This window comes from Cyprinus carpio, chromosome B12, assembly GCF_018340385.1.
Source record: "Cyprinus carpio isolate SPL01 chromosome B12, ASM1834038v1, whole genome shotgun sequence".
NCBI classification, from domain to species: domain Eukaryota; kingdom Metazoa; phylum Chordata; class Actinopteri; order Cypriniformes; family Cyprinidae; genus Cyprinus; species Cyprinus carpio.
This window is the reverse complement of record NC_056608.1, coordinates 25172624-25233571: the sequence shown is the minus strand read 5'-3', so window position 1 is coordinate 25233571 and position 60948 is coordinate 25172624. Positions and strand designations below refer to the sequence as shown.

General features: G+C 35.2%; 4 protein-coding genes and 1 pseudogene across 7 annotated transcripts in view; 3 read left to right on the top strand and 2 right to left on the bottom strand.

The window, feature by feature from the left end:
- The first annotated feature begins 2124 nt into the window (after nt 1-2124).
- LOC109078179 (anaphase-promoting complex subunit 16) lies at nt 2125-4448 on the top strand. 3 transcript variants are annotated; one of them, XM_019093486.2, is made up of 4 exons: nt 2125-2229; nt 2746-2894; nt 3174-3248; nt 4086-4448. In XM_019093486.2, the coding sequence occupies exons 2-4, from the start codon at nt 2753-2755 to the stop codon at nt 4193-4195; spliced, it is 327 nt and encodes a 108-aa protein (XP_018949031.1). In that variant the 5' UTR covers nt 2125-2229; nt 2746-2752; the 3' UTR covers nt 4196-4448. The 3 variants fall into 3 exon arrangements, with proteins under 3 accessions (XP_018949031.1, XP_018949033.1, XP_018949032.1); XM_019093488.2 differs by having other exon boundaries at nt 2183-2225; XM_019093487.2 differs by lacking the exon at nt 2125-2229 and adding an exon at nt 2263-2287.
- Nucleotides 4449-10281: 5833 nt separating this feature from the next.
- LOC109078178 (DNA-damage-inducible transcript 4) lies at nt 10282-12304 on the top strand. Its single transcript, XM_019093485.2, has 3 exons — nt 10282-10465; nt 11126-11324; nt 11420-12304. The coding sequence occupies exons 2-3, from the start codon at nt 11144-11146 to the stop codon at nt 11905-11907; spliced, it is 669 nt and encodes a 222-aa protein (XP_018949030.2). The 5' UTR covers nt 10282-10465; nt 11126-11143; the 3' UTR covers nt 11908-12304.
- Nucleotides 12305-13808: 1504 nt separating this feature from the next.
- On the bottom strand, nt 13809-27398 carry LOC109092982 (annotated as a pseudogene).
- Nucleotides 27399-30163: 2765 nt separating this feature from the next.
- On the top strand, nt 30164-35375 carry LOC109092553 (acyl-CoA desaturase-like). Of its 2 annotated transcripts, none has more exons than XM_042734812.1 (6): nt 30164-30419; nt 30524-30742; nt 31423-31553; nt 32572-32777; nt 33256-33488; nt 34709-35375. In XM_042734812.1, exons 2-6 carry the CDS (start codon nt 30532-30534, stop codon nt 34906-34908), a joined length of 981 nt encoding a protein of 326 aa, XP_042590746.1. In that variant the 5' UTR covers nt 30164-30419; nt 30524-30531; the 3' UTR covers nt 34909-35375. The 2 variants fall into 2 exon arrangements, with proteins under 2 accessions (XP_042590746.1, XP_042590747.1); XM_042734813.1 differs by having other exon boundaries at nt 32572-32780; nt 33259-33488.
- Nucleotides 35376-40033: 4658 nt separating this feature from the next.
- LOC109092552 (protein transport protein Sec31A-like) overlaps nt 40034-60948 on the bottom strand; it is a 24958-nt gene continuing 4043 nt past the window's right edge. Inside the window, 23 exon segments of the mRNA XM_042734811.1 lie at nt 40034-41746; nt 41828-41899; nt 44831-44950; nt 45025-45150; nt 46168-46223; nt 48108-48146; nt 48231-48536; nt 49057-49192; nt 51738-51869; nt 52941-53114; nt 53215-53360; nt 53510-53636; nt 55061-55227; nt 55230-55238; nt 55320-55443; nt 55515-55601; nt 56375-56449; nt 58024-58248; nt 58907-59059; nt 59134-59295; nt 60342-60441; nt 60525-60667; nt 60765-60905. Coding sequence (XP_042590745.1) covers nt 41567-41746; nt 41828-41899; nt 44831-44950; nt 45025-45150; nt 46168-46223; nt 48108-48146; nt 48231-48536; nt 49057-49192; nt 51738-51869; nt 52941-53114; nt 53215-53360; nt 53510-53636; nt 55061-55227; nt 55230-55238; nt 55320-55443; nt 55515-55601; nt 56375-56449; nt 58024-58248; nt 58907-59059; nt 59134-59295; nt 60342-60441; nt 60525-60667; nt 60765-60905 — 3000 coding nt within the window. The 3' untranslated portion in view covers nt 40034-41566.

Here is a 60948-nt window from a genome sequence, read left to right as displayed (position 1 = left end):
AAATAGAAATCTTTTGGAACATTTTGTCACCCGTAAGATGTGTTTGGCATTAAAAGCTTCTGGGTCTTCAGCGATGGGTCTTTATCCTCCGCTGAGAGAAACACAGATCAGGTTAGAGTCTGTATTTCAGACATAATGAGATGTGATCAGCAGGCTCTGAATAACATTACTCAGCTGCTAAATTACAAACAGCGGTCAGAACTGTTGACGGATGGACGCTAGCAGGTCCAGCTCCTGCCCAGAGCAGCTGAATGAGAGCTTTGTGTGACGCTCACAACAATGATAAACATGTTTATGCCATTCCTGACAGTCTGTCCCATTAGTTTCATGCTTAAACAAGTACAAAAATTACTAAAACTAAAAAAATTTAAACCAAATAGACATATAAAAAAAAGTATAAATATGTAAAATAAATGTACAGTAAAATTGCTAACACTTAAATTAAAACTATTAAACATTTTCGTTAATTAAAATAAATGGAAAACAAAAATGTATTTGCAATATCTCCTAATCCAACAATCTCACAAACCTAATAAAAATAACAAACACACATAACAAGATTACTAGTACTGAAACTAAAAATTAAAACTATTTTAATTAAAATAAATCTGCAATTTATCTAAAACATTAGTTAAAACTAATCTAAAATGTAAAACAAAAATTAGAAATTCTGCCTAAGAAAATAAATTAAGTAGAAAAATTACTAAAAACTGAAAGCTAAAGAGAGTTTAGAAAACAAAAATCAAGTGTACAACATAATTTCTCATAATTAAACTAGAATTAAAACTAATTTTAGTTAAATAAAATAAAATGCAAATATTTTTGATGAAAGCGTAAATGTATTAAATTTAAAGTTCTCTTGTTTTAAATTTCAGTTAGCTGCCAAAGACAACTTTTGATTTTTGATATATATATATATTTCTTTTCAGCTTTAATTAGTTTTTTTTTAAAAAATTAAGTTTTGATATTTTTTGTACTTAAACATTTCATTTTATCGTCAAGGCAACATTTCTAATTTTTGTCTTACATTTAAGTTGAAGAACTAAAACACACACACACGCACACGCACACGCACACGCACGCACACGCACACGCACACACACACACACACACAATATTTGCAGTTCTGACTTAAATGTTAATTTTGTGAATGCAATATGTGATTTTGTGCATTAATATGAACACAAAATAGAACATACCAAAACATTTCTTGAAGGAAATATGCATTTTGTGATACAGACAGGTCCAGAATTCAGAGAAAAAAGTAATAATTGCAGGATGTAAACTTGCAATTTCTGGAAAAAGTCAGTATTGTGAGATTTAAACATGTGATTGTTAGATAAAACTCAGAATTGTGTTTTTTTTTATGCAAAAATTTTGGAATATAAACTATAAATTGCTAGAAATAATGTAAACATTGTGTATTATAAACCTGAAAATATAAACTTGCAATTCTAAGAAAATAAGAGAGATTGAATATAAACTCTAAATTGTGAGAAAAATGTCTGAATTGTGAGATTTTGACTCTAAATTGTGCAATATAAACTTATGAAAAATGAAGGGAGAATTTGGTTATAAAGAGAGAAAGTCAGAAGTACGAGATGAAAACTGCAAAACATAACCTTGGAACTGAAATAAAGTCAGAATTGTGTGTCATAAATGAGGGAGAAACAACTCAGAACCCACGAGAAACAAAACAGAACATAAAATTACTCTTCCTACCTTCGAGATGTTGTTTGTTTGCATGAAACTGCGGACGGAAGACGAGACTCCACTTCACGCTCACTTCCGCTTTCAGCGTCACGCTTAAAAGTCCTCAGCCGAGAGGAAACAAATATACATGATATATTTCTTAACATGTTATAATGAAATATATTTCATGTATATCATATTTAAATATGTACTAAGCATTTAAATAATAGAGAAGTGAATTATATTGTACTTTTAATAAACTTTCATACGTCTATTAACATTTACTATTTCGTATTTAATAAATACTTTTGTTACAGTTTGAAAATTCGTAACATTATGTATAATAATAATTCCCAAAGTCCAAAAAATACAATTAATTAAAAATGAAATAAGAATAATGTGCCTCACATCACGTTGGCCTCTTTACGCCGCGACGTTAGGTGGCGCGCCGACGTCCGATCAGTTCAAACTTCTGAACCTTTTGGCTTGCCATACAAACTGGTGAAGAAACAGCGGCGGCGGCTTCGGGTGACGCAGGTTATCAACAACAAATACTACGATTTTAACACATATTTAACTTTCTTTAAATCCTTGTGTATGTATATTAATCTTTAAACTGTAAATAAGTGTGATAATGGCGCACAATTATCGCTCTTACGAGTCCAGCTTTTGGGAGTTAAAATTGTCAATACCATTTCATTTGTTATATTTTTAATTAAAATCTCAGTTTAAAAGATTAATATAATGACATGTTGTATTCTGTGTCTCTCTGATTGTTCTGTGTGTGTATAGTGTTTTTCGTTAGGCTGTTATATAATGATTTCTACAAGTGCAAATGTTTTTGTAAATATTACAAATACGTAGAATTTTTATACAATTTTCTCTGTTTAGAAATTAAAAGAACCAACAATGTGTATGAGAAAAGCAGGTTTTGCCCAAACAGTGGCATAGACTGAATTAATCTGTAATCTCTAGTCTTGTATAAACTGAAGCAGAACTGTAGTTTCTGGCATGTTCTTGTGTTTTAATGTAGTTTTTGTGTGATCTGAACAGACTGTGAATGGCAGCGTCTTCGTCCTCGTCCTCGGCCGGAGGAGTCAGCGGCAGCTCGGTGACCGGGTCCGGCTTCAGCGCCTCTGAGCTCATCCCGCCCAGGAAAGTGCTGTACACCTATCCGAAAGGAGCCGGAGAGATGATGGAGGGTGTGTGCGCCGCGTCCCTCTCTCTGTAGCACCGCTCAATACTGTTTATGTCCCTCTGAAGCTCAAGAATGAAACATAAGCCTGTTATGGAACTGTTATTTTTCCCTGTTTAGGTCCTTCGCTTGTTTGTGAAATCCTTTTTGAATCTGAGCGTGGTTTCTTAGAACCTGGGTGTTTACGAGGGGTCATTCCCGTCTGTTCGTTAACGAGAGTGTGTTCGTTACACAGGATTTTCACAGTGCTGATCTACTGCATGTGTACATTTGCCTTTCTCCTCAGATGGATCTGATCGATTTTTATGCGAGTCTGTGTTCAGCTATCAAGTTGCATCCACACTGAAGCAGGTTAAACATGGTGAGTTCAAATAAAACTGAAAAAACACAACGATTTAGTTCACACTCAGATCATCTGAGATCAGGATGAGTGTGTTTCTTCATCAGGTTTGTAGAAATGTGTCATTGCATCAGTGTCTCAGCAATGGATGCTCTGCAGTGAATGGGTGCCGTCAGAATGAGAGTCCAAACAGCTGATAAAAACATCACAATAATCCACAAGTAATCCACAGTACTCCAGTCCATCAGTGAACATCTGGAGAAGACAAAAGCTGAAACACATCCAGCATTAAGATGTTTTTAAATAAAATACCATAGAGTCCATAATTCATAATAACACTTCCTCCAGTGAAAAAGTGCATCTCCTGTTGTCTCTCACATCAAAATCCAGACACATATTAGTTTAGAGCTGTTTAAACGGTGCTTGATCTGTGCAGATTTCTCTCCTGATTCACACTTTTTCACTGGAGGAAGTGTTATTATGGATTATAGACTCTATGTATTTGAGTTAAAAACATCTTAATGCTGGATGTGTTTCATCTTTTGTCTTCTCCAGATGTTCACTGATGGACTGGAGTGCTGTGGATTACTTGTGGATTATTGTGATGTTTTTATCAGCTGTTAGGACTCTCATTCTGACGGCACCCATTCACTGCAGAGCATCCATTGCTGAGACACTGATGCAGTGCTACATTTCTACAAACTTGATGAAGAAACACAATCATGAACTGAGGGAAAATACATATACAGCACATTTTCATTTTTGGGTGACACATTCCTTTAAAGTTCTGTGCGTGTTAGAGTTTGAATGAGAATTTGAGCTTCACCGATGGTTGATGTGGATTGTCTCTGATCTCAGATCAGCAGGTGTCACGGATGGAGCGTCTGGCCGGACTGGTGGAGCAGCTGGAGGCGGACGAGTGGAAATATAAACCCATCGAGCAGCTCCTGGGATTCACGACCTCATGACTGCATTCAGAACAGACGGATCAGTTTCTCCGCTTGTAAACATATTCATTGGTTTTTCCCCGTCTTGAATGAGCTGAAGTTCTTATGAATGGACTGTAGGTGTTTGTTGTTTTGGTTTATAATCTTCAACATTGAGTGTTTGTGATCATGTGTGTAAATATGCTTTATGTTTTTGGATACAGCTTTAGGAACACTTTAAAATATATTTAAAAAAAAATACATGTATGAACAATAAAAGCCTTTTTAAGCACAATTCATAATGTTGCATGAATTCATTTAAATGATCACAGGTGCATTAAAATCTACATAAAGTTTAACATTAAATCTGTATTGATTTAATTTACGTTCTTAGTGTGCTCAATAAATAAATAAAATGTATGTGTTTGAATTGCATATTGGATTATACAGTTTTAAAATTAATTAACTAGTTAATGTAGTGCGATGTGTGATTTGTCAGAAATCTATTTGATTTTATATAAAAAACTAAATCAAAATACATGTATTCAAAATTGCATAAATACGTTGTCTGCAACAACAATTGCATTTATTCAGTTAAAGGTATGAACATGATTTAAATATGAATAGCTGTGGAACAAGCAATATTCACTTAGTTAAAATGCATTGATTGAAACATTTATAATAAATAAATATATCTATTTTGTATTTAAAACACATTGAGTTTATTAGTACTATTACAGAAATCTGACTGACAAAGATGCATCACATTATGTTAATAAATTAATGTTAAAACTAAATATTATATGCAATTCAAATACATAAAATCCTATTTTTATTGGGTTATTTTTATTTTGTTTTATTTATTAGTTTTTTATTTTATTGTATTTTTATTTGGTTGCTTCATTTACTTTTATTTTATTATAATGTTTTTTTTTTTTTTTTGTAAACAAAAATTAAACAACTTGCTCTGCTTCCTGAATTTTCGATTATTAACGTGCCATGTTCAAATCTCTCAGAAAGTTCAAGCCATGCGCCTGTCAATGCATTTTGTTATTCAAAGTGTAAGTCATTTGCAAAAAGCAAAAATGTGTCATATTTACATTCTTACCAGTACAAAAGTGTTTTTCAGTGACTTTAGTCAGTGTGTGTTTTCTCTAGTTATTATTTAGTGAACTGAGCATGTGTGTGAGAAACTCTGTTTGGCTAAAACAGTGGCTGAGGGTTTGTTTCGGAGACAGACGTGTGGCACACGGTCCTGCAGGAACACAGAGAGGGGAAGGACAAACCAACCGATCGACGGACAGCTGTGTGGAGATAAAAAATACGAGCCTCAGTCTTTGTCCTTGAGCTGAAGCTCCTACAGAAAAACAAGCACAACACTCAGTCAAAGCTATCCTGTTCATCACCTAAAATAACTGCTGTTATGTGGAAACAATAAGAATAAAAGTTAATTTTCATGTTTAAACTTGAGTGGGAAAGGGAAAGCAATGCAATGTGAGCCTTGTGTAAACATTGCTTTGAGCTCCTGCAGATGCTTGATGAACCACTGAACAGTAGATGTTTATCAGCCTTTATCGAAGCAGGCCGCAGAGATGTTTCTGAATGAAAGTACTGAACGTTCTGTTCTGTTCTGTTCTAGCTGAGATATTGATTGTCTACTTCTGTATTCAACATATTCAACAAAAAAAATGGCATTTCTAACTCAACTGCTAGGAATGCTGGAAACACAGGGTGGAGCTCATGAAAGATGTATGTCACAGCAAAAAGAAAGAAACAAGAAATTATATTTTGCATGAAATGGGAATGGACAAAATGGAAAATGTATGACTACTGAGATATATTGGAATTAAAAAAATTTCATGAAGATTACTTTTTCAAAGCTTTTGAAATACTATATATATATATATGTTTGTATTTAGTATGAGTTAATTAGTAATAATATAATATAATATAAACACATTTTAAATAATATATGTGAAATGGGTTTTAAAAGAAAATCCTTATGGTCTTTCAAATAGGCTTCTTTTTATGCAAAATATTGATTTTGTTGTGAAATATGAGTTGAACATATTTTTATATTCAGATTTGCAAATTGCATAAACATTGCTCTTTTCTAAGTAGAATAACAGACTGTTGTAGATTTCATGGCATCATTTGAGTCATTCACTTAATGGCCATAAAATATAGGCGCCTCTGCGAGATGTAAATAAAGTGGAACGGTATGTTTTGTTCCTGGACGGGGAACACGTGTCTTTGTTGTTCTGTGGTTCCTCCTACATTCGGAGGGAACTGTTTGTCCTGCTGAAGTACATCTGTGAAGTTTGGCTTACGTCCAACAAACCTCCATTGCATTATATGCATAGGAATGTGTGCATGAACTTAAATATAAGTCCAGCTAGTGAAACTTCAGTCAGTCTGAGAGAGCTTCACGTAATAGATTTCTTGATCTTTCGAAACCTTATTTGCTTTGGTTGCTTAATTCTTTGTGCTGAAGAAACGGTTTATTATTCACAGTTGAAGTGGTCAAAGTCTTTCATTCAAATGGACAACAGCTTTAAGTTTTAACCAGGAAACCTTCCAGCAATTATTGCAGCATTTCGTAGAAGTCATAAGGATCATTATACGGCTGTAAACTCAACATGCGTTTGATCCAAAGCAACCTGTTGTTGCGGTTTTAATCACCCTCCAGTTCACAATGTTTTAGTATTAAACTCACAACCTAGTTACAGATAAATACTGAGGAGTAAGCTTTTCCTCAAAGTAACCACATCTCTATAATACTGTGCATGAGCATTAAAGATTGAACAAACATTACTTATGACACTATTTGTGTGTCTGCTACATGGAAATATATAAACCTATGGATGTAAAGTCAGAATTCAAGATTCAAGATTTTTATTTTATTCATCACATACATGATTATATAGAGCAGTGGTTCCCAATCCTGGTTATGGAGAACCCCCAACACTGCACATTTTAGATGTCTCCCTATTCAAACACACCCGATTCAACTCATCAGCTCATTGAGTGAAGTCTCCAAGACCTCAAATGTGTGTGAGAGATAAGAGAGACACCAAAAACGTGCAGTGTGGGGGTTCTCCAGGACCAGGATTGAGAACCACTGATATAGAGAATAATAAATAAATTGCAAGATGTAAAGTCAGATTGTGAGATGAAAAGTCAATAACAAGACATAGTCTCATATAGTATAGTGAGACGTAAAGTCAGTATAGTGAGACGTAAAGTCAGTATAGTGAGACGTAAAGTCAGAATTGTGAGACGTAAAGTCAGTATAGTGAGACGTAAAGTCAGAATTGTGAGACGTAAAGTCAGTATAGTGAGACGTAAACTCGGTATAGTGAGACGTAAAGTCAGAATTGTTAGACGTAAAGTCAGAATTGTGAGATGTAAAATCAGAATTGTGAGACGTAAAATCAGAATTGTTAGACGTAAAGTCAGAATTGTGAGACGTAAAATCAGTATAGTGAGACGTAAAGTCAGAATTGTGAGACGTAAAGTCGGTATAGTGAGACGTAAAGTCAGAATTGTGAGACGTAAACTCGGTATAGTGAGACGTAAAGTCAGAATTGTGAGACGTAAAGTCAGTATAGTGAGACGTAAAGTCACAATTGTGAGACGTAAAGTCAGAATTGTGAGACGTAAAGTCAGTATAGTGAGACTTAAAAAGCCAGAATTGTGAGACGTAAAGTCAGTATAGTGAGACGTAAAGTCGGTATAGTGAGACGCAAAAAGTCAGAATTGTGAGACGTAAAGTCAGTATAGTGAGACGTAAAGTCGGTATAGTGAGACGTAAAGTCAGAATTATGAGACGTAAAGTCAGAATTCTGAGACGTAAAATCAGAATTGTTAGAGATAAAGTCAGAATCGTTAGACGTAAAGTCAGAATTGTGAGACATAAAGTCAGTATAGTGAGACGTAAAGTCAGAATTGTGAGACATAAAGTCAGTATAGTGAGACGTTAAGTCGGAATTGTGAAGTGTAAATTCAGAATCACGAGATGTAATGTCAGTATAGTGAAACATAAAGTCAGTATAGTGAGACGTAAAGTCGGTATAGTGAGACTTAAAAAGCCAGAATTGTGAAACATAAAGTCGGTATAGTGAGATGTAAAGTCAGAATTGTGAGACGTAAAGTCAGTAGTGAGACGTAAAGTCAGAATTGCGAGATATAATGTCAGAATCACAGGTAAAGTCAGAATTGCACAATGAAATGAAGTCAGAATCATGAGACGTAAAGTAAGAATTGTGAGTTGTTGTAAATAAGAAATAAAGGTAAATAAATCATGTATTTACTGGGTGGCTGTAATGTAATGCTCAGAAAATCTGCTGTGATAATACATGCTAAAATTGCATCCTTCCTCAGGACTGAGGTGTTTTTTCATGCACTAAGCGTCTTTAAGGCACATTTGGCAGAGGTCAGATCTTCAGTTGTCCTCAAGCCCAGTTCTGCTGAGGTGTGAAGAAACAGCAGGCCTTTCTAAAAGCACCACATAAACGTGTGCTATAGTCTACCACTGATTGTACACAGAAAACCTCTTCTGACAGTCATTCTGAGGCCCATTAATGTTTGTGTATTCATGTGGCTGAACCGATTCAAATGCATTATATGCAAAAGCTGCAGCAGGATTTGAAGGAAAACACACCCTTGGCTAGCAAACAGAGGACAGGAATGTGCCTGTCTGTGTGGGACGGTCTCTGCTGACCAGCAACAGGCCTTCAATCTAAACTAGGAAACATTTAACCCTTCATGAACCTCCCCCGACTGCAGCAATTCACACTTTACCGGCCAAATACAGCCACTTTAGCTCAAAGACAAAGTCTTAATCAAATTACATCTTGCTTCATTATGAACTCTTTCCAGTAAACGCTAGTTTTTAAGTTTGTTGGAGCTATCTAATGTACCAAAGTGTGTTAGTTTCAGGGATTTCGTGTCAAAACTCCCAACAAATTCAGACCACTTTTAGTTCTTTTAAATGGTTAAATTGTGAAAACTGGGTTGTGTGTCCTTAGACTTTTTAAATTATTATTTTGGGTTAAAAAATACTAAGGAAAGTGTATTTTAAGTCTTTCACACTATATAAAAAAAAGCATTACTGTTATATTTAACCCATATAAATCTGTTTTCTTGGTACAAAATACATAGGTCGATTCTGAGACATTAAATTATAAAACTAGTTGTTTTTAGAGGTTTCGGGTTAACATTTTGTTTTTTATTGTAACTACTCACCATTTTGTAAAGTTTTTGACCATCAGAAGTACAAATGTGAAAATTCAGACCCTTTTAAAGTTAACTTTTGGTGTTTTTACTTTGCTGGAGTGTTCAAGCGTGTAATTAAGACTTTTTAAAACAATACTGTAGATTAAAATATAAGGAGAATTCTACATTGTAGGTCTTATAAACTATAAAAAGTGTTAACCTGTGACTGTTAACTATTTCTATCTATTTATTTAACCCATAAAACTGTGTTTAGGTCTTTGAATAATGCTAGTTAATTTAGATGGCAACATTTTGTTTTTCAGTCTAACTAATCAGTCACAGCATTTTAAATAGTTAGTTTGGCAATGTGACACATTCATTTTTAAAAGTAGCCTACAAATAGGAGGTCATAAAAGTTGCATGATAACAATAGAAGAAGAACAGCAAAAGTTGTGTACAATTAAGCAGATATCAGCTTTCCGAAAGTATCTCATGCCAACAACATATATTAAATCCAGCAGGCATGAATTATTGGATAAGGAAGCATTTGACTGCATGGATCTCGCAGTGTGTTTATTTAGCTGAAATCATCAGTCATTGTGTGGCTCTTCATGCACGTACTCAATGAAAACGCATCTACAGAGTCACTATTTCACAATTCTGTTTCGATTCGTGATGCAAATCACTTAATCGTCCAATCAAACCACAAACAAATGCGCAGACGTGAGATTTGCCACTGCATGTCCTGAGTTAAAGACAAAAGGTGATGTGAGAAACGCACCTCCTCCACCGCAGACAAAGCACGCTCTCGTTGAGCTGCGTGTTACCAGGCGAACTTGGGACGCGAAAGACGTGACATAGACACCGATTGGCTGGAAACTCGCAGGGGGCGTGGCCAGCGCCAGCGGCTATATAAGCAGGCGCGGAAAGGGTTGCGTCAGTGTTTGCAGAACTCACTGCGGATACTTACAGCTGCTGCACTTACTCCGCTTCTCACACGGCTTTGTTGGTCGCTGGTCTTTGTTACGGACTGCTTCATCTGCGGGAAACTACCGACAATTCATCACACCTGAGGATCTACAGTACTGAATATCGGTAAGTGTCTCATTTGAGGATTTAAAGCGTTTAAACAGCGCTGTTTTTATTGTCTCCATTGTTGTTCATTCAAACCTTGGAGTACAATGCAAGACAAAAGTATGCTGCATTTCTGATCATCTTTATTTGCTGCATTATTCATAACACCAGCACTGCAAAATCAGTAAAATAACTGTTTAATGCATGCATTTTTTTTTTCTTTTTTGTTAAAATAAGTGCGTAGTTCTTTGTTGACTGCAGAGATGATTTTCTTGCTTAGTGTTGCTTAGTTTCCCAGTAACAATCATCAAAGCATTTTTAGATGAGAAGCAAGTGACTTTTTACATATTGTTTTCAGACTAAATCTCAATATTTAGTGAATATGCTTATTAAAACAACAGAAACCTGTTAACGGGGCCAGAAAAATAAACTTAATTCAAGGGGAAGGGTTTTTTTCTTATCCTATTGGCATATTCATTTCTTATTTAATGCATGAAGTAATTTTCAAATACAAAAACAAACTTAATACATTTTTCAGAATGCAAGACTTTATAACTTATAAATCATTTTGCTTGTAAATGCATCCTACTGTTATTTAACCCATTTTTAATTTTTTTGCAATGCACCAGCTGCGTTTGTGTCTCGTGCATGAATAATAAAACCAAATCTCCTCTCTTACAGTCATTCTAAGACACAACAATGCAGGAGCAGCTGATTTCCAGCCTTTCATCTGAAGACTCGAGTCTCCCATCCACACCAACATCTGATGCTCCGTCCAAACGCTTGTCCTGGAGCAAACTGATGCAGAAACTACACAGCAGCCAAAGCCTGGACTCTGATTCTGACCATCACAGCAGCACAGACGACGCATCAGATGCAGGTAAACGCGCACTTCCTGCACAAGCTTCCATGCATACGATTTCCAACTTGAGTTCTCCCGCAAGTCTAATGCATGCATGCATCTGTCTCCCGCAGGTTCCATATCCATCGCTGATCTTTCCGAATCAGACTTATTTTTTGACCCGACCGAAGAGGCCTTGTGTAAAGAAGTGGTGCAGCTCATCGCACTTAACCTGACCGACGCCAAAGACGGCGTCTTGCACTGTTCCAAGCTGCTGATTCCCGAGACGCTCCTGGAGCACATCGGCCAGGAGCTGGTGCATCTGTCGGTCAGCGAGCCCTGCGGCCTTCGCGGTGCCCTCGTTGACCTCTGCGTGGAGCAGGATGGCAGCTGCGAAGCCGTGGGACAAATCTCAGTCGACCCGTACCTGGTGCCCACCTTCCAGCTCACACTCGTGCTGAGGCTCGACTCCCAGGGCTTTTGGCCAAAAATCCAGGGGCTTTTCGCCGGCAGATCGCCTTCGTCTCCGGTTGTTAGACGTGCACTTAAACTGAGCACTGGATTCAGAGTTATTAAGAGAAAACTGTACAGCTCTGAAGAGCTTTTGATTGAAGAATGCTGAGACTGACATGTCACGAACTTTTACTAGGTTTTAAGATGAAGCCGTTTGGTCTCGCTAGAGGCCTGATTGTGACCGTTTAAAGCGGTGTATTACCAACTCTCATTTGTACTGCAGATGTAGGGTGTATAAAAGACTTTGTAATAAAGTTTGGTTGGTTTATGTTGCACTTTTGCTGACGTTCTAGTGAAGCAGAAGTTTTCTGGCTGCTGTTGAAATGTTTACCTCAGGTTCATGGAAACCAAACGTGGCAGCTATTTTCCATGTAACAAACTTGATGTTTTTCCGTTATTCAAGTGCCGGATTGTTCAAAGATGTATATGGATGCAGTTATTGTTCTCTTAGATCAAATGGAAGAGTTTTTTTTTTTTTTTTTTTTATTAAACAATCATGCATATTCCATGCATCTTATTTATTTGATATTCAAATGCAATGGGTTCTGTTTTTTTGTACTTGAAAGAAATGCAGAAAATAAATTATCTTTTTAAAGAAACCACCAGTCTTTTTTTTTTTTTTTTTTTTTTTTTTTTTTTTTTTTTGATGCATTAGGCCAATGGCTGTAATTTGTACTTTTAGATATTAAACATATATTTTTCTTTATCTAAAGCAATATGATTTGCATTAATGCCAAAACATTATCGATTTATGCATTCTCTGGGAATCAGGAAGAGAAGTTTTATTACTGTATTTACTTCATAGTATTTTAATTGCAGCGCCATACGTAGATATGCCAATTTTTTAATAAACGTGCTTCAATGAGCAATGGCTTAATTAATGTGATTTTAATTTAGACAAAGTACTTTAGTTTTGATAAATATATTTATGTACTATCCAAATACTATTTTAAAGAAATATGCTGTTTTAAGGCATACTGCATTATAAAGTTAATGCATTTATTTTTTTAATGCAGCTTATGATGCATAGTATATTCTCATGAATGACTGAAACCAGTTATTATACAATATCTATTCATTGTTACACCTTTAGACAGTAAAATGCATTAAAACACATGATAATCAACCAACTTCAGATGCAACAAGGAATCTACAAATATAATTCATTTTGATTCCATCCTCAGCAATGGATGCTCTGCAGTGAATGGGTGCCGTCAGAATGAGAGTCCAAACAGCTGATAAAAACATCACAATAATCCACAAGTAATCCACAGCACTCCAGTCCATCAGTTAACATCTGGAGAAGACAAAAGATGAAACAAATCTATCATTAAGATGTTTTTAACTCAAATACACTCCATAATAACACTTCCTTCAGTGAAAAAGTGCATCTCCTGTCATCTCTCACATCAAAATCCAGACACATATTTGTTCAGAGCTGTTTAAACGCTGCTTGATCTGTGCAGATTTCTCTCCTGATTCAGACCAGAACACTTTTTCACTGGAGGAAGTGTTATTATGGATTATAAACTCTATGTATTTGAGTTAAAAACATCTTAATGCTGGATGTGTTTCATCTTTTGTCTTCTCCAGATGTTAACTGATGGACTGGAGAGGTGTGTGGATTACTTGTGGATTATTGTGATGTTTTTATCAGCTGTTTGGACTCTCATTCTGACGGCACCCATTCACTGCAGAGCATCCATTGATGAGACACTGATGCAGTGCTACATTTCTACAAACCTGATGAAGAAACAAACTCATCCTTGGATGGCGTTCAGAATAGTTCAGTAACTATTACAGTCATTATAGTTCATTTTTAGGTCAACTATTGCTTTAAGTGAAGCGCATGTCTTTCTCTCAGCTGCTTTAGTCAACATTCCACACAGTGGTTTTCCTTTTTTCCAGACGGGTGACTATGAACATGCTGAAACACATGATTGAGCTCAGTGTGGCATTAGCTGACGTCCTGCGTCTAAAACACTCACGCAAACACACACACACGCGGCGGACAGTGGCACATACAATCTTTATTTGTACTCAGAGTGAAATAATTGCAGTGCAGTCTCTGTCAGCGATGAAATAGTTCCACTAAAGTCATGTAGAAAATAAAACTTCATATTAAATAAATATTCCTATTCAATCCTTCAATAAATATGACCTGTGTACAGCAGCCGTAGTTACTCCTAACACGCAGGACAGATAAAGTCAGACGCATACGCAATAATTTAATCAGTAAGATCCCTGCATAGATAAATCTCAAACATACAAATATAAACCATTAAAAAGACATGATCTCGATCTAAACAAACTCAAATAAATGTATGCAGATATTGTCGTCGGACCTCCAGTCTGTTTCATAATGCAGAACCAGATCGTTGATTCCTGCCAGAGCTGAAAATGAAACGATACCATGAACTTTAATCCAGGGCCAGAACATTCAGACTGTGAGGAACGTCCTTCATCCACAGAGTCCAAAACACCAGCTCCGGTTTCACACACACACACACACACACACACACACACACACACACACACACACACATCTGCTCACGTACATGTTCCATAGCATGCATGCATGTACACACACACACACACACACACACACACACACACACACAGCCCTCAGAAAGTCTTTCTAGTCAGGTTCAGTAGTTGCTGCAACGCTCAGCCCTGTTTTTCAAACAAATGTATTTACAATCCGTATGGCGTTCTTCATATTCCAGACTGGAGAGATTGTTTTTGGAACCTGTGCAGAAAATAAATATTGATAAATTAATAACATTTATTTGAAGAAATGTGTAAAACCTATTGTTTAATTCATTATTTGTGATGAAGAGGCCACATTCCACAATACAAAAAACACCAAGCAGATGTTCAGAAACGATAAAAACTGGATCACAAACACTCTCTGACTTTCCAGCAGTGATTGGGAAGATTTTTTCCCATTTATTCCCTCCATACAGGATTCACAAAGAATTGAACCAAACCGACCAGTACTTTTTATATGTATGCATATGAATAATTAGCATCCCTCCATATATATATATATATATATATATATTGATTATATTATATATATAGATATATAGTTATATATACCATTTATTATTACTATATATAATTTTTATTACATTGTTATAAGATGCTGAATAAGTGGATAATGTAGTATGTATATAATATATATACACACATATATACACATATATACTTTAATAATATTAGCTATTTTCTATCTATAATAATACAATTACCTCATATACACACCACAATACACAACAACATCACACCCACGTTATGTTTTTAAAAAATATTTTCTATTTAAACAAAAAAATGATAAAATATAAAGATATATAACTAAAATTTTTATCTTCATATATATATATATGATATATAAAAAAAAAACCAAAATATAGGATATATATATATATATATATATATATATATATATAACTTTCTTTTTCAGTTTATTACTAAACCTTGATAAATATTTATTGTTTTTACATTTATTCATACTTATTTATTACGTTTATTGTTGATGGAAGTCTTTTTAAGTTTATTTTTAACCTTAGAAGATTATTAAATTTATTTTTTAGTATTTATACATGGTTTTTTTACTATTGCTCCTACTTTTTCTCACCGCTCTGCTCAAAGATAATATTATTGTTTTTTTTGTTGTGTAGTTTTGCTCAGATAAACAAACCTCTTTTTATAATGATCTAAAAGGGCTTTCTACTCTACAGGACGTCCAGCTCGACTCTGAACACTATACTGAGACTGAACTGATTATCTTCTGCATGCTGCTGCTCTGGGTTTGATTTCCAGGGAAAGCGTGAACTGAAAACAAAGTGGTTTGGATTAAAGCATCTTCCAGATGTGTGAGTGTGAGGGGAGCAGGACTCAGAGGTCAGAGGTCAAGGTGTGGACGGATGTGGCGCTCACCAGGTAGTGCACTGAAGCTTCATCTATCCGTGTAAAGACGCCTGAACCTCAGACGACGACATCGAGCAGCTCGGGGTTCCCATCCTGCTGAGCCCGCTGGTACAGATCACTGTCCCCGAAATACCGCGCACGGTACAGTAGACCCTCCTCTGAAACACACACACACACACACACACACACACGTGACCCCGGAGCACAGAAGCAGTCATCAGCAGCACAGGTATATTTGTAGCAATAGACAACAATACATTGTATGGGTCACAATTATACATTTTTCTCTTTTTATGCCAAAAATCATTAGGAATATTAAGTAACAGATCATGTTCCATGAAGATATTTAGTAAATTTTCCTACCGTAAATATATCAAAACTTAATTTTTGATTAGTAATATGCATTGCTAAGAACTTCATTTGAACAACTTTAAAGATGATTTTCTCAATATTCAGATTTTTTTGCTCCCTCAGATTCCAAATGTGCATAAATTTGCAAATCATGACAGAATTGAAAAGGATACGTCGAAAATCAGATGATGAAACGCTGTTTGCTCAGGCTGGGAATAAATATGAGTGAGTCATCAGTGAAATGGGTTTGAACTTCTCTCGAATGTCTCCAGAACTCGAGCTGATTCATCGAACGCGAGACGAATGATGTTAAAGGAAGTGAGAATGTTTATCCAGTTCTGACTGGCTCTCAGCAAACCGATCCGGCTTCAGTTCAGAGACAGAGAAGCATTCAGACGTGAGTCATGACGAGAGAAGCGCCGCACACTCAGCTGATTCGTCTGGATTCATCCGGCTGAACTCGCTCAGTTATGATTACACAATTACTACGAGCTCTTAAAGAGACAGTCCACCCAAAAACAACAGATCTGTCATCATTTCCTCACACTCCAAACCTGTGTGATTCACTTATGATTTACAGAATGTTTGTTTCTCTTCAGAAAGTTTGGGGTTAAGATATTTCTTTTTTGTGTTGTTGTTTTTTTTTTTTAAGAAATTAATACTTTTGTCCATCAAGGATGCATGTATATTGCTCAAAAATGACAGTAAAGATATTTATAATGTTGCAAAAGGTTTCTATTTCAAATAAATGCTGTTCTTGTAAACTTTCTGTTCATCTGTGAATCCTGAAAAATAAAATGTATCACAGTTTCATAATGTTTATTGTGATTTATATTTGTGTTAGATGTTGTTATTTTTCAGAAATGTTTCTTGAGCAGCAAATCATCATATTAGAATGATTTCTGAAGATCATGTGAACACTGAAGACTGGAGTAATGATGCTGAAAATACAGCTGCGCATCACAGAAATAAATTACACTTTAACAGATATTCACACAGAAAGTTTTAAATTGTAATAATATTTCACAATTTTTACTGTATTTATGACCAATAAATGCAGCCTTGGTGAGCAGGAGAGACTCTTAAAAAACTAATTAAAAAATGATTTAAAAAAATCTTACCTACCCACAAAAAAATATGTTTATATTAGAGTGAAACTCCGGTCATGAGGCATGAAGTGAACTTGAACTCATCATGATTTCAGTTTGTGTTGCTTTGATCTGTTTTGTGTGTGTGTATATGCGTGTGTGAGAGTGAGTGAGTGAGTGTGTGTGTGTGTGAGTGAGTGAGTGTGAGTGTGTGTGAGTGTGATTGAGTGAGTGCGTGCATGTGTGAGTGAGTGCGTGCGTGTGTGTGAGTGTGATTGAGTGAGTGCGTGCATGTCGACAAGTGAGTGCGTGCGTGTGTGTTTTTTTTTTTTAGTTTTTGTTGAGTGTGTGTGTGTGTGTGTGTGTGTGTGTGTGTGTGAGTCGTACTCTGTTGTTTGTGTGTGTGTGTCTGTCTGAGTGAGTGTGTTCCTGAGGTTGGAGACGTAGTCGTCCTCCACGCTGCTCTCCGCCACTCGTTTTCAGACTCGCGCGCTGTAGTAGTGTCCTGAGAGAAACGCTCGTTCACGTAATACGTCACGCCCAGATTCTCCGTCACGCGCTTGTGTGTGTGACCCGCTGACCTGAGACACACACGTGAACTCAGATATTTTCAGAAGGACATGATAAGAAAGTAACACACAGAGAGAGAAATCAAGCACATGCTGAGCTTTGATTGAATTGTGTGTTCATTTTCTTTATGTTTGGTTGGGAACCGAGAACCGGCACATGCTTCGAAACGGTTTCTGTTCTTTGAAAAGAATCAGAACCGTGAGCAATTTCTCAGTTTCGGTTCCGAAAACGGTTCTGGTGCGACACGTGACCGAGCGCTGTGAGCAGTCTTGCGCCGGTGTTCTGATGATTCAGCGTTTCCCGTAAAGGATGTCACATACCAAATAACAGACACACCGCCCTGTCTCTTTAATTACTGAGCACATTGATTCCAATGATGCACACTCCACAGACTCGTCACATCGTGTCTTTAACTAACGAACAGGTTTCTCACGACTGTACTGCACTCTGATAACTGTGCATGTTGTTTTGTCTGACTGTACATGTACCGGCAGCACCCGCCTCCACTAAATTACATCATATTTGTCCCATATTGTCATTAATATACATACTGACTTTAACTTGGAGCACTAAATAAATAGACTGCTATTGTTATGTAAGTGTGAGGGTTAGATTATTTAGTGTACAGCTCATTTCAAGAGTGAATAAAAACAAAAATACAAAGTGATTAGAAAATATTTATTTTCATCATAATTTAAAATGTTTAAGATGAAATGTGGAACCACTCAACTGCATCACAGCATCTTCTCCTGGGACTGCATTATATTGTAAAATAGGGGCTTTATGGAGGGTGTGTATACATGTTATTATAAGTATACCAGTTTATAATTTCAGTCTTAATTTAGGGAAATGAACATGTGTCTCAGCCCTCAAGGGACTATTTGGCCAACCTTATTCCTGCTTGAAAAGCAAAATGTTATTGATAGTGTAAAAAACATCAACTTTGAACCGGAACCGGAAAATTTCTAACGATTCCCAACCCTAATATACTCAATATATTAGTACCATTGATATTAGCTTTTGTTAATATTTTGGATTCATTTTTTGTTTTTGTAATTTTGTTGTGTAAGTTTACGATTTTTATTATTATTATCATTATTATTATTATTATTGTTTTTTTTTTTTTAAATAAGCATGTTTTTTTTTGTTTTATTTAATTTTTTAGAATTTTTTGGTAATTCAGTAAAAATGTTGCCTTGCAACTAGCTCAAATAAATAATTCTTTATTTTTTAATTAAAATTTTTTAAGTTTTGTGCATGCACACACACACACATATATACATACACACACACATACGCACACATATATACATACACACACACATACGCACACATATATACACACACACACACACACGCACACATACACACTTTTAGTTTTAGTTAACTATAAGTGTGAGTGTATAAAGAGAGCACTGAAGGTCAGAGGTCACAGGTTTCACGCACATGGAGTGTGAAGACGAGCGACTGTCCACTCAGACTTCTAGATGATTCCTCTGAGTGAAGATCAGTCAGGGTCAAAGGTTAAGAGTTCACACTGAGTATGCATCTCTCCGATCTCTCTCGACCAATCAGACGAGATCTCACGTGATTGACAGAACACATCTGCCGAACAGCTACAGTGTTTCATTCACATTAAAATACTACATAAAATAAATCAGAGTTCAAATATTACACTTTAGAAAAATAATTCAAGAGAGGATAATTTTGGTAGGTGCATTTTTTGTTTAATAATTGATTATTTTACATTAATGTGTTTAAAGTTTAAATGTTTATATTTCAAAAACAAATACATAATTTAAAATGTTATACAGGCACAATATATATGACTGTATATATACACAACTCATTTTTTATTTTAAGTTTTAATTTTAAAATAAATTTGGTTAACTGATTATTAAATTCAGTTTTCAGCTAAATGAAAACTTTCATTAAAAAAAAAAAAAAAACACTGTTGCAAAACTGGCCCGAAACCGTTCTCTGGAATCACAAGACAGAGCGTGACCAGGGTCCAGAAGTGGACCGGTCCGAAGCGGTTCGTCACGGCTATTGATCGGCGGCTCACGGTGACCCGGCATGGACCATCAGCGATCAATAAAGCAGACCGATACAAAACACTGACGCTCGCTTACTTTAGGAAACTAATAATGATACAAAGGTGCAAACACTGTGATGTGCACTCACAAGCATGATAAATAAAAGCTCTGACATTAAATGATTTCTAGGTCACTTGTCAGATGTTAGTTCCTGTGACATAAGAGACACTGATCATGTGACAAACGCTCAGGTTTCCTTCAAGCACCAGATGGCCTTTGGAACATGTAAATCAAAATCAAGAGTCATGTGTCACTCATTTGTGGCCAAAGATTAGTCTGCAACCTGAAAAATTCATAATTTTATGTGTTTTATGTTTGTGTATATGTTGGATTTTTTTATGTTTAAAAGTTTGGTTTAAGTGTTTGTTGTAATTTTTTTTTGTGATGTTTTTTTATGATGTTTATTGTTTATTTTTTTTGTTCAGTTATACAAAATAAAACTGTAATCCCCTGCTGCTAAATGAAAATCAGTTATTTAAATATCGGGAGAAAATAATGCTTTCTATTGTAAATATATCCTTTAAAATATAATTTTATTTCTGTGATGCCAAAGCTGAATTTTCAGCATCATTACTCCATTATAAAGTGTCACATGATCCTTCCGAAATCATTCTGATGATGATTTATTATTAGAATTAGCAACTGTTGGCAACAGCCAATATTTTTTTGGAACCTGTGAATTACTTTTTTTCAGGATTCTTTGATGAATAAAAAGTTAAAAGAAACAGCATAGAGCCATTTCAAAAATATAAATCTTTTCTAACAATATAATCTTTGCTATCACTTCTTAATTTAACACATCCTTGCTGAATAAAAGTTTTAATTTCTTTCAAAAAAAGAAAGAATAAAAACTGACTGACCCCCAAACTAATTTGAAACTGTAGTGTATATTGTTAGAAAAGATTTCTATTTTAAATAAATGCTCTTCTTTTTAACGTTTTATTCATCAAAGAATCCTGAAAAAAAGTATCACAGGTTCCAAAAAATATTTGGCTGTTGCCAACAGTTGATAATTCTAATAATAAATCAGCATATTAGAATGATTTCTGAAGATCATGTGACACTTTATACTGGAGTCATGATGATGAAAATTCAGCTTTGCATCACAGAAATAAATTATATTTTAAAGGATATTTAAATAGAAAGCATTGTTTTATATTGTTATAATATTTTGCAAGATTACTGTTTTTTTGTTTGTTTGTTTTTTTTGATCAAATAAATGCAGCCTTGATGAGCAGAAGAGACTTCTTTAAAAAGCATTACAAGTCTTACTGATCCAAACTTTTGACCGGTAGTGTATATATTATAGATATATTATATATGATATATATTTTTTTTTTTTTTTTTTTTTTTCTCTCACAACTTTCAGTTGGACCCCACAGAATATATTCTAAAAATATATACTTATTTATTTAATACGTATATAAAAAATGCATTTCTTCAAATAATTTAATTTATTAGTTTTAGATTTCATATATATATATATATATATTATATACACATACATATATAAAACAATATAAATGGACTTAATTAGCACGAAGTGACTAGTTTTATAATTTTAATTAAAGTTTTTTCATTCATCACTTAATCGTGTTTAAATAAATATATATATTCATGTAAACTTTGTATTAACATTGTGTTTAAAATGTGCGATATAAATAAAGTGATGCCTTGTTCGTGTGTAGATAATGAAGTTAAAATACTCAGTGTTCCTGCTGTAGAACTTTATGTAATATATTGATTCTGATAACGAGAGCGTTTGTGTGCTTAAGATATCTGAAGGTGCAAATGTGACTACTGGAAGAGCAACTGTGCTGTTTAAAGTGTGAAAGTAGATAAAAAGAGAGAGAGAGAGACAGTGATAAACAGAGAGAGAGAGACTCACAGTCTGAAGCTGAGGCTGTAGGGAGGGTTGGTCACCATCATCTGACTGAGCGCTGATATGATGACGAGGATGAGGATGGGCATCAACTGCATGAGAAGAGCAAGACCGCCCTGAACACACACACACACACACACACACAATCATATTAATCAGTCATCATAACTCTCCAGCACAGTCTGATCCACTCATAACCGTCTCAGTGCCGCCCTCTACTGTTTCATTCAGAGAATACAGCTACAGCATGTTACACTGTTGCAACTTTACAATGGTACTTCAAGTGAATTTTGTAAATGAAAATTAGTTTAATTAATAGAATTTTACAAATGCTATATTTTATACAGTTTCATTAATTAAAATTGTTTTATTATGTATTTAATATTATATATATACACAATTATTATTTTTTTATTTTATTATATAGATTTTATAATTTTACTTTTTTATATATTTAAAATATAATTTCATAATTTCAATATTAAAAACCATTTTCAAAAAACAAAAAAGCCATTTTAATATTGCAAGACAAGTATTATATTTATTTTTAATTAATAGAATTTTATAAACGCTACATTTGATATAGTTTCATTAATTAAAATTGTTTTATGTATTTAATTTTATATATATAAAATTAATTTTTTTAAATTATTTTATTATATAGATTTTATAATTTTACTTTTTTATATATTTAAAATATACTTTTATAATTTTAATATTAAAAAACATTTACAAAAACATAAAAAAGTCATTTTAATATTATATTTATTTTTAATAGAATTTTATAAATGCTATATTTTACATAGTTCCAATAATTAAAATTTGTTTATATATTGCTTTATATATATATATATTTATATATATATATATATATATATATATATATATATATATATATATATATATATATATATATTATATATAAGAATATTTTACAATCCTATTAATTTATTTAATTATATATATATATATATATATATATATATATGTATATGTGTATATATATATATATATATGTGTATGTGTATATGTATATGTATATATGTGTATATATATATATATATATATATATTATTTATAATTAAATTTTAATATTAAGAACAATTTACAAAAACACAAAAATTTATAATAATAATATTGCAAGTATTATATTTATATTTGCATGTAATAATAATAATAATATTATAAATTGTGTGTATAATGAGTATGTGTTAAGAACTATTTCCTAATACTTATGTAATATGAAAACTGTAGACAGGACTGTAGAAGCGACCGGCAACAAAAGCTAAGAGGCTTAAACGACGAAAACATGAGAAAAAGCATTTCTCCATCCACCGACACACATCTTAACAGTTACACACTATAAAACTCTCCCAGTGACCAGAGCTTGTGTGTGAAGATGTTCCTCACCCCTCGCTGCTCTCCTCTCTCGCCGTGATTCTGATTAAAGCGCATCCGTCCGTTACTGTACATGTGAACATTACCTGAAAGAAACACAGTCACGTCTCAGAGATTGTGTGTGTGATGTCAGTGATGAGACACAGACGACTCCACAACAACCACAAAAACTGGCTTTTATGAGTCAATAATGCTCATTCATTTTAGTTAAAAGTTTGCCAATAATCCTAAATTGTTCTTTGACTCTTTAAGTCAAACCTTTAAGTACGTGTCCAGGTCATATTTCACCCCAAAATTGAATATAAAAATATGCAATAATATATTTGCTAAGAGAAAATGAATAAAAATGTGTTTCACAGAAAACAAAAACACGTATTCAAGTGTATTGCAGTAATGTATGGAAGCTTGTGACCACCACAGAATAAAAAATAACGATTAATCAATACAAAAAAAGTGTGTACTGTGTATATTTATAATGTATATATAAATACATACACATGTACAGTATATATTTAAAAATATTTACATGTATATATTTATATTCATATAATTTACATTACACATAAATATATATTTATTCTATAAAAAACATTTTTCTAAAATATATATATGCATGTGTGTATTTATATAAACATAATTGTTTGACAGCAATAAAAAAATAACTTTTCTGACTTTCTTCCTCAAAATTATGAAATCTAAACACAGAATTGCATGAAAAAAAAATAAAAAAAATTAATTTTTTTTATTCCTTGGCAGAAACAAGCTTCCATAGTAATAAAATCTTTCTTTTTATGAAAATGTCACAATGCAAAAAGAAAAAAAATAATAATAATTATTTCTTAAAAAAAAAAAAAAAAAAAAAAAAAAAAGCATTTCTTTATTCATCTTTTGATTTTAGGAGGAACTTTTAAATGCAAAACACAGTTTTAGGGCCAGTACATGTTCTCAATCCAGCGCTCACAGTTTCATCCCCCTTCAGACTCACTGGAAGGGAATCCTCCTCCGAAGAACATGTTGAAGAGATCTTCAGGTGAAATATCAGCCTCGAAGTGTGTGTCGTCGCTCTGGCTGGATCGGCCCGAGCCGCTGCGCTCCTCTCCGAACTGATCGTACTGCCGTCTCTTCTCCACGTTAGACAGAACTGCATACGCGTGTCCTATAGCTGCAGCACAGAACCACAGTCACTCAGCAGATACGCACTTCTTCATTACATCTTCTACTAAAGAGCAAACACGGTTCCTGTGCACAGACTGCACTAGCGTACGACGGCCTGCTGTACCTTTAAACGCCTCGGTGGCTCCCGGAGCGTGATTCTTATCCGGGTGAAACCTCAACGCCAGTTTCCTGTAAGCCTTCTTGAGCTCGTCTTCAGAGGCATCTTTCTGCACGCCAAGAATCTCATAATAGTTCTTGCACTGCTTTATTCTGCCAAAACAAAAACAGCACAATCATCTTAAAGAACTGGATCTGGATCGGCTGAGAAGTAAGAGGATTAAAATAAAAACCATACAAAAGCTGAAATAAAATAAACGTATTAGATGAAAACCAAACTTAAGTACTAAAATAACTAAAACTACTGATTAGTTAAGTTAATAGCAAAAATAAAAAAGAGTAAACTGATTTGGATCTTATGAAATTAATATGTTTATGACGAAGTACTAAATTAACTAAAACTGAGGCGCTAAATAGAAACATAAATAGATTAAAAAAATACTAAATTACTAAAAACTCTAAATCTGAAAATATGAAAATAAAACCTAATAAACACTATAACAGCACATAAATAATACTAAAATAACTTATATAAATTATATATATATATAGATTATATATATATATATATATATATATATATATATATATATATATTATTATATTATAATTATTATAATATATTTTATATATTATATATATATATATATATTATATATATATATATATATATATATTTATATATATATATATATATTTATTTATTTATTTATGTATAAAATAATATATTTAAGTTATTTTTATATTAAGAGAGTACTAAAATTACTCAAACTAAATTTGAAAAGAAAACTGTAAAGCGCAATAGAAAAAAAAATAATATAATGCAAAACATTTACTGAAACTTATTCTGAAATAAAACTAAATTGACACTAAATAGAAATATATATATATATAAGCACATTTACTAAACTTAACTTAAAAAAAAAAAGAACAGAAAAATATAAAAGCCAATTCAAAACACTTGAAAAACTATAATAGAATTATATAAATAATAATAATAATAATAATAATAATAATAATAATAATAATAATAATAATAATAATAATAAAACACATCTGTTGATGGTTTTTAATTAGCATGAAAAACTAAATTCCTGCTTTTGGTTCAGGAAACCTCGACTAGCTTTATAGACTATAAATGAAGGTTGTGGCTCCTTTAAGAACCGTCTGGCTGCAGGAATGTAAACGTTCTGCTCTCAGACAGCAGCTGTGAGACGGGGCTGATGTGAAGACACGGTACGCACCTCCTGACCGCCTCGGCCTGCTCAGGTGTGTAGGGTTTACTGGAGTCCTTACTGCTGACCCCTGACCTGCGCTGACCAGCGGCTGAGCCATCAGCGGCTCTCTCAGACCACGCCTCGCCGTTCTGCTCCAGAGACGCCAGCAGCTCTGAGAAACAACCAGGAGTTCAGCACAGCTCCCAACACTTCTGGACACAAACCAGCAGCCGACTTAAAGACACAGCTCACCCACAAATGAGAATCTGCTGAAAATGTGTTCATCCGAGATCAGGATGAGTTTGTCTCTTCATCAGGTTTGTAGAAATGTAGCACTGCATCAGTGTATGTAGCACTCTGCAGTGAATGGGTGCCGTCAGAATGAGAGTCCAAACAGCTGATAAAAACATCACAATAATCCACAAGTAATCCACAGCACTCCAGTCCATCAGTTAACATCTGGAGAAGACAAAAGATTAAACAAATCCAGCTTTGAGATGTTTATAACTCAAATACATAGAGTTCATAATCCATAATAACACTTCCTCCAGTGAAAAAGTGTTCTGGTGTGTATCAGGAGAGAAATCTGCACAAATCAAGCACTGTTTAAACAGCTCTAAACAAATATGTGTCTGGATTTTGATGTGAGAGACAACAGGAGATGCACTTTTTCACTGGAGGAAGTGTTATTATGGATTATGAACTCTATGTATTTTAGTTAAAAGCATCTTAATGCTGGATGTGTTTCAGCTTTTGTCTTCTCCAGATGTTCACTGATGGACTGGAGTGCTGTGGATTACTTGTGGATTATTGTGATGTTTTTATCAGCTGTTTGGACTCTCATTCTCACGGCACCCATTCACTGCAGAGCATCCATTGCTGAGACACTGATGCAGTGCTACATTTCTACAAACCTGATGAAGAAACAAACTCACCCTCATCTCAGATGGACACATTTTCAGCACATTCTCATTTTTTGTTACTCCACTCCAGCATCAGGATTGGAAGATATCGGCTGTGTCTCATCATCTAGTCGAACACACACATCCAGCACTACTGAGTGGGTGAGACGCGGACCTAAACAACATTTAGGGACACCATGGTTTCCGCACGTGAACGTCATGCACTAATATGCTGTCTACTGAGGCAGCTCACTGGGGTTTGAGACACAGCCGGATTAAAGTGACATCTCAGTCTGACCTGTCTGTGTGTGTGTGTTGTCTGTGGTGTGTGTGTGTGTGTGTGTGTGTGTGGTGTGTGTGTGTGTATATATATATATATATATATATATATATATATATATATATATATGCAATAGTTACATCATCATCAGAGCTCTAACACACACACACACCTCTGTGTTTATAAGAGAACACAGCAGGTTTAAGCAGCGCGATATCTAGAGATCTCCATTAGAACACATCGCGCAGGGATACAACACAAAGCTGAATATATGAATATACACTTCACTGAGCAACAGACACGATCAGGTACCGCGGCTGTAGCCTAAGCGATCAGGCCTGGATTAGCCCGGGCTCGGTGCGCTCACCCTGGGCTCTGCGCGTCGGGAAAAGCCGCTGCGCTTTCTCCAGAAACCTGCGCGCTTTCTCCGGCTGCGCGTCCTCCAGCGCTCCGAGCGCGATCTCGACGCATCGCTCCGCTTCGTCCCGGTTCACCTCCATCACTGAGCTACTCAGAAACGCCAGATGATTTAATAAACACACGAAGAGCGCACCATGGAGCCGCTAATGCTGTCGGCTAATAATCATAATAATAACGGTTTCCTGCAGGTGGCGCTCGTTGGCCCACGTGACGCGTTTAACGGTCATCACCATCCTAAATCCTCGAAAGTTTTTCATACTTGTATTTTTTTTAAAATGTATGTACATTTATAACACTATTCATTGTGTTACTGGTATTCATGCGGTTAAAAGTATAATTATTTAAGATTATTATTTAAACTTGCCCATTTAAACCTACTCAACCAATCGCTATAAGAATTGAGGTAATCACACACGGCTGTGATTGGCTCATCCCGATCAACGCTGAGAAATGTGACAGATGCCACGTGACTCTGCGGTCCGCCCGTGTTCCAGCAGCGGTCAGGATTATTTTTACACCTGAATACTGACAGCAAACCGAGGTTACTGTTAATGCCATGTAAAGATATTGCAGAAGTATTAGGTCTAGAATGCACCTACCTTACCTTAACAGTAATACAATATGAAAACGAAAAGTTTGTGCTTCATTTAGACGGTTTAGAGTGTTAATTAACATTTTTTACTATGTTTTAAATGTTTGTTCCAAAATGACGTGTATCCGGCTGTTGATCAGCTCTGTTTTTCAAGAATCGCACAGTAGGTGGCGCTATAGTTCAACTAGTGCATGGACTGGATGCGAAGACGCCTCTAAATAAATGACGTGCGTGCGATTACCAAACACTTTTAACTCTTTAACTTCCGGTCTTAAACCCTAGGCACTATCATAACTGCTTTCTCTTTTATTTCAGCAGCACTCTGGAACACTTTATTACAGCAGAACACAGATTGCATATATTAAAACGTTTAGTTATAAACATGGCATGAAGTTTGGAATAATTACGATTTTTAGATGCTATTAAAAGGCTGTTCTGCTCAGCAAGGCTGCATGCATTTGATCAAAAATGCTTTAAAAATTGTTAAATATTTTTTACAATACAAACAGCTGTTTTCTATGTGGATATGTGTTAAAGTGTAATTTATTTATGTGATGCACAGCTGTATTTTCAGCATCATTACTCCAGTCTTCAGTGTCACATGATCTTCAGAAATTATAATAATGATTCAAGAAACATTTCTGATTATTATCAGTGTTGAAAACATTAATATTTCTGTGTAAACAGTGATACATTTTATTCTTCAGGCTTCACAGATGAATAGAAAGTTCAAAAAAACTGCATTTTTTTTTTTTTTTATTTACTGTCACTTTTGATCAATTTAATGTATCTTTGCTTAATTAAAATAAAAAAACACATTCAGCAGCAAACACAGTTTTTAATAAGCAGTGTGCATGAGTGTGTTTCCAGGGTGTGTGATGTCAAAACGAGAGCAAAGGTTTGAATGATATAACTCAAGATCAAGCCGGGTCAGTGTCAGTATCTGGATCGGATCTTGTGCAGTCACCACTATCTCCTTCATATCAGTTTATCACAAGTCTGACACGTGTGTGGAAAGTTAACTAAAGTTTTGACAGTAACTTTTAACTCCCACACACGTTCAGAGATGTTGATCAAACATGGCTGATGATTTCAAAAAGAGAACAGCGATGCCACAGAAGAACCATTTTTGGCTCCACAAAGAAGCATTCAGTCAAAGAAGCATCTCTTTCTTACCAAAGAAGCGTTTGTGAAACAGATGTTAGAGGTTCTTTACTGAATCATTTAGACCAAAGGGTTCTTCTGTGGCATCACTGTCAAGCACCTTTATTTTTAAGAGTGCACTCTTTGAGAAGATTTACATAATTTAAAGCATTTAACCCCTTAGCTGTCACCTTCCCACCTGTGGCACGCTTTTTTTTGTCCTTTTTCTCTATAAAATCTTTTAGTAATCATCATAAATTATATATCATTTGAAAGCTTAGAAGCCCAAGATTCATCCTTTTTTTCATATCAACTTCAAATTTGGAACATAACTTATTTAGACACAAGGCTTTAATTTTATACCAAATTTAGAGTAAAACCTGTTATGTAAAATATTTATAATAAATAAAATAAAATAAAATTAATACAGCGCATTTTATTTACAGTACATTTAAACTTCTATAACTTTTTGATACTTTAATTTTTTGACTTTTGCCACAATCTGCTAATTTTCTTCTTTAAAAAGAGACCAACCTTAGGTCTATATTCCAAAGTGTTCATAAAATACAACAATTTAAGTTTGGATAGTGCACTTTAATGCCTATTTTAAAAAATGGGGGGTGACAGTTAAAGGGTTAATCTTCAGTCAAACTAATTGTTTTGTTTAGTTAGGCAAAAACTACATTTTTAAGGGGACAATGTCATTATAACCGAAAAGTCTGAACAAATCAGTTCACTACATGCAATTAAATAATATTTTTATTATTTTTTTTACAAATTAAAAAAGTCCTATTACAAATTATATGGAAATGCAATATTATGTAGTTCAGTTTGTTTTGATAACATCTATGATTGAACTTCTTATTTTAATTAACTGATTCACATGCCCTCATTTTATGTAAGGGACACACAATATAGATAATGCAGAACATTATTGGCTATACAGTGCATTTTCTGACTTAGAGGTAACTGTAGTTCAGCTGATAGGTCACTGTAATTAGTCTGTTTCCTGTCCTGTTATCAGTATATCAATATTTAGCATACTTAAGGGGCAATATAAAGTGATAATCCATGAAGAACACATCATATTTGAAAACAATGATGCGCGTGCAGTTGTGTAATAGAGTTCCAGCAGGGGCTCGCGGTGATTGGCTGCGGCAGGGGGACTCCTCGCCGGTGGGCTGAGCGGGTGTACCGTATAAAAGCACCGGCCCCGGGGAGGTTTGGTTGTGCTGGGTCCGGGATGCTGGTGTGAAATACCGAGAACATCAGATGAGCCTCAGCCAATCGGAGCGCTCGCTTTAAGGTGGCATCAAACTCTCGGACCAATCACCGCGCAGTGTTTCTGCAACTCGCGACGGAGCGGCGCATCACCGGCAGCTGTTTGCGTTGAACGTCACGCGCTTGTTCATCACTGCTTCACCGGAGCGGCGTCTTTCATTCCGCGTGCGCTACATTCGCTCGAAGCATCAGATCGGTGAGTGTTTGATCTGACCCGCTGTATTCTCGCCTTGCTTCTGCATCCGCTCTTGTTTTCTGCGTTATAAGAACAGATGTGTGTGTGTGTGTGTGTGTTGGCAGCGGTCATCATGCCAGACAGGGAAATCAAATCTCCAATCTGGCATCCAGAACCGGGGACAGTGGAGGACGTGTTTGATCACACGTATAAAGAGAAAGAAGGGCCCAAGCCTCCCACCGTCATCGTGTGGAGAAATGTCATCCTGATGAGCTTGCTGCACCTCGGAGCTCTGTATGGACTCTTCCTGTTTCCATCCGCGAGGGCTCTCACATGGATCTGGTGTAAGTCTCAAGCATAAACGCTCTGTAAATAATGCAAAAAACGAGCATTCATCATCGTTTGCTTTGCATACTCTATACTAAGGTGGAACACAAAAGGAGATGTTTAGAAGAATGTTCCCACTGCACTTTTCCAAACGAAGCAAAAAAGCAGAACTGACTTTAAAATGTGTGCAATAGCTCTGTGTTGTTTGAATTTAAATGTAATCTTCTTTGAATTGTTCTAACACACACACAATTAGTTCTAATGACATGCAAGAGCTCATTATATATTAGAAGAATTTCATTTGAAAAATCTCACTGGCTAGCAGAGCTGGGTAGATTACTAACTAATTGTAATCTGCTACTGATTCCAAACTACATAATTAATTAAATCATTAAAAATTCAAATTGGAGAAAATAATCGGACAATTTTAAAATGAAGTAAAACAAAACACAATATTTTATTTGCATGTCATGTGATCATAAACAATGTCAGAGAACCAATGAGCATGCAAATAAAATATTTCATTATTAAAATATGTATTTTAAAATCTCATGAAATCCAGGTGTATTGAGCTGTGAGTGATTGAGACTTCATGGATGTGCATTAAAAATGGAAGTTTTGTTTTGTGAGTCAAAGTTGTGCATTTTAAAGTCATTTGCATCTGTATGTGATGGATGGCGTATGTTTTGTCTTTCAGTCTTTGGGTGTTTGTTGTTCAGTGCTCTGGGCATCACCGCCGGCGCTCACCGACTCTGGAGTCACAGGTCATATAAAGCATCATTACCTCTCCAGATCTTTCTCGCCTTAGGAAACTCCATGGCCTTCCAGGTAACGAACGAGTTTAGGCTCACCTCACTCTTTATTCTGAATAGTTTCCACATGTTAGAATACAGGCAGAGTGATGCAGACTCTGAAATCACACAAGTGTACGTCTGGGAATGATTAGAACATGATGCAAATTAAATCTCTCTTATATTTGAGCCTCTTCTACAAAATCATCTCAATTCTAAGCATTTCGGCAGAAGCTTTTAGATCAGAAAGTCATGTGTGTTCAAACCAGTTTTTTATTTTTGCAATTTTTGTCATTTTTATTAGGTTTTTTTTTTTGTAAAAATATAGTATTTCTTAATTTTTATTTATTTTGTTGTAGTTAATTTAATAACTTAAACTTAACAAAAATTAGAAATGTTTCCTTGGCACTACCTAAAATAATTTAATTTAATTTAATTTAATTTAATCTTTTTTTATTTTATTTTATTTTATTTTATTTTATTTTATTTTATTTTATTATTTCAGTTAACATTTTATTTTTTTTTTTTTATCCAGTAATATATGTATTTTATGGTTTTAGTTAACTAGAATAACCCTGGTTTAAACATGTGACTGCTAGTGAACCTGTAAAAAAGTGGTTAATCCCTTTCTATAAAGTTTATTATCTGTGCATTTGATTTCCGTCATTTCCGTCTATTCACTGCCTCACCAAAAAAAAAAAAAATTAGTTAAACCTCAGGTTGGAAGACTTTTATGGAAGCCTGTTTCAGCCACTGAATAAAAAATGGTAATTGCATCTCACAATCCTGACTTTCTTCCCAATTGCAAGTAATAAAGTCAGAATTGTGAGAGTTGTGAGAAAATAATTAGTCTCTTTTCATCTCATCTCCAAGAAAAGAAGTCAGATTTAATAGAAGAAAAGTCACAATTACCTTTTTTTTAATTTAGTGTCAGAAATGGGCTTCCATGTATTTTAGTTTTAAAGATGTAGTGTGTAATTTGTAGCACGAAGCAGAGTTGCGATCTTTTTCATGAGTAGTGTAGAAATGAGGCGCCTCTTCATCTCCTGCTGTAGAATGACATCTACGAATGGTCTCGTGATCACCGCGTTCACCACAAATACTCGGAGACGGACGCCGACCCTCACAACGCTGTGCGAGGCTTTTTCTTCTCTCACGTCGGCTGGCTGCTGGTCCGCAAGCATCCGGACGTCATTGAGAAGGGACGCAAGCTGGAGCTCAGCGACCTGAAGGCTGATAAAGTCGTCATGTTCCAGAGGAGGCAAGTCTGAAACCACTTCGTATGTGACCCTGGAGCACAAAACCAGTCAGAAGGGGCAATTTTGTGAAATTGAGATCTATGCATCATCTGAAAGCTGAATAAATAAGCTTTGCATTGATGTATGGTTTGTTATGATATACAAGATACAACTATTTGAAAATCTGGAATCTGAGGGTGCAAAAAAATCTAAATATTGAGAAAATCATCTTTAAAGTTGTTCAAATGAAGTTCTTAGCAATGCATATTACTAATCAAAAATTAAGTTTTAGGTAGGAAATTTACAAAATATCTTTACTTAATATCCTAATGATTTTTGGCATAAAAGAGAAATGGATACAATGTATTGTTGGCTATTGCTACAAATATACCTGTGCTACTTCTGACTGCTTCTGAGCCGCAGGGACACACACGTGTCGGTCACACTGCTGGTTTTGTCCAGAATACACTGTTTTAACTGAGTTTGATTGGACTGTCTCAGATTCTACAAGCCGTCAGTGCTGCTGATGTGCTTCTTCGTGCCGACGTTCGTGCCGTGGTACGTTTGGGGCGAGTCTCTGTGGGTGGCGTATTTCGTCCCTGCCGTCCTCAGATACGCGCTTGTGCTCAATGCCACCTGGCTGGTCAACAGCGCCGCGCACATGTGGGGGAACCGGCCCTACGACAGCAGCATCAACCCCCGGGAGAACAGATTCGTCACCTTCAGCGCTATAGGTACGTCTGATGTAGATCACAGGTATAAGAATATTCATTACATTTATATTGTGCTTTACTGAGCACTGATGAAGCCAGTCACATATGGAAAATTAATTTAGAATTTCAATCATTTTGTGTAAGCTATATATAAATATATAATTTTACATATAAAAAAAATATATTAATTTTTATATATATATATATATATATATATATATATATTATATATATATATATATATATATATATATATATATATATATTCAAAATTATAATATTAAATATAATTTACTTAAAAGAAAACAAACCTTTATTATAATTATTTATTTTGGCAAGTATTCTAAGTTATTTTTCTATTTTATTTAGAATATATTTTTTGGTGTATAAAAATAATTATACTGATATACAATCATGTCATGGAAGAAAATTATTATTTTTCGGCAAATATTTCTGTTATATTTAAATTATATTTTTGATGTATAAAAACAATTATAAGCTGAATGATATACTATAACAGTTATAATTTTGGAAAATGTCATGGAAACATGTACAAAATAAATGCGTAATTTAAAAAAAAATAAAATAATGAAATATATAAATATATTTAATTTCACAGACACATACAGTAGAAATATAAGAAATGTATACGTAATTATATTTTTGCCAAATATTAGAAATTATATTTCTATTACATATAAAAAATGTTTTTTATATGCAAGACATATATGTGACCCTGGAGCACAAAAGCAGTCATAAGGGTCAATTCTGAAAGCTGAATAAATAATCTCTCCATTGATGTGTGGTTTGTTAGGAGGACAATATCTGTCTGAGATACAACTATTTGAAAATCTGGAATCTGAGGGTGCAAAAAAATCTAAATATTGAGAAAATCTTCTTTAAAGTTGTTCAAATGAAGTTCTTAGCAATGCATATTACTAATCAAACATTAAGTTTTGATATATTTACGGTAGGAGATTTACTAAATATCTTCATGGAACATGATCTTTACTTAATATCCTAATGATTTTTGGCATAAAAGAGAAATGGATACAATGTATTGTTGTCTATTGCTACAAATATAGCTGTGCTACTTCTGACTGCTTCTGTGCTGCAGGGACACATATAATGACATATCAAGAAATGTTATTAAATATCATTTATTTAGTATAATAGGAAAAGCCCTTTAGGCTTCTCTTAGATTGTGTATTGATGAATCCTCTCCTGGTTTGATTTCTCAGGCGAAGGCTTTCATAACTATCACCACACGTTTCCCTTCGACTACGCCACCAGCGAGTTCGGCTGCAAACTCAACCTCACCACCTGCTTCATTGACTTGATGTGTTTCCTGGGTCTGGCCCGAGAGCCCAAGCGTGTGTCCAGAGAAGCGGTGCTCGCTCGAGCTCAGCGCACCGGAGACGGCAGCCACTGGAGCGGCTAACGACTGCCGTCCGTCCTAACGCACGGCCAACCTGACAACAGAAGGACAATCAGTCCTTCCAGCGACGCTGTTGAAGCTTCCGCTCTAACTTTGTGTCAGATGACGAATGTTTTTTTTCCCCCCAGTCTAGCCTGTGAAGCTTTAATACGGGGATCCGGCCTGTTTGTGTAGCGCTTATTCAGATTTTCTTTCCGGCTGTAGATATTTTTGAGTCCGGTCTGAGCTCTTGTCACTGACTCAATGCAGGAGCTAATCACGGTGCCCAACAACCTTCCAACCTTACCAAATCTAGAAATGAACTGAGATGCACATCTAGTTAATATCCTGTAGCTGTACCTCACAGATACAGACCAGAGGGGTTCATTATTGAATATTGCCAATTGGTTTTGCTGCCATGCTTGCACAGATTATTCATTTGGAGAAATGCTTGAAGAGTTAGAATCTGTATTATTGATTTGTGATTTATATTTTTGTGCATTTGACCACAGCACAGATACGACAGACGAAATGCAGATTGAGAACAATTTAACGTCTAATCTGTAAACACACTTTGCAACGTTGACTTCTAATGAATAACTGTGAGCCTGAAGAATCCAGAAGCAGTCTGTCGCTGGAGTGATTGGTTGAGGTCGCGGTGATTCTCGAGTGTTTCGTACTATACGATGTACAGCTTGGTTTTGTAGAATTAACTGTGCAACGCCATGCTTCTCTTCTGAGTCCTGCTCTTTCATACGTCTGTTAGTGTGAGCATGCTGTATTAATACAGAACTCTCTTTTCTATCGCAGAATAATACAGACGGATGTATCTGTGGATTTACAGTAAATCTAATAGTTAATGTGTGTTATGTTATGATGCCAAAGCCATCGTGTTGCATGCGATCTGAATGGTGCAAGCTGGTTTTTGCTTTAATTCACCTTTATGTTTAATCAAACATAATGCATTTTCAGAGATTTTTCAGTGCTGTTTTTGAATTTAATTTGACAAGTTGCTTGTCGTTAATTTTGTTTATTTGTCTTTGTAACTTTTTGGATTTTTGTTTTTTGGTTATTTTATGATTTTATAATTGGAAAGATGGACTTATTTTTTTTTTTTTAATTTTTATGTTTGTCTGTGTGTCAAGAAGCGGTTGTGATATTTCTCATGCTGCTTGTTAGAAGCCTTTCGGCTCTTAAAACTAACGTGATGTTCCCGTTTAATAATCCTGTAATAATCAATCGACTCTTGTTTCATGATCATTTACTGGAAATAAAGTCTGAAGCAACAAGCTTCTACACTTTCTGACACAATTCTGCACTTGATTTCATACTGTTCTCTGTCTCTGTTTTGTGAAATAATTTTAAAAGCTCTTGAATCTTTTGAAGTCTCTAAAGCGTATATCAGACTTTCAGTTATATGCTCAGGTTAAAACTTGATTACACAATTTCAAGAAAAATGCAGATAAAGAGCTAAATAAACTGGAGGGAAATGAACTAAAGTCTGAATAAGAACTGATAGTTAAGTTTAAGCTTCGTATTGAGAAAGGGCTCTTTTCTATAATCATGTACGTGATCTGGACGAACATTACATCTGAAAATAAAGAAAGCAAGAAAGAATCGACGAAGTGATACTTTGAATCGATTCCAAACATTTTAGAATCGAACAGTCCGTGTACGATGATTGTAACCGAACTTTCACAGTTTACTAACATTCACCAATCATAATTATCGGACTGTTTGTGTTTGTTAATAAACACACAAGGCTAGGAGCTTCATATCAGCTTTTTGATTTAAAATCACATTTTCTGATCTGCTGAAGGGGTTCAGGCGAAGTCTTAATTCCTGCTGTTACATGTAATGAGAGTGCATTATTTTCACAGCTCATAATTAAACCTGTCTGTACGTGTCTCTCATTCTCTCTGCAGGTTGTGTTTGTAATGGCATCTGTGCAGTTCACTCATCTATCCAGACTGCAGAATCAGCATTACTGCAGTCACACGCCAGAAACCAGTTCCTTTTATACAGACTGATATTTTACGTAATTATAATAATGCTAGTTAACCCTCTGGTGCTCTTCGGTCACTTTTGACCGAAAATTCTGTTTTGAATCTTTGAAAATCACAGCTTCTTCTGAATGGTACAAAACTTTTATGGCATTTGGAAACACACTCGAGCAGGCTAAGTGGTCATTAAAATAGTCACACTTGTGGTCTTCAGTCAAAAATGACGACTGTAGGAAATGAATGGGAAATTGACAATTGTGTGCAATCTACAAACCTGCCACGATGCAGAAACAAAAGTACACAGCAATGATGAGGTGAAGCTCTAAAACATCAAGAGTGCAAAACCAACACATCCATTCACACACACACACACCTATAAATTGGTGTGACTGTAACACAGCAAATATGTAAAATAAAAGCAATAATTAAACTACAATGCAGTAAAAAAGTGGATAGCAATGATGGGGTGAAACTTTAAAACATCAAGAGTGCAAAACAGACACACACACACACACTCACATCCAAGCACACACACATACACAATTATACACATTCAGATGAATTGGTAACTGAAAACTGATGCTTAAAATCAACATTTCAAAAAAAAAAAAAAAAAAAAAAATTTAAAAATTTTTGAAAATTTTTATATTTTCTGTTTATGCTGGTGATTATAATATTTTGAATATGTTGATTTAACTAATTCAATTCAAAAAGTGAAACTTGTATATTATATTCATTCTTTACACACAGACTGATATATTTCAAATGTTTATTTCTTTTAATTTTGATTATTATAACTGACAACTAAGGAAAATCCCAAATTCAGTATCTCAGAAAATTAGAATATTACTTAAGACCAATACAAAGAAAGGATTTTTAGAAATCTTGGGCAACTGAAAAGTATGAGCAATTGAAGCACTCAATACTTAGCGGCTGAAATACTTAGTTGCTATCCTTTTGCCTGAATTACTGCAGCAATGCGGCGTGGCATGGAGTCGATCAGTCTGTGGCACTGCTCAGTATGTTATGAGAGCCCAGGTTGCTCTGATAGTGGCCTTCAGCTCTTCTGCATTGTTGGGTCTGGCATGTCGCATCTTCCTCTTCACAATACCTCATAGATTTTCTGTGGGGTTAATGTCAAGGAGTGCGACAGCTGAAACCCATGTCTTGCATACGTCTGTGCGTAGTGGTTCTTGAAGCACTGACTCCAGCTGCAGTCCTCTCTTTGTGAATCTCCCCCACATTTTTGAATGGGTTTTGTTTCACAATCCTCTCCAGGGTGCGGTTATCCCTATTGCTTGTACACTTTTTTCTACCACATCTTTTTCCTTCCCTTCCCCTCTCTAATAATGTGCTTGGACACAGAGCTCTGTGAACAGCCAGCCTCTTTTGCAATGACCTTTTGTGTCTTGCCCTCCTTGTGCAAGCTGTTAATGGTCGTCTTTTGGACAACTGTCAAGTCAGCAGTCCTCCCCATGATTGTGTAGCCTACAGAACTAGACTGAGAGACCATTTAAAGGCTTTGCAAGTGTTTTGAGTTAATTAGCTGATTAGAGTGTGGCACCAGGTGTCTTCAATATCCAACCTTTTCACAATATTCTAATTTTCTGAGATACTGAATTTGGGATTTTCCTTAGTTGTCAGTTATAATTATCAAAATTAAAAGAAATAAACATTTGAAATATATCAGTCTGTGTGTAATGAATGAATATAATATAAAAGTTTCACTTTTTGAATGGAATTAGTGAAATAAATCAACTTTTTGATGATATTCTAATTATATGACCAGCACCTGTATCCAAACCCACAACTGAATAAAAATAAGTATTTATGTCTAAAAACAATTAGAGAATTTATAGGATTTTATATAGAGCTATATATGGATGAAACCATGGAACTGCAGATGTTTTTCTTATTTTACTCCCATCGGATGGCACTAATCAGGCTTCAAACATGGCATTTTAAAGGCATTGACTCGATTTTAACACGAAACACTTCCATAACTGAAAAGTAAAAAAAAAAAATATATATTTATTATTTTCAAATAGGAAAAAATGTATTATAATTATTGCATAAATATTAATTAGTACCATAAAATTCTCTCAAAAGAAAAAATATTTAACAAAAATGTACATTTATTTTACTGGGTTGAAAAAAGTGTGACTCCCAAATAAGGAGCAGCAGAGAGTTAAAACATTTCTCAAATCTCAAAGGTATTTCAAATATGTAAGTGTGGGCAATAAACAACAGAACGTGACGATGATGTTAAAACCTACAGCAATGCATGCAGTTACTAAATATGAAGTGTTTCAGTGTCATTTGACCTCGTGTCAATTTCCAGACCCAGAACCGCAGCACCGTGTTACTCTCGGTCACTGCGGTGTGACGTCATCACGGCGAAAGGTTACAAGAGTCCACAACATCCCGGGAATTTCAACAGCAGATCAGCGTGAGCCAATCAGCAGCCCCTTATGACCCCGCGGGACCAATCAGCGAGCGCCTCTCAAATGCAGCGCTGAGCTGAGATGAAACGTCACGCATGAAAAATATTTATAATGTGTTTTACAGAGTTAACTATGAATGAAAGCGCAGTTTATCCCTGTTTTTATCAAAGCGCAAATACAAGCTCCTACTGAATTTGACGCATTAATATTCATGTTAAGAAATAGTACATTAATAGATCCATTTTAAAATAAAAATCTTAATAAATCTTGCGTTTAAATAAAGAGAAAGTTTGATCATGGATCTTTTGAACTGGAAAATATTGCTTTCTTACCCTCTACAGGATAAACTCAAATTCCAAACATTAAATACTAGAAACTAACCCACGCTTTGCTGAAATGGTCTTTACTGAAACCAATGATTTAGATGCGTGTTAAAGGTTTGTAATTTCAAAATGATTTAGCCTTTAAAAGCTTTAATCCTCCACACCTGCATCAGATCAAGGCTCTGAGGTTCATTAAAATTACAAACAGATGTTCTGAAACTAAATCTGTTAAGTTCCAACACAAAATAACAAAGTATTATTCTGAATATATATATATATATAGAGAGAGAGAGAGAGAGAGAGAGATCAGTAACAGAAACTTGAATATTGAAAGTCAAAGAGTTGCATGTAGAAATAAATAGCTCTGACACGTTGAGCATTTATGAAAGTTGTGTATATTTTACTTCAAGTGTTTTCAAGCATGTAAGATTTACTCACAACCTTCAGAATGAACTGGTTTCATGATGCACACCGCGATGAGGACGTGTGTATTACCAGAACATAAACATGTATAAAAGATGGAACTATTTTATCAGGTGAACTGTTCCGTTACATTCAGTTTCTTTGCTCTGTTGAAGTACTGAAGACAGAAGAATCTCTCAAGACATGTCCAGGTCATATTTCACCTTAACAATCAAGCGAAATTACGTTTTAAATAAATAAGAATATTTTTAGGACCATTCATGTTGATGTAATTTTCTTTTATGCTTGATTTTATTCATTGGTTTTGGGATGGGATAACACCTGGACACCTTCTTGATAGATTTTCGTGACAGAGACTCCTTCACACACAGTGCCGTTCATCTTTGCTGCAATGGTTTGAAGAACATCTAGTGAAGCTCTGGTTTTTCTGCAGGAGTGTTTGGAGGAGCATCAGCCTCTCTGTGAGCGAGTGCAATAGAAAACAACCAAATCCAATCAAAAACACGGAATTCAACAGCCAGTCAGTAATGAACCTCGTCCACTAACAATCACCACGATGAATAAACTACAGACGGTGTCAAAATTTCTGCTCTTGTAATATATATATAAAAAAACAAAAAAACAATGGACCTCATTCATGAAATGCATTCAGAATGAATCTATGTGGAAAATAATTCTGGTTCTGCTTGTTTTAAGAGCCATTTTTAGGCAAAATATAGCATTCAATTTTTTTTTAATGCACAGAAAGTCGTTCTGCTCATGTAGATTCTCACATTGAGTTGAAGTCAACAATTTACATAAGATTTGTTTTTAAAATGATTTGCACTAATTCTTGTTTTAAGGCCTTTTGACGCAATCCGTTGCATTCAATGCAATGCAGTTTTTGAAATAACTTTGCAACCAATTATGCATTGCATTCTTACATTGAACTGAATGCAGTAAACTGTTGCATTTAATTCAACCATTTATGCATTAATTCCTTGATGAACGATTATGCATTGAAAGTAATTCTGCTTGTGTAGATTCTCACACTGAGTTAAATGCAGCAATTTATGCAATAATTATTTAACAAATGTTTTTTTTTTTCTTGGACGAACAGTTGCATTCAGTATAACACATTTTATGAATTTTTTTTTTTTAATGCACAGAAAATCATTCTGCTTGTGTTTCGCACAAAAAGGCCCGATCTTACTTTGAACTGAATGCTATAATTTATACAAATTAGTTCTGCTTGTTTTAAGGCCTTGTTTAGACAATCCATTGCATTTAATTCATTGCAATTTAAACAATAATGGTTTTATGAACAGTTCTGCACAGAAAGTCGTTCTGCTTGTTGTGGGATGAATAAGGCCGGCTGCATGGAAGGAGAATCCCAAACACATGAGATGAAGAAAGCAGTGGGATATTAACGGTGCATTCATTCTTAAAGCACAGTTCAGCGAAAAATCAAAACACAAGCGGAAACCGGATCTGCTGCTGAGCGCTGGAGTCACACGGCCAGCTTGTTGGCGATGGTCATGAGCACTTTGAGGACAGGCATGAAGGCAGAGATCTCGCTGAAGTTGCTGCTGCTCACCACCTGCGTGTGAACCTCCAGACCCTGCTGATAGTTGCGGGCGCTGACGCAGCGGCTGATCTCGTGCAGCCCGCCGAGGATGCTGGGAGAGAGCTGACGGGCGGCAGGACACAGGAGGGGTTTATTAGGACATCTAAGAGACTGAAGAGATGGGAATAAACGTCTTTAACTCACCGCTTGGTCTCGCAGTTTGTCGTACAGACTCTCCAGACGCTTGGAGGCATCATCCAGTTTGCGCTTCGTTTGCTGCAAGGTAAAATCATACATGAAATAAATAAGTACAGTTCACTTCGCAGCTCATTCTGATCAGAAATCTGCCCACTTACATTGGCATCGGATTTTTCAGATGCAGATTGGTTGCATAGGCGTAAAAATAATGTCCTGATTTTTCGCAACCATTATGATCTTCTTTCAAATGTGGTTTTAAATGAGATACATACTCTGGACATCCCTGATTTTGATTTGATATAAAACAAATGTATAAAACAATATTCTGTGATGATAGCTTTTCTTAATGTTGCTTGCACAAAAACTCACAGCTTCTTTTATTGAGGCAGAAACTTTAATTAATTTAATGAATTGATCAAATTAATCAGTCGTCAGTCTAGGCTGAGAAATTTCCCCCTATAAAGATTAACCCATCTCTTTTAGAAAACTACAGACCGGAGAACAACCTCCTGGACAGCAACCAGTCTGGTTTCAGAAGTGGACATTCGACCGAGACTGCCCTGCTCTCAGTTGTTGAAGCCCTAAGACTGGCAAGAGCGGCTTCTAAATCTTCAATACTTCTCTTGTTGGATCTATCCGCTGCTTTTGACACGGTTAACCTCCAGATCCTCCTGTCAACCCTACTGACAAAGAGCATCTCAGGAACCGCACTCCAGTGGTTTGAGTCTTACCTCTCAGATAGGTCCTTCAAAGTATCTTGGAGAGGTGAGGTGTCCAAGTCGCAGCATCTAACTACTGGGGTGCCTCAGGGCTCTGTTCTTGGACCACTTCTCTTCTCTGTCTACGTGGCAGCACTAGGTTCTGTCATTCAGAAACATGGCTTTTTTTATCACTGCTGTGCTGATGACACTCAGCTCTACCTCTCATTCCATCCTGATGATCCATCGGTAGCTGCTCGCATCTCAGCTTGTCTAACAGACATTTCTTGCTGAATGAAGGACCATCATCTTCAATTCAACCTTGCCAAGACAGAACTGCTTGTGGTTCCATTAAACCCATCGTTTCAACTTCACCATCCAAGTAGGTACATCAACCATAACTCCTCAAAAACAGCCAGAAACCTTGGAGTTATGATTGATTATCAGCTGACTTTCTCAGACCACATTGCTAAAACTGTCCGGTCCTGCAGATTTGCTTTATTCAACATTAAGAAGATCAGGCCCTTTCTTTGGGAACATGCTTTATAACTCCTTGTTCATGCTCTTGTTCTGTCCAGGCTGGACTATTGCAACGCTCTCTTGGCAGGTCTTCCAGCCAGTTCTATCAAACCTTTACAATTAATCCAGAACGCGGCAGCAAGATTAATTTTTAATGAGCCAAAAGGAATGCACGTCACACCTCTGTTTATAAATTGGCCACCAATAACTAGTCACATAAAAAAAATCAAGGCATTAATGTTTGCCTACAAAACCACCACTGGCTCTGCACCCCTTTACCTAAATTCATTACTTCAGACTTATGTGCCCTCTAGAAGCTTGTGTTCTGCAAGTGAACTTCGCTTTAGAAGCACAAAATCCCTTTCATGGACTTCTACATTAAATGTTCCCTCCTGGTGGAATAACCTGCTCAACTCAATCCCAGCAGCTGAGTCCTTACCATCTTCAAGAAACTACTAAAACACATCTCTTCCATCTTTATTTGACATTTTAACTCTTGAATTTTATATTCTAATTCTATTCTTTAAAAAAAGAAAAAGTTGCCCCTTTTAGACTTGCACTATATTTACCTACTAACTGCTTATTTTTCTTAAAAAACAAACAAACTAACACTAGCTTTTCTAATCTTTTTGTATTTTATAGTTTTCTTATTATTTATTATACAATTAACAAAAAGCAAAAAAGGCCTTTAACACTAGCTCGCTCAGTTCTTTTTCTATTCTATCTGTTTTCTTTTTATTTATTATATAATTTAAAAAAAAAACCTTGCTCTGTGTTCTGCATTAAACTAACTGAGACTTGTTATAGCACTTATATATCATTGCTCTTTTGTTGTTTTTGATTGCTTCTATTGTCCTCCTTTGTAAGTCGCTTTGGATAAAAGCGTCTGCTAAATGACTAAATGTAAATGTAAAGATCCTTTAAAATCATTATTGTTTTAAATGAGAAAAGCACTGAATAGACATTACAAGAAATATAATGATTCAACATGCATAAATAATGGTAATAAATGGGTATTAATGTTTTTTTAGTTGAATATCAAAATTATGAAACTAAAACAACCAGATTCCACCAAATTTATTCAAATAAATGTAATTTATGCACTTTTTTTAAATTCAGAATTCTAGATCTAATTATCAATAAAAAAAAAAATCCCCATTAAACATCATTTTTTATCCACTTAATATTTAAAAAAAAAAGTTGATCTGTAGAAAAAGAAAAATGAAAAACACCTTTTTACAAATATGCATGCCTTTATCATTGTGTCAGTGTTATTCATATCTACAGTCAAAAATTTTGGCAGTGACATAAATCGGATCGGATCAGATGCATTTTAAATAATTGCTAAAATCTTCATTGGCCAAAAAATGAACTTCACTGTTTTTTGATCCTAAGCTAACATTAATTGACTAATCGTATCAGCAGATACAGAATCGTGTCTCCAGCAGTGCAGCGCTTGTTCAGGAATGACGGCTGGTTGGTGTGAGAGCATCTGTCATGAAGAAGTGGCTCAAAGATCATTACAATGAAATTTTGGATCCGTGGCAGCCTATTCAGCAAATGTACTTTACATGATGCAACTAACTTGGCAAACTTTGGCAAATTTTAGAGCAACAGACTGTACTTTGTAAACATGACCCTGTCTCTGTGGACAGATCTGAACCTGTGCAATAATTCCAGATGGTTACATAAAGACAGGCAATCAGATTAGAGCTTGCCAGATTGAGAAAGTTCTTGGGAGCTGTGTATGCAATGTCTTGTGTGTGTGTGTGTGTGTGTGTGTGTGTGTTACCGGGTCGGCGGCGGCCAGCTGACAGCGCTGCACCAGGCTGCTGAAGGTGGTCTTGAGGATCATGTGTTCGGCGGGGATTTCCTTCTGCCCCACGTGCTCGGCAGGAAGCTGCTGTAAGGACTACAACACACACACAGTTAATGTGATGAAAAACACAAGCTCATCTGATGGGCTTTGGCCTGATGACCTCTGACCTGCTTGCTGGGCTCCTGAGGGGCTCCGGGCGGCACCTGGATCCGATCCTGAGGAACAGGAGCCTCCGCCGGGAAACCCATCACCGGTGCTGTGATCGGAGCAGGGGGAGTGTAGTTCTCTGGCAGCTGAACAACACACACACACACAGCGTTCAGTTCAATGACACTCTGAGCAGGCACTGAGCATACAGTCAGACCGTGCTTCCACCTGAGAGCTGAACAATGATGTAAAACATAACCTGTCCATTTTCATAAATAGTACATGGTGCACGGTTTGTTTTATTTTTTGAGGAAAACAAATTCTGCAATCATAGAATTTAATATAACAAATAGCAGTTATTTTAAAATATAACAAATGAAATATATGTAAAACATTAATTGTTTTATATTTTTGAGAACATATTTTAGCATTAAAAGTCAAGAAATCCTATGATTGTATAAAAAGCCTTAATTAAATAAGAAACACCAGTTATTTTAACCCATAATAAAAAAAAAAAACTAAAATAAAAAAACATGCAAATGCGTGCAATATTTATAAAAAATGTACTGGATTTATTTATTGTTTTATATCTTTGAGAACATATTTTAATTCAAGGTTTTTATGCAATCACTGAATCTGATATAACAAACAGCAGTCATTTTAATACAACAATGAAAATACATATTTCATGCAAACGCATGCAATATTTGTAAATCATTTATTTATTGTTTTTTACTTTAAAGAACGTAATTCAACATTTAAAGTACTTTAATTTTTTAAGCAATCATTGGATTTGATATGACATTTAATATGATACATGCAACTGCATGCAATATTTGTAGATAAATTATTTTTATTGCAGATAGATGAAATAAAGTAGCACTCATATTTCTTCCTGAAGCTTAGACAGTAGATCATGGTGCTTGCAACCCTAAAGCCATAGGTTTGATTCCCAGGGAATGCATGAACTCATATGTACATCTTATATGGAGTGCGAGTTGCTTTAGATTAAATGCACAAATGTGAATGTTTATTTGGTAGAAACATGCAGAACAAAGCCAGATTGAGAAGCAGCTCCAGCATCATGTCAGTGGAAAACAGGTCACATTGTTTCCTGGTGAATGCATTATTGTAAGTAACATCGTTAGGCAAATTCCAAATACCTTTTTCTTGCGTTGTCCGGCGCGTACAGCTGGAGGGTCATTCCACCCGTCCTGAACTGAAGAAACAATATTCACACATCAGTCACCAAAACATATATCTGCATTTAAATATAACTGCATGCATCAATACAGCAGCAGATAAACATATCTGGACACTCAAGTCACAGTTAGAAATGTCTGAATGTCACTGCATCTTTACAGACGTTTGTGAGGGTGACTGAAGTGTCTCTGTAGCGTCTCTTTCTGTCTGACTTACACTAGCATTCAAAAGTTTAGGGGTCATTTCAAATAGATGCTGTTGTTTTGAACTTCCTTTTGATCTGTGCATCCACAAAAATATTGTGCAGCACAACTGTTTTCAACATTTATAATCAGAAATGTTTCTTGAGCAGCAAATCATCATATTAGAATGATTTCTGAAGATCATGTGACACTGAAGACTGGAGTAATGATGCTGAAAATACAGCTGTGCATCACAGAAATAAATTACAGTTTAACAGAGGTTCACATAGAAAAAGGCTATTTGAAACTGTAATATTTCGAAAACAAATATCATTTTTTTATTTATAAATATTTTTGAATTGAAATATTTACTTATTTTTTCAAATATTTTTTATAAAAAATATTTGATACAAAAAATATAAATATTATATTAAATATTTTACAAAAATCTTCAATAATTTTTATTTTTCTGTATTTTTGAGCAAATAAATGCAGTCTTGATGAACAGAATCTTTTTTTTTTTTTTTTTTGTTAAATCTTACCGACCCCAAACTTTTAACATTAGTGTAGACATTTCTTAGTCTGTTTATATAATGCAAATCTCACACAGCATAGCTCTAATCAGCACTGAGCGATCACACAGGAAGCACATGATCAGTGTGCGAATATGTAAATGACTCATAATCAGTCAGCATTAAATATTAGAAGAGCTGAGTTTGGATTCCCGCTGTCCCTCTTAAACACACACACACACACACACACACACACACACGATATCTCTGCATTGAACAGTATAAACACTAGGGCTGCCCCCTAATAGTCTACTAACCGTTAGTTCACAGACGAAGAGGACCGTTAGTTAGAGAATTTTATTTGTTGGTTAGTTGTTTTGTTTATAGTTTATTTATAAATAAAAATCCACATTGGCGAAGTCACACAGATCGTTACGACTGGTCTGTGGTAATAATACAGTACATCAGGCAGGACATCCAAACACTCGCCTATCATTCATCGACCTCAAATATGACTTATCATCTGAAATATGTAAGCATTAGCAACTTCACATGGCCGCTCAATCAAATGTTAACCTTCAGAAATGTGCTCTTAAAATGCACCCTCATTTTTGGTCATTCAGATAAGAGTAATACATCTTTCAAAATCTGCAATAAATCTGAAACGAAACATTGTGCTTTTGTAAAATAATGAAAGCAAACAGGATGCGCTTTCTGCCGTCTCGGTCTCTATGAACTCAAGTGCTAAACTCTGTGTTTGCTTGCCTTACAGACATGAAAAAACACATCCATAGAGAGCGAAATGTCTACTTTCTGATGAAACCTAAACCAAATATTCTCAGATTATGTAATCCGTATGAAACATGCATGCTTATGGAGATGACGAGTCACTGTCGCTGAATTCATCTCTAAAGCCGAAAACAAAGCAAGCACTTTATTAAAATGTTAATGCAGCCTCCTCACTGTTTTACCCTGACACAAGATAATCATAGCTTCGCTGTGGCAAGCTTTATGCATGCGCTTGAGCGCTTATTAGGCTATGTATGCAATTAAAGGCGCATTATGATGATTTATATAGTTTATTAATAAAAGTGCGATTAGTCGACTAGTGCTTAAAATGAACGACTACTAGTCGACCAGAAAAATCCTTAATCGAGGGCAGCCCTAATAAACACACACACACACACACATCTCTCTCCCTGTCACCTTCCTCTTCTGTGTGGCACACCAGCCATGGGAAATATCCTGGAAATCAAACAGCAGGATGAATATAAACACACAGATGAGACACTGCTGTGTTCAGCGGTTCCTCCAGACGTCTGCAGGTACCTGTCGGTGGAGGCGGGACACCGGCGCCGCTGAAGCTCTTGGCCCCTGGGGCTCCGGGGCCACCCTGAGGATACCCGGCTCCGAGAGGAAGATAGGCCCCGCCGGGAGCAGCCACTGGAAACAAGGGCACCGGGCCACCCGGCAGAGACGTGGGCGAGAGGAACCCTGGGGCGGGCGGAGCGGGCATCATGGGGCCCGGGGGAGAGGAGGGCGGCACTGAGGGCCCTGACATCGAGGGGCCGGACATGAAACCCACCGGAGCTCCGAGAGAACCAGACTGAGCAAACGGCTGAGACGGAGGAAAACCTGCAGGAACCAAGCATCACAGGCAGACGGTTTTGATCAAATACACGTGTTTGCTAATAACACACCACTGTTCAAAAGATGGGGTAGGGCTCGGTGATATGGCCAACAATATTACAAGCATAATAATTTTTGTTACTTACTGTCAAACCAAAAATTATTCAGACACCAGATATAATTTTGACATATTTTACTAGGACACTATGTAAGTGAGGATAGCAAAATAAAGTGAACTGTGACATATTACACCCAAAAATTCTTAAAACAGTGGATTACCAGTAATATTTGGGACCAGAAATTATTCAGACACTTTGACCTGAACATGTTTTGCACCTGCACCTCACGCACTTTCTCTTTTGCACACAGAGCTGATGCTATTTCTGCTGAGGAACTGAAACCAATGTGTCTAGACAGACCTCTTACTTACATCTTGTAATCAACAATTTGGTGAGCAGAGGAGCCTCACCGTCGGCAAACGTTTGAATGTTTGAATGATTGGTGTATATATTTGATTGACAGGTACCCGGAGCTGTGGCAGGGTGTTGTGGGTAGACACAGGGTCTCGGGCTCGGCCGTGGAGCTCCAGCAGGAGCAGCAAGATCGGGCCGTGGCTGAGGAGTGAAGAGACGGGGCATCATCTGCTGCATCTGAGGAGGCCCCTGAACACACATCAACACACACAACACCTAAAGAACTGCTGGACTACTGCTTAACCTCACACAATATATGATACGAACAAGAAAAGCCTTTCAAGGCAGAGCTATTACCAGTTATTGCACTGCTTTTAACTAAAACTACTAAAAATTTTAATAAAGCTGAAATAAAATAAAATAAATATCAGAGGGAAAAAAATATGTAAATTTAGATGAAATGAGAACTGAAATACATTAAGATGAAGTACTAAAATTACCCAAATTAAACTGAAACCAAACTTGAAACACACACACACACACTCACTCACTCACACACACTCACACACTCAGACACAGTCACACACACACACACTCACTCTCTCTCACACACACACACACAAACACACACACACACACACACACAACAACACACACACACTCAGACACAGTAACACACTCACTCTCACACACACACACACACACACTCACACACTCACTCTCACACACACACACACACAGTAACACACACTCACTCACACACACTCACTCACTCAAGACAGTCACACACTCACTCACTCTCACACACACACACACACACTCACTCAGACAGTCACACACACACACACACACACACACTCACTTAGACACACTCACTTAGACACAGTCACACACATTCACTCACACGCACACACACTCACATTCACTCTCTCACACACACACACACTCACTCAGACAGTCTCACACACTCACTCACACACACACACACACACACACACACACACACACACACACACTCACTCTCTCACACACACACACACACACACAAACACACACACAGACACACACACACACACTTAGACAGTCACACACATTCACTCACACAAACACACAGACACAGACACACACACACTCACTTACACACACACACACATAGACACAGTCACACACACTCACTCACACACAATAGTAGTTTTTTTTAGTAAACTAAAAAAGAAGTTAATTAATAAAACTTACAATTAAGTTAAAATTAAAATTGAAAATATAAAATTAAAAGCTAATCCAAAAATGTAATATATACTATAATAGTACATAAACTAAAGAAATTACAAAAACAAACATTTCTCAAGTCTCTTTGGAATAATGAAGACACTGGTTAATCATTCGCAACCAAGCTATAACCTTATTCTGTTTCAACACAAACTCCCTGAAGACAACACACACTTCAGGAAACATGCAGATGCAGCATGAGAACGCACTGTACATCAGACGAGACGCCCCTGTGCAAACACACACTGTACGCAAGCCTCGACTTACACAACATCCAGCAGCAGACGCGCGATTTCATCAAGGACACCAGAAAACAAATAATATCTGCTGATCATCAGTGGACGGCGTGCACATCTTCATCACAGACACACAGGGGTGACTGACGGCTCTGGAGTTCAAGCATCATTAAACACACACACACACACACGGGAGAGTGTGAGTGTGTGTGAGCTGCGTCTCACCTGTGTGTGTGTGTGGGCTGCGTCTCACCTGTGTGTGTGTGTGTGTGTGTGTGTGTGGGCTGCAGGTTGGTGTGTGTGCATTGTGTGGTGTGTGGTTGTGTGTGTGTGTGTGTGTGCGTGTGCAGGTGTGTTGTGTGACTTGTGTGTGTGTGTGTGTGAGTGGTGTGTCACCCTGTGTGTATTGTGTCCAGACTGTGCAGTGATGAAACGCCACCCTGGTATGTGAAGATGCTAATGTGTGTGTTGTCCTGATGAGTACAATGAACGGTTGTGTAACATTATGTTGCCAGACATGCAGCAGGCCTACGATTTTAAAGGGTTGGACCCTATGTTGCCAGACAGAGGAGATTGTGTTTTGTCATTAAGGTTGCAAATTTAAAGGACTTATGTTCAGGAACATGAACGTTTTGGTTTGATCTGGTTGCAAAGGACTTGCAAAAGGTATGTGTGGATCCTGGGGGACATGATAGTAAGATATAAAAGCATAGCACTGAACGATTTAACTGGTTTCATCATGACACATCTGACAGTGATTACTTTAAAAATATTCCAAATACTCCTGACATTGTAATTATAAATGAGGTTATGAAATCTGTATGTGTCTTTGAGGTGGGCTGCTGTAGTGACCTGTATATGGATACTTGCTACTATTCTAAACTATTGAAATATCAGCCACTGGTAGATCTTATTCACCAACTTGGACACAACTGTAAATGAATAATTCTGGTATTTGGAAGTTTAGGCCATGTCCATAAGAATGTGATCAGGGGGATGCAAGAAAAGGAAGCAAAAAGGCTTGCAATATTCTGCTCTGTTTCAGTCACCATAGGGAGCATGCAAATATGGAGACGGAGATTTTTTTTTGTTTATCCTTAATGTGTTGAGTATTATAAATGGAAGAACCTGTATGTGAGCCATGAATTGTAGATCTGTCACCTCGCCAAAGACCCTTCCCAGAGTATTTGGATCTTGTTTTCGTTGTAATGTCTTTTAGATCCAAATAAAAGCAATCAAATGTGTGTGTGTGTGTGTGTGTGTGTGTGTGTGTGTGAGCTGCGTCACACCTGTGTGTGTGCTGCAGGAGTGTGTGTGTTTGCCGGTGCTTTAGCGCCTCCCGCTGGCACAGACGACTGCGGTCTCTGCAGGATCTCACCCTTCGCATGCGACAGTCGCTCTCTTAACATCCGAACACCAGGCTAAATCACACAAACACACATCACAGTAAATACTATCATATTAATACTAAAATTATACATTTTAAAATAGCTATAATACTACTGTAATGTAAAACACAATGTGTCATGTAAATATTTAAAAATTATAATATTATTATTATTATAAATTATCTACACATTTCATCTTATTAGATTATAAATTATAAAAATTAAATCAATAAAGAAACTTTACTATAGCAAGTATTACATTACACTGTAAAAATAATATTATTTTATTAAATTAAATAAAACAAATAAATCATAGCAATATTGCATTGTAATAATAATAACAATAATCATTTAATCATTTTTATATTTTTATTTTATTAAATCACAAAAAGCAATAATTCTACTATACTGTATTATAGTTATAATATTTAAATTATAGTTTAATTAAATTATGACAATTAAATCAATAAATACATTACTTCTGCAATATTACCATTGCACTGTAAAATTAAAATTAGTATTTAAAAAAAAAAATCATTATTTCTTTGTTTTATTAAATAATAAAAAATGAAATAGTATTAATTGCATCTAATTACAATAAAAATAAAATGTAAATTAATAATAATAATCATTTTACTGAACAATAAAAAAATTACATTTATTTTGGTGAAAAAAAACAAAAAAACAAATTCTATTGTGGACAACAGCTGCTTTAAGTGCTTCCTTCCTTCACATGTTTCTAAGGATGGATGATGCATGTTGCTTTATTATAAGCAACTCCAACTTGTTAGGAGGACAATATCTGATAATAATCTGAGGGTGCAAAAAAATCTTAATCTTTAAAGTTGTCCAAATGAAGTTCTTAGCAATGCATATTACTTATCAAAAATTAAGTTTTGATATATTTACGGTAGGAAGTTTACTAAATATCTTCATGGAACATGATCTTTACTTAATATCCTAATGATTTTTGGCCTAAAAGAGAAATGTATAATTTTGACTCATACAATGTATTGTTGTCTATTGCTACAAATATACCTGTGCTACTGATGACTGCTTCTGTGCTGCAGGGACACAGATATAAATGTGTATTAGTGTGTGCACCTGGTCTGGGCAGTCGGGCAGGTAGCGGAGCGCTGAGGTCAGGCTGCCCTGAGATGCCAGGATGCTGGAGTACTGGACGAGCCTCTCGGTCAGCGCTGAGCTCTGAACACAAACCTCACCGTTACGCAGACGCTCGATCGACTTGCGCAGGACCATCACCTTCTCCACCAGATCCTGCAGACGCACGAGAACACAGACGTCAGCGCACGAGAGCATTCACTCAATGTAAGCGTGAATCAGTGAGTGTGTGTGTGTGTGTGTGTGTGTGTGTGACCTCCAGCGCCAGCGGAGAAGAACAGTCTCTCTGTGACGTCCAGCACTCCACCAGACGCTCGATGTTCCCCGAGCAGATGAAGCACAGACAGGCCTGCAGACAGCGCTTCTCTGTGCCTCCAGCCTGCAGACGAGAGCCCAGAGTATCTACACACACACAGAGAGAGAGCTGTCAATCACTCCAGACTCTGCGCTCTGATTGGACGAGCCGCATTCAGAGCTCTTATACTCTACACTAATGCAGAAGCGTGTTTGTCAACCGTAGCAGACTAATCAAGAAACTGTGATGTTCTCACCGCAGAGAGGAGCGAACTCCTCGGGGTTAGCGTAGGTCAGCAGAGCCGCCAGCGCCTCCTTCCAGTTGTCCAGCTCACAGCTCTGGACGATATCACGCCAGTTCTGCGTCACCACTGACGAGATCAGCTGACCGAGAAAAACAACTCATTAATACATCATCATCATCATAATAATAATACTGTGACTAATAATAATAATAATAATAATAATAATAATAATAATAATAATAATAAAAATAATAATACTGTGACTAATAATAATAATAATAATAATAATAATAATAATACTGTGACTAATAATAATATAATAATAATAATAATAATAATATAATAATACTGTGACTAATAATAATAATAATAATAATAATAATAATACTGTGACTATATAATAATAATAATAATATAATAATACTGTGACTAATAATAATAATAATAATAATATTATTGTGAAAACTAATAATAATAATAATAATAATAATAATAACAATAATAATACTGTGACTAATAATAATAATAATAATAATAATAATAATAATAATACTGTGACTAATAATAATAATAATAATAATAATAAGACTAATAATATAATAATAATAATAATAATAATAATAATAATAATAATAATAATAATAATAATAATTATGAGTAATAATAATAATAATAATAATAATAATAATAATAATAATAATATTGTGACAACTAATAATAATAATAATAATAATAATAATAAATAATAATAATAATACTGTGACTAATAATAATAATAATAATAATAACAATAAAACTGTGACTAATAATAATAATAATAATAATAATAATAATAATAATAGTAATTTAAAGAATATTGTGACTAATAAAAACAATAATAATAATAATGACTAATAGGAAATTGCTACAAATAATAACAATAATATTAATAATGATAATTACTGATAATAACTAAGACTAATAATAAACAATAAGAATACTAATAATAACAATTTAATAAAAATAATTATAATAATTATTAAAATAATAATAAAAGTAATAAGACTATTAACAAAAATAATTATTTAATATATATTACTATTATAATATATTATATTTAACTATTTGTGTTGTTATTAGTCGTCTTATAATGAATAATAATCATATAATAAGAATAACGAGTAATAATACTAACAACAACAACCTTATAATATAACAAATGTTTTATAATATATAATATAACAAGTACATAAATATAAAACAAATTATTAATATTATTATTATTATTTTTGTATTTTTTAAAGTAGTAGTAGTATTCTTATTGTTATTATTATTAGTCATTTTAATATTATATTCAACAATAATAATAATAACAAGACTAACTAGATTAATAACAAGAAATAATACTTTTTAAATTATTTTAATTATTATTGTTATAAAAAGTCATTTAATAATAATAATAAAATAATAATAATAAAATAACACTCACAGTGGAGATGGAAGTGAATACTGATATAGTTTCCACGAATGAATCTGAAATGAAAATGTCATCATGCACAGATGCTAATGATTGTAAGCGGTTACCATGGAGACGCTGTTGGTCTGTCGCTGGAGGTAGTGCTGCTGGGTCTTCTTCAGTAGCTCCTCCCCTCCGCTGATTGACAGGAGGATAGCCTCGGCGTAACGTCCGTCATTCAAACACAGATCCACGGCGCCCTCGAAGTTCCCCACCAACAGAGCCTGACTGATAGACCGTCCGTATCTGCTCAACACAGCACCACATTCACACCTGAACATCAATATCATAACATTACGCACATGCTTGTAATTCAGAGATGCTCACCTGAGGACACGGGGATCTGGAAGGGCGCTCGGTCTTTCTCTTTCTTCGGCAGCTGACTGAAGAAATCAGCCGGAGACTCGCGTCCGGACAGACCGTCTGCAGCTCCGCCCGACTCCTCTGCTCTCTGATTGGACGATTCAACATCAGATACAGTAAAACAAGCATGCAGTGATTCACAGCGCAGCTGACACACACCTGATCAGACAGCGTCTGCATCTTCTCCGCCAGATCATTCACGTCTAAACCGTTCGGATGATGGCTCCTCCCCAAACACGCCGAGATCTGCAGGAACAGAGGCCACAACTAGAGCTTCACTCAAAAATTATGAGTCTGTTTCTCTCACAAAGCATCAGCAGGTAAAAATAGACGAAGACTAATTATAATAATAATAATAATAATAATAATAATAATAATAATAATAATAATTTAAAGAATACTGTGACTAATAATAACAATAATATTAATAATTAATGATAATAACAAAGACTAATAAATAATAAGAATACTAATCATTTTTATTAGAACTGTAATATTTAATAATAATAATATTAAAATTTTAAATTTAATAATAATAATAATAATTATTATTATTATTATTAAAATAATTATAAAAAATAAGACTAAAAAATAAATAATTAATTATTATTTAATAACTAACACTAACCCAATATTTTAAAAATAATAATTAAAAAATAATTAATAAATATTATTAGTTAATATTATAAGCATTATTTTTTAATTGTATTATTCTTATAGCATTATTGTTATTTTCATTATTATTAATGTTGTTATTTTTGTTGTTATTGTCATTATTAGTAGTAGTAGTAGTATTCTTATCTTATTAGTTATGTAATTTGAATTATTTTTGTTATTATTAGTCGTAAAAATTGATATAATTTATATAATTGATATATGTCATATCTTACTAAGAGGTAAATGCGTGTCATATTTTGTCTCGTTTTATAGGACAGCTTCTGTACATGGGTGGCTCTCCTCTGATATAATGACTAGTGAATGAATCTGAATGTTGACAGTGCTGTGGTTTGATCTGATACCTTCCTCTGCAGCTCGTCTTTACTGAAGCCCAGCAGCCGCAGAAACTTCACACGCGCTTCATCCTCAAAGTTCACCTGATAAAACACCACAGAACAACAGCTGAACAGTCACTCAAACTGATTCCTGCATCAGTTCTCTGTGGACTGCAGTATGAATACGATAGCTTCTAGATGATCTATATTCTCTATTCCGGAATCTCACACAGTAAGGTGCTTGCAACAGCAAAGTCATGGGTTCGATTCCCAGGGAATGCGTGAACTCTGTCTGATCAAATGCTCTCTTGAATCCAAAATGAAACAGAAATTCTTCTAAAAATGCTTATGAGACTAGAAGCAGTTATTAACAACAGAGAAGCTTAAGGGTTTCCTGCAGTTTTCATCAAATACATAAAAGTTTAATGGTATAGTGACAAATATCAAGACATTAAGACAGCCATAAATAATATAGTATTGTTGTTTGTTCGATAATTAGTATTGTAATGTAAAATTTAATTATTATAATATTTTTTTCTTAAAAATTTGATTTTTTATTTTACAGTAAAATATTGCAATAATATTTTTTATTTTGTTTTTATTTCTTTTTTAAATATTTTATTAAGCAATAATAATAATAATAATAATTATTATTATTACAATTATTATTAAAAACAACAACATATTGGCCAAAATGTACAGCTCTACAAATGAGTTTTTTTTTTAAATCAAATTTTAATATCATTTTTATCAGAAAAAATTACAAATAGATTTCAAATTGTACCCAACATTATAAAAGGTGATAAATCTGTATCTGAAATAGATAATTTAATAATAGAAAATAGATAAAAATAATAATCTTTTTTCCACACATTTTGCATCTCAAGGAAATGTATCCTGATTTAAGGACACTTATATTAAAAAAACTAAAATAGATACAAGATATTTATGTTTTGAAGTGCGTGAAACATTATTTGCCATGCCTTTATGAATTTTAGACTTCTGACTCTGATTTAAGATTTTTCTTTAGGCATTAATAGGGAGAATTACGAGTTTTTAAGACCTACAGAAGCAGTATTGTACTGTAGTGTTTTAAGACACTGTTAACTATATTTTCATCAGGCTGAATGAAGCCGGGTTTTGTGGCATCACAGTTTGTGTTTCGCAGAAGAAAGTAAATAAGAGTTGAATGATTTATTTGAGCAGTAGATAAAAGTTGGTTGTAAGGGTCAATTTTATGAAATTGAGATTTCTACATCATCTGAAAGCTGAATAAATAATCTCTCCATTGATGTATGGTTTGTCAGGAGGACAATATTTGTCTGAGATACAACTATTTGAAAATCTGGAATCTGAGGGAGCAAAAAAATCTACTAAATATTGAGAAAAACATTAAAGTTGTCCAAATGAAGTTCTTAGCAATGCATATTACTAATCAAAAATTAAGTTTTGATATATTTACAGTAGGAAAATTTACTAAATATCTTCATGGAAACATGATCTTTACTTAATATCCTAATGATTTTTGGCAAAAAGAGAAATGTATAATTGTTACCCATACAATGTATTGTTGTCTATTGCTACAAATATAGCTGTGCTACTGATGACTGCTTCTGTGCCGCAGGGTTCAGGTCACATGTGGAGTTGTAGTTGTGTGTAGATGTGAATGTTTGTACCGTGAGGAACCTCCATATGTCCTGCTCGGCGTCAGACGGGGCGCTCCTGATCTTGTCGTGGCAGAAGCTGGTGAAGGATCCGGACTGTAGAGCGGCCTGCAGCTCGGCCGAACGCTGGAGGAACTCCGTCTCTGTGGTCACCTGACTCACCTGCACCTGTCGCGCGATCGGCTGCTGCTGCGGAGCCACACTAGGGTTCTCAAACGTCACCAGCTTCCCTCCGAACTACAGGAGACAGAAGCAAGCACAGACTCACAGGAAGCTCAACACATTCATTTTGTCGGCTATTTTTAATTTAAAATCATTAGGATATTAAGTAAAGATCATGTTCCATGAAGATATTTAGTAAATGTCCTACCATAAATATATCAAAACTTAATTTTGATTAGTAATATGCATTGCTAAGAACTTCATTTGGACAACTTTAAAGATGATTTTCTCAATATTTAAATTTTTTGCTCCCTCAGATTCCAGATTTTCAAATAGTTGTATCTCAGACAAATATTGTCCTCCTAACAAACCACACATCAATGGAGAGATTATTTATTCAGCTTTCAGATGATGTAGAAATATCAATTTCAGAAAATTGACCCTCATGACTGGTTTTGTGCTCAAGTGTCACATTTAGTCATTTGTCCTGTTTTAGCTTTTTTTTTGAGCAATTTAGTCTAGTTTTAGTCAGTAGACACTTGCACATTTTCATAAACACATCATCATAAACAATATTGCATGCTGATATCATCTCAGTTATCGTTTAATGATCTTATTATTGTCTCGTCTTAATCAGGGGAAAAAATTTGGTTGAAGAACATTTTTGGTCATAGATTTCATTAACGAAATTAACACTAAAACACATCTTTCTCAATGTCTCTGAAATACTCACAGCGAAGGACGCGCCGACGGGCCTCCGCACCCACTTGGGCGGCTTCTTTAGCGGAGGGACGATGGTGGTTTCCACCGAGGGCTGAGGAACCTGCAGAGGAGGAAGAGTCTGACCGGTCCCAAACGGGTCGCTGCTGTCAAACGAGGCCGAGATCTAAGAACAGAGAGAGCGATCATGTGATCATCGTTCCTCAAAGAACAGCAGGTTAGACGTTCCCGTACTCTCACCTGGTCCACCGTGCTGTGCTGCTGCTGCTGAAGACGTCCTCCCATCACAGAGTACACACTGATCCGTCCGTCAAACGATGCGGCCGACAGGAGGGCGGGGTTACGAGGACACCACTGCACATCGAAGCACCACTGATTGGCTGTCGGCAGCTCGTAAATCACCTGAAACACCAGAGACAGGGCATGATGGATTTCTATGATTGCATTAATCCTGATAAAAAGTCGTTTGAGAAAATTATTACAATTAGAAAAGTTTATAATAATAAGAATAATTATTGTTTGATTAATTTTAATCAATACTGAAATTATTATTACAATTACTAAATGTATTATTATATTATATTATTTATTATTTAGTTATTTATTCTATGTTTTAATAATAATAATAATAATAATAATAATAATAATAATAATAAAATACAGATTTTAATAATACAATTACTTAATTTATTTTATATATTATATATTATTTATTTAGTTATTTATTCTATATTTTAATAATAATAAAACAATTTAAAAGATTTTATAATACATTATATATATTAAATAGCCATGTTAAATTGTACTAAAATAATGCAATATTTTAATATTTTATGATGTTATTTATTCTATAAAATAATATTAATAATAATAATAACAACAAAAATTTAATTTTCTTATATTATATATATATATATATATCGTGATATATATATATATATATATATATATATATATATATTAAAAATATAAATGTTTTAATAATAAATTATATTATTATTTTTGGTATAAATTAACATTTCTTTAATTTAGTAATATTGGAACTATGATCTCTTATAAGGTTTATTTTTTTATTCACAGCGACTGTGAAAATTCACCTTTAAAAAACAGATTCAAAATATTAACCACACAAAAATGACAGTAGAGACATTTAACCCTAATAATAATAATAATACATTTTATTACATATTATATATAACAACAAATAATAAAATGTATTCTTTTTTTAAAATATACCTTTTATGAGATCTATTTAATTTTTAATTATTTAAAAAATTAAACTGTAATCTGTTTTTATTTAGTTTGTTCATACTGTGTCTGTGAAAATCAATCTTTGAAAACAGATTCAAATTAATCAGATAATAAAGACACAGTAGAGACGCGTAACAAGTCACTTAGGATAGAAGTGTCTGACAGGAGCAGAAAAGCAGCAGGTGCTCCTGACGCACCTCTCCGGTGTTTGGGTTCCAGCACAGGATCCGGTTGTCTTTGCCGCTGCTCAGCAGGAGCTCCGGATCCGCTTGACTCCACGAGATGGACAGAATCCCTCTGGAAGATCGAGAAGAGTGTTTCTGTGGAGACGTGACCTGAAGGAATCAGTTGAATCTGACGGGGTTTGTGTGAGTCTCTACCTGGTGTGGCTCTCCAGGACTTTGAGAGGCGAGGTTGCAAACCGAAGATCCCACATCTGTATGACCGGGAGTCTGTCGTCCTCTGAAGCCAGAACCAGCTGAGTGGCCACATCTGGATGCCACAACATCCCCGAGCAGTGCATCTGACACCACACACACACACACACAAACACAGCAGGTTCAAAACATGCCTGACGTCCTCTGCTTCCGTCAGGCGTTGATGGGTGTGCATGCTCTCACCCTGTTGCTGTGGTCACTGATTTTGATGATGGGCTCGTTCTTCCTCAGATCCCAGACGATGGCTTTCCCGCTGGGGTTTGCGGACGCAAGTATGTGCTGCACCTGACTGTTCCACGCCACCACGCTCACGTCCTCCGCCGGCTAACACACGACAGAACCAGCACAACGCCTGAGACTTCACACA

What these genes read in the sequence shown, in the direction of transcription:
- LOC109078179 (XM_019093486.2), top strand. Translation starts at nt 2,753, where the DNA reads ATGGCAGCGTCTTCGTCCTCGTCCTCGGCCGGAGGAGTCAGCGGCAGC. An exon ending in AGCCGGAGAGATGATGGAGG is followed by an intron (nt 2,895 to 3,173) that starts GTGTGTGCGCCG and finishes CTTTCTCCTCAG; the next exon opens with ATGGATCTGATCGATTTTTA. An exon ending in ACTGAAGCAGGTTAAACATG is followed by an intron (nt 3,249 to 4,085) that starts GTGAGTTCAAAT and finishes CTCTGATCTCAG; the next exon opens with ATCAGCAGGTGTCACGGATG.
- LOC109092553 (XM_042734812.1), top strand. Translation starts at nt 30,532, where the DNA reads ATGCCAGACAGGGAAATCAAATCTCCAATCTGGCATCCAGAACCGGGG. An exon ending in GAAACTCCATGGCCTTCCAG is followed by an intron (nt 31,554 to 32,571) that starts GTAACGAACGAG and finishes CTCCTGCTGTAG; the next exon opens with AATGACATCTACGAATGGTC. An exon ending in CGTCACCTTCAGCGCTATAG is followed by an intron (nt 33,489 to 34,708) that starts GTACGTCTGATG and finishes TTGATTTCTCAG; the next exon opens with GCGAAGGCTTTCATAACTAT.
- LOC109078178 (XM_019093485.2), top strand. Translation starts at nt 11,144, where the DNA reads ATGCAGGAGCAGCTGATTTCCAGCCTTTCATCTGAAGACTCGAGTCTC. An exon ending in AGACGACGCATCAGATGCAG is followed by an intron (nt 11,325 to 11,419) that starts GTAAACGCGCAC and finishes TGTCTCCCGCAG; the next exon opens with GTTCCATATCCATCGCTGAT.